Here is a 71,600-nt window from a genome sequence, read left to right as displayed (position 1 = left end):
TTGAAGAATTTTTCAGGTAATATTTGAAAGGTAATTTAGTAGGTCAAAACAGAAAGAACTTTCAATAAAGAGGAAAAACGGAACTGTTTGCTCTGTAATTCTTCAACCTGCAGGTTCTGCCATAGTGTTGTTACAGTAACCAAAAATGGAGTGTACCTATGGAAGAGTCTACACAAACATCCCGAATGGTGAAGAATTACTTACATAAGCATGATGCAACATATTGTAGAGTCATTTACATCTTTAGGTAGGCACTATCAGTTTTTGTGAATTTCCCAGCAAATATATTGTATTTGTATTTCTTCCTATACAAACCCTTGCATATATCTTTGGCTGGTAAAGGAATTTCCATTCACAATACACATCAAATCCTATTATGAATGTTAAGCACACACAGAATGAACGCTGTAAAATAGCATAATGAAATGTAGTGCTGCTGGCTTAGTGCTAAATGTTGCCTGTCAACATATTACAAACACAAATCACAGCAGTGATTGCATTTCTATAAGTGATCCCTGAAGTTCCAGAGCTTACTCTGCCTTTGTCTTCTCAGAGAGGTATCCTACCATCAACTAAGGAATTATACAACTCCTCATTCACAACCTCATAACGTCCTGCTCTAGCATTGAGAAAGTAGATCCGGTCAGATGTGATTCGGGGGTCATATCCCTCCCTCTGCAACCTGGTCTTCTGAATTTTAAATGTTCCTTGAGGGAAGGAGACATATAATCTTCTGAATGAGTTCTCTGACAAGCAACAGAGTTAATCCAAACAGCAAATCGAGGTTCTTTTACATGTAGCTCGTGGACGTTCTTAGGGTCTAACTCACCTGTGGTGTCCACTTGTGGGGAGATGCGGAGGAAGACAGGCCGAGCGTATGGGGGCAGCGCTTTCTGGACTTCCCTCAGGAAAGAATCGCAGTTAAAGCTCCCATTCAAGTCAGCAATGGCTGCCATGCCAGCTTTCCCTTCCACGCCTGCAATTCACATATCCGCACACACACACACACACACACACACACACACACACACACACACCATGGGTTTTACACAGAGACCTGTAGAAAACGACTCGGCCCGAGTTGCTGGGAACTTCTGCTTTTTTTCTCCCCTGCGAGGAGCTCGTGCCGCGTCGCTCACCCGGTACTGCCACGCCGTACACGGCCACGTCCGTCTGGCCCAGCAGGCTGCTCAGCGCCCCCTCCACCTCAGTGGTGGAGACATTCTCCCCCTTCCAGCGGAAAGTGTCACCGCTGCGGTCCCGGAAGTACATGTAGCCGAGCTCATCCATCACCAGGACGTCACCTGGAGCAGCCCAGGAGAACACGGGACACTGAAGGAGCTCCGTAACGACTGACATCATGTTTAATGTTCCTGGATTTATGTCGTTTTCACATTTGGCGGTGACTTGTCTCCACAGAGTCTCTGCAGTACTGTTTGAGAGGGCATACCTGACAGATAGGCGGAGTCATTTTTCTTAAACACATTGTGGGCGATCTTCTTCCTAGTGGCCTCCTGATTAGCATATCCATCGAAGCGGCGCAGAGGGTCTTGCTGGTTGATTTTGCCCACCAGCAGTCCTGGTTCCCCTGGAGCCCCAGCGGAAAATAGCCATTGGCTATTCACTTACATTTACCAGCTCTCAGTAGCAGAATAGATATTTGCGGCATGCAACACCTTGAAATGCCAGCGTGGATAAAACCATGTAACAGAGGCTGGAGTCTAGTAATTATGCTGACTCACTTCCAACATGGTGAACTCACCAGGTCGACATGGAATGCAAAGTCCCGCCTTGTTCCGCACCAGCTCCATGGTCTCCTCATCCACCTTTACCAGCTGGATAGGGTAGACGTTGGGCAGGATCCGGCTGTTGAAGCCGCATGCACCCACCTTGAGAGAGGAGCACAGAATTACCCATAAACTCCCAAGTCATGGCAATCTGCCTGGGCATTTTCCAAAGACACGTCATGAACGTGCGCCCAGAAAACCAACAGCCTGAAAGAAGCGGCCGGCTGCCGTCGCGAGCCGCTGGCAACGCTGACCTTGCCGTCCATGTTGGCCACGCTACAGTTGCACTCTGTGGCTCCGTAGAACTCGCCGATCTGTTCGATGCCGAAGCGCTGGGTGAAGGCTTCCCACACGCTGGGCCGGAGGCCGTTCCCCACCGCCAGGCGCACGCGATGACCCTGCTCCGAGGGGCGCACAGGCTGAGACAGCAGGTAGCGGCAGATCTCCCCTATATACTGAACCACCTGTAGGGGGCAGCCACACTCAGCCTGAGCAGCACTGTGAAGCTCCCGCAGGGACACCAGACTCCGCGGGAAGGCAACGCATTGGTTAACCGCGGAACCGCCCCGTGGAGCTCCCCCACAGTCCCAGTTTGTATTACGTGCGTCTACAGTTGCACATAAACAGCAAATGCCAGTATATAATGTAACTCCTGAGTAGGTGTGCCCTGTTACAGATGGACGCAGCATCACAACTCAGATCACCTTACACAGCTACAATGCACACAATACAATACACTTTAATTTATCTGAAAGTGTAACCTTTATCCAATTACTGCACAATATTTGTGTTGTACTATAGTAAAATAAAAGTAATGTATTACAAATATGTAATCAGATAATACTGTATCTAGACTGCGACATCTTAGGAAGTGTAGCATCTTTAAGGGTAACTTTAATGTCATTAGAACATTTGTGCTATAACAAATGCCGTAGAACAGGTATGGTCAAATTACAGATTGCAACACAAACCTATTACAAATTACAGATTACAACACAAACCTATTACAACTGCAGTGGACGTGTCTGCCTAATGTAGGCAAGTTACCACTATCTTTTTCAAATCACCATCAGAAAAGTCTTTTACATCTTTTTACAGCTGTTAAAGTATGCTTGCATAATTACAGAAGTGGTACTACCATAATCCTTCTGTAACAGTACATAGAGTCTCAGTAATTACATTACATTTATGACATTTATCAGATGCTCTTATCCAGAGCGACTTACAAAAGTGCTGTCATTTACTCATAAAATACACCCCAATACAGTAGGTTAGAGTCCAAGATACCAATAAACTAGAATACAGCTGAAACACAGGAATCAATGCTGATGCTTAGAAGTACAAAATACATAAGAGCTCTATAACAGACAACAATCAGTGTAATAAACAATAAGTACTAGTATAAGGCTTGTATAGGTGTGTGCAACTAGACAAGAAACAACCCGAGAAAACAGCCCCTTACGGTACAGTTGTATTTGATGCAGTCATCCCAGAAGCGGCTAGCTGAGAACTTCCTCTTCACCACCACCGTCAGCCCGTTGATTAAACACTGACCGACACCCATGATGTTACCTGGGCAAAATTGAGATAATGAAAAAAAGTATATTGACAAATCATTTAATCAGTGTGCAACATAAACATCAAAACTGCTTTAAAGACAAAAGTAACAATAAAATCCACACATTTCAGGCTCAGGATAATGTAAAAAACATAATTAAAAAAACCCCAAATAAACCAAATAAAAACAACTTTATGATGCAACTTCTTGGGTGATCCTACAGCGACACGGTGCTCACCTGCTGAATGGTAAAGTGGCAGGCAGTCATATATGATGTCATCCGGCCGCATGCGAAATGAATAGTAACCAAATGCAGCGATTCTAAAATACCTAGGGAGGAGGAAGGAAGCCATCTAGGAGTGACTGTCCACATGTTTGTGTGCATATGAAGCACTCTGTAAAACACGTGTTTGACAGCTGTAACATGAAGCATGACTTACCGACTATGGATCACAATAGCGGCTTTGGGAAGACCGGTGGTACCAGAGGTGTAGATGTAGAACAAACGATCTGTAGACACAAAACACATGAGGCCCTGTCCTTCATATACACAGATGCCTTCTCTCTCTCTCTCTCTCACACACACACACACACACACACACACACACACACACACACACACACACACACACTGCATCTCATCACTAAATAATTTTCTTCCTCCCTAGTGACATTCAGGAACCTCAAATCAAGCTTTTTCTTGTGCAGAGCAAAAGGCCAATGTGCTGGATTCTTTCAGTCCTTTTTGTTTAATATGAATAGCAAATATACTAGTCCAGCCTGAGACAGCCTGACATTATACTACACACCTGTACTGGCTCAGACAGACCCATGCCTTCAGATTCAGCTTTAAGGGTGAATAATTTAGACACACAGGGTGGAAGAGCTGATTCTGCCTCAGCTTTGACCAGTTACCATGGAATAGCAAAATTGAACGGGCAAGACCACTCACTTTAAAATGCAAGATCTACAACAGGCATGACCCGCTCAATGTCACACTCCATCAGAAATGGACACGTTCTTATAAAGTAATGGACTGGGAATGGGTGCCCATGTTAAACCATCTCTGCTTCCAGAGACTTAAAAGCAGAGAACTCTTACCTTCATTCAGACACTGAAATCTTGGGATGTTATGCAGCAGTTATGACACAGCGGCGTTGCTAAAGTTCCATTGCTACGGCAACTTTTGTGAGCACTTGGACGCGAGAGTCAGAAACCGCGGCCGAGCAGCCACTCACCGCTGAAGCCCTTTGACGGCACGTAGGACGGTGGGTGATGGGGGGAGGACGCCAACATGGGGTCCAGTGACTGCGCGTTCAGGGCAGCCAGCTGTTGGGGTCCCAGGTCTCCAGTGCAGTAGCGAGTCATAGACAGACTCAGAGAGGGACTCACCTCAGACACAGCTGTGGAGAGACAGGATAGAGCAGAGAGAATCACCAGTGTGAAGTAATGCAAAGGCTGTTCAGACAATCATAAATAAATAAATAAACAAGCCAGTCAACTTTATCATGATTCGGAATATGCAGAGCACAGCTGCATTCCTCCATGCACCGTGCAATTTAACAGACAGACATGGACCTTAGACACACTGGGGACATGGTACAGCATAAATTACAGACACCTCCCCCGTTCCTCGTACACAAGGGTAGGCTTGTGCGGGTGCCATGTTTTTTTAACTAATAATCTGTCCAAGTAAAGATGGCACAAACACAACAAATTAAAAAATGCCAGCATTTTAATAAGTGGACTTTGAAACCGCAAAAATGTCCGAATCTGCTGCAAAGAGCAGCTTTCTCGTGTAGGGACTTGTCTTGTCTTCTTGTCATTTTGTACACAACAAACCAATCCCTGGCTCAACTGGCAGTTATGAGATTAACTTTCAAGGAACCAGTTCTGTCCAGTAAATCATCTCTGGGGTGTCTGGGGAAGAGGCGCGCCAATCTGAACCTGCAGGCCAAACACTGTGCCAAGAGCTTGTTCCAGGGTGGATGGAAACCCTTCAGCCCTCGAGCCCTGCGTTAGGAAGGCAAGATGAACGTCTCACAGACTCGCAGTTCTTACCGCCAGCCATCTCTGCCCCGAAAACCAGGCCCCGGGCCGCGGACACGCCCAGGCAGTGCAGGAGGGAGTCTTGCCTCAGGTTGAAGTTGATCAGTGCCGCCTCCACACCGACACGAGCCAAGCCCAGCCAGAGCACGACCTGCAGAGGCCTGCTCTCCATGAACAGCGCCACCACGTCCCCCGAGGTCCAGCCCTGGCTCAGGGCCCAGTGGGCTGCCGCGTTGCACAGCTGGTCCAGCTGCGAGAAGGTCCACGTCTCCCCCGTCGCCTCGTACACAAGGGCAGGCTTGTCTGGGTGCCGGGCCACTGTCCGAGAGAAGATGACGGGCAAAGTGCTACCACTGCGCGTGTGACGCCAGAGCGCTAGCTTCACCCTCATGAGCACATACAGTCCACTGGAACAACAGAAAGAACAGAAGTCGTCATTCAAGTAGAACTTCTAATGAGAATAAGCCCTCCAGTGTAGTTTCAGGTCAACTGAACGAGGAAGCTCTTTAACAAAATCATCTACTACAGCCTGCGTCCTCTGTGTGTCATATATTAAATTGAGCCTACTCCTCCACACGTGTCCACAGGAAAAATCCCCCCACATGGGAAAACACTTTGTAGGTTTATACATCACGTGAACACTTTCGCTATAACCAGTTGATCTGTATCACTCTATTGGCAGCACTATTCCACATTTGAAATAATGATTCTGAGAAGTTAACGCGACAAGTTTTATACATTTAAAAAAAATAAAATCAATGCTTGCACTCACTTAATGTCCCTTTTGACGGTGCGAATTGCAATATAGAAGTATTGCCAGCCACCGGTCCCGAGGTAGACTCCGAGACCAGCTGCCACACTCCAGGACCAAGGCGCTCCGAAGAGACGAAGCAGGCCCAGAGAACCGAAGGACAGAGAGGCGGTTGCCGCATAGCGCATCCTACAGTAGAATGGATCGTTGCGAAAGCAGGAGAAAATAGCACCTCACGCATTTTCCTGATAAATAAATTCTCAATGTCGGGGTTGTCTGTATCTTAGTATTTCGCAATAATCTGGCACCATCATAAATAGGGGAGTTAAAGCTGAAATCGAACGTTAAAGCATATTATTTTCGGCGGGCTAAACAGGGCTAACGGAGGCGGCACACGTTACACTTACCTAAGATAAAATAGGAAAAAAGAAAGTATATAACTGGAGAGGTCAGGCTGCTGTAAACATCGGAGCCGGCGCGTTAACCCGCTCTGTCCCTCACGAGGACCAACTGGATACCGACATATGACGACCTTGTGTTAATGATACAGTGTTGCTGAAGTTGGCTACAACTTATATTTCCAAACTATTATTCACCTTTGACATCCCATGGCGAAGCCTAGTACGTTATTCAGGAAATAACGAGCCAAATTAATATGGAAAGTAAGTATGACGAGTTCTTATTAAATTAAAGGTAGATTTAATTGCAATTACTTTATACGTTAAATAAAAGTGTCACATAATAGCGGTAAAAAAACAAATAATTTCGTCTTTTGGAGTAGGGTGTGAAGCCAGAGTTGGCCAGGGAAAGTCACAACATGTCACAACATGGCTGAAGACGCGTTATTTTTTCATAATAAAAGTATGAATCTGTCATAAAAACTGGCTTCCATTCGGAAACAATGAATGTTAAATATTAACAGTTTTATAGACGGTTATGCATATACGCTCATAACATGCTTACAAAAGGACAAAGTGAAGTAAAAAAAAAAATCATGCAGATTCAGTTTTGAACGCCAATCTCACAGTTTTGAACGCCAATCTTTGACTATCTCACGTGATAGTCAGAGAATCCTGCAATATCACACAGTTATAGTTTAATTAAATAAATAAGTGACAAATCATTTCCATATACAGAAAGCTTTGTCTGATTCCCAGAATTCAAGCAACAGTTTGAGAGCTCTTTTAAGAGCGCCAATCTTTATGAAATTCCTAACATCACTGACCCACCTAAACTTCTTGACCTCTTAAATATTTTGGAAAACTATGATATGATGGCTGGATTCAAGCGCCGCGGAAGAGCGAGTCACCCCCAATGCACATGCTGGTGAGTCCAATGGCTGTTTTACATTGTGACATATTAATGACCCCTTCTTGTTAACCCGTGCCTTGGATTTGTGCTGCAGTTCGTGCTTGCTCTGGTGTCAGTATAAACAGATTTCCTGTCTCTGCGAGCCTGTGCAGGAGTGACTCCGGGTTAAGATGGCGCCGTGGGGCCGGAGCAGGCGGCACAACCGGGACAGTACGGACCGCCTCAGAAGGATGTAGACCCACGGGTCCAGGATCTGGTTCCAGGCGGCCATCCTCAAGGCCAACAGCAGCACTTGCTTGTACTGCTCATCCACTCTGACATTGCCTCTGTAGAACTGTCGCACAGATATGGAGATATAAATCTGGACATGGGAAGGAGAAAGACACACACTATGAGAAGAATACGTCTTTCGTTTGTTGCTGTAATTTATCTTAAGAGTTGCCATAGCAGGCCAAACACTACGCCTAAAACTAAGCTTGCTGTATGAGACACCTTTCATTTTGATAAGGTATTGTAGAACTGTGGTGCAATAATTTCTGTGGCAGTTCTTGACACTCATTTTCAAAAGTCCTATTATTCTGCATTCAAGGCAAGAGAGAAGAGAAAGCCTTATTACATGTTTCACTAATAAATCAGCACTGTAAGGATCAACTCACAAGAAACGGACTCCAGCAGACACATGAAACCACAGTTAGCACCAATAGTTGCACCATCATCTCCACGTCCAGGGAATTCAGAGTCGGGCACACAGATGATGCATGTCTCCTGGCAGCGGTCGACGTCAATCTTGGCTTAATGAGCCGGCTGTGCAGCAACGTGAGCCCGCTCAGGACATTGCAGAAGACGGACACTACCAGTGCTACCAGGCCCAGGCTTGAGAACGCCAAGGCCAGGCCAGCATCGATGGGGGAAAGGGTGCCGAGCACAGGGAGGAAGCACCAGGTACCCGGGAACTGTGGTGTGTACCCACCTACGTCCACAAGGGGCAGCATTGCTAAAGCAAAGGCCAAGGAGAAGAGCAGGAGCACGGCAAAGCACACGTGATCTGTGGTGATGAGAGTGGAGTGCAGGAGTGGCTGGGTGATGCTCACGCAACGCTCCACGGCCATGACGCTGCCCAGCAGCAAAGGACTCAAGCCGAAGAAGACCATGCAGGCGCCAAACAGTTTGCAGAGCCTCCGAGGAGGCTCGATGCCCCTGACTTCTTCCCTGTGCTGAAGGACTCGGCCCAGGTGCAGATGCAGGGCGAAGCTCCCGGTGACCAGGTGACCGACCAGATCGGTCAGGAGCAGAGCCGCCACCAGGAAGAGGAACGGCGTCTTGGCTCGGCGGTGGAAGCGGACTTGAGACATGCAGAGGATGGCCAGGCCCATTAAGTTTGACAGTGCTCCGAAGCTCATGGTGAAGTAGGACATGCTGAAGGTGGGTGGGCTGAGTGGAGAAGGGGCTGTTGGGCTTGTGTTTGGCTCATGGAGGCAAGGAAAGGAGTGGTTAAGGTCTGCGGAGTGTTGACACACGGAGGGAACACAGGTCGGCAACACAAAATCCATGACGACACAGGGAAGTTCACAGGGAAGTTCACAGGGGAAGGTCAAAGGTGTGTCATCTGCAAAAGGATTTCAGAAAGAAATGCATTGAAAATTCACTCTTAGGATCTGGGGGGGGGGGACTAGTTCTGTGTTGTAAAGTAACAGAGTACTGTGGAGACCCACTGATCTGGGCAATTTCAAAATGTTCTTACTCCCAATACACCTGATCTTGCTAATGAAGGACTTGGTGATGATTATGACAATGATCTGTTGGAAAGGAACTTAAAACTGTGCAGGTAACCGGGTCTCTAAAACAGAAGTTGAGAACCAATGAAGTATATCATTTCATTGCCTCTTGTGTTTTGTGGAAAATGTAATGATTTTCAAAATGCCTGCACTGCACACAGTACATGACATTTGTCACTTCTCTGTTGTCCCAAGTGCCCTACATAACCAAGTGCAAATGAGACACACACGATCGCTTATGTAGAGTAATCCCAAACATTAAAAAAATACTTTTCATCGTGCGCACATGCATACATCACCATATTTATTACTGTGTGCACTAAAGTGGGAAAAGTATGAAGCACAGAGCTGCGCACGCTTTGCATGTTACCACACCCCTCTGTTTCTGCTCCACGTTACCCCGCTGTTTTGTGGATTCATAAAGCCTGATGGCTACGCCCCACAAAATATGCGACACACCATTTAATTTCTAGTCAGTTACAGTGGCGATAATTAGTGCAGCGGTGTCAACGTCATAGCAAAAGTTCGTGGCAGTTTGCGATCCTGCTCAGGCATGTCACGCTCTTCGTGTACTGCTGCTATTGCATGTTCACAGCATGTGCTTAGTCCAAACAGATGCATAATTTTATACTTTTTACTTTGTTGATGACTTTTATGCATGACAAAACATTGTTAAAGAAAATATCATCCAATCAATATCTTCTTACCGGGACATTTATCATATTTTTGTTTGTTGTTGTTATTTTTTCTATTATGATTCGCTAATACAGTATGCAAATAAGGACAAAATGCGGTAAAAAACCCCATCAACCAATATATTTGAATGAGGAAGCGTGTTACCGCGGGGTTGTTTGCTGTTGACATAACGTTAAATCTGACGGTAGGATTTATGAATTTGGTCTATTGTGTCTGGAAACAAAGGCCCAAGTACTCATCGAATTCAAGGAAATAATGCAGCGATTATGGCAAATTCATACAGTATAATGCGTTAGAGAATAACTTGAGCATGGTCCGATTCATACCGCAGCAACACGTTTTCAGGTGGCGCAGATTACTGGGAAACAGGCTGTACCTTCCATCTTCCTCTGGTGCACGTGTCAAGTTGGTCCGAGTAGTAATATTCTCCCTGTAATAGGCCAGTCACTTAGATTATCAGTCTTTTCTGATGGGGACTTGCACTGAGATTTGTACTCATAAAGATACCTGGATAGCAATCACAAAGTCATAGTTTCATAATAAAGTCCAATAAAGGCAGTCAATTCAGTTAAAGGAATACTCACACTATATGACTAAATTCTCTGGCAGAAAAGCAAGGATAAAATTCTCAGTTTAGTCCTCAATGCTGATATTACTGGTATTGCTATGTTTTCTGTCTCCCTCCTAAACTGACCCTCTCCCTCTCCCTCTCTCTAATACTTCACGCCTGTCTAGGCTGTTTGTGTTTGTTCTGAGTGATTAATGATTTTTCACACTTGTTCCGTTTCCTATTTGTTTTTTAAAAAAATATATACTACTAGAATGACAAATGTACATGGTATGTTTGTGTGACATGGTATGTTTGGCTGTGTGTCTGTACTTGGTACTTGGTGTATAGCGCCTCATAAACACTCAATTTTTGTGGAATATCATAGAAAAGATAGAGTCTATATCACTGCAAGAGGTTCATGAAATTTAACTCAGCTTTTCGCTTTAGATTTCCAAGCTTTGAACTCAGCCAGTCAGATTTTGTTCCTTTCTATCCCAACTTCTGATCCAGGCTGATCTTGTCAGTCCTCCCTGGCCATCAGGAACCCCGACAAGGACAAATTCTGTTCCACTAGCAAAACTTAAATGGGATAATGACGTCCCATCACGATGTATTCCTCGGGCTTTCACACTGACAGGATGGCCTTTTTGACTCCCTGCAGCACAATCCTTCAAAATGAAACTTCAGGCCATGTGTGAGTAATTCTCTTTATAAATTTCACATACTATGATATATAAGAGCGTTTTTCCTAAACTGGACATATCCTTCTCTCCGGTCTATAATCAGTCTTTTTTTTTTAAGAAAAGCCTTCATCAGTAAGGAATATGAATATGACTGACATAGGATGTCCACGTCACAGAAAGTGGAAGGGACTATGTCACAAAGCGTTATTCCGCGTGCAGACTGTTTACATGCATGCAGTGCATACACAGCAACATTCCCAATTACATCTATTGTTCATGTAAGTCCAGCTGGACACAAATGAAGACTAAGAGTTTCAACCATGAGCATTTTGCCAAGCATTTGCTTGAGGAATACTGAAAATAATGCAAATGCCCTGTACTGAAAAAAGTACTGAAAATAATGCAAATGTACTGTACTGAAAAATGTACAGAAAATAATGCAAAACTACACTCTTGAAAAACACTTAAAGACTGGAGGGCACAATGCTTCTACCAGTTTCAGAAAGTGAATTTTGAATCAAGGCAAGTTTCCTCTCTCAGACACGCAGATGCACAGATGATCAGTGGCACAAAGAGTTAAGCTGTGAAGATGGAAATGAATGTTGAGCATAAATAAATATGTTTACAATAAAAGGCATTATAGTTGTTTTTAAGTCACAATGCAACTCTGGCCCATTCAATTTTTTGATTAAAGATGAATCCTACAGAAAGGATATAACACAGAAGCAGACAGACTATATGCATACTGAAAAGAGGACAGCCGCTCCTCTTTAATTTCAGAGGGCTTGCGACAGTTGAAAATTCACGTAAAATGAAAATTCTCTGTTCAAACATCACTGTCACTGACAAAGGCAACGTCATGTCATGACCACAGCCAACGTCAAAATACAAAAACAATCGGTTTGACAAATACACAAATATGATTGGAACCAGTGGATAAACAGTTTTAGCACAATTGATGGCATCTTATAAGTGGATGTTATGTGGAAGGTGAGAATGGAGTTGGAGGGAAAGAGACGTCCTACTCACTGAGCTGCGGAGTTGGTTTTTCCTCCGTGCAGCCGAGCCACTTCCCCCGTGCGATGCTCCAGACATCGGTCTGTACCGTGGAGCCCTTCCACCTATTGGCACTACTTCCTTCTGGGTGAGGTGCCCCCACCCCTCCTCATTCTCCCACCCCATTATGCCAGCCTCATTTCACTATACTTTTTTTCTTTTCTCTTGCTTCATCCCTCCTTCTCCTTCCCTCTTTTATGTTTTTGCATATATATAAACATATACATACTTTCCCTTTTCTCTCTCCCATGTATTTGCTCCTCCAACTCTTCCTGTCTGTCTGCACACTTGCATCCATCAAATGAGCAAATTGTACCCACAAGGCTGATTTAGTAAGGAATCACTGTGCTTCTCTTAGAATAAGATTCTTCACAGATGTGTCCCCTCTTCCTTTAGACGAGATTCTTTACAGATTTTTTAAAACTCTGCACTTTGACCCTTGCTGTTTAGTAACTGTGTGATATCATGATGTTGATGAGTTAGCAATTAGTTACCTGCCTTTTCTGAGCAATATTAATTTCACGGCTTGACGCACACCATCGTGGAGCTGTGATGCAGTGAAGCAAAATGCTACAAAACTCATTTTCATTGATTTGAGACGGTCAGACTGACAAGTTCTCCAAATCCATATTTTTCTCACAGCTACTGACACAGTGGCAGAATCCATATAAGAGCGGAACATTTCTCTCTTTTCTGCTGCACTTTGACTGGATAAGAACTAGGATAAAGACCCAAAGTGCGGGGGGTTAGTGAGAGAATCGCAGGAGCAAAGGGATATGCCGTGAGCCTGAGCTCCAACGGGTACTCTCATTATTTTCACAACCCTCGCTCTGACCTTGACACTGGTTGGAGGTAAACTACAGATCTCAGAATGGACATAGAAAGGGAGTTCTTAATAGTGGTAGCACATAATCAATCTAAATACTAATAGGACCAGTGATATTCAGTTCCATCCTTTGCCCCACCCCTCAGTTTATACATTTGGCATTATCTTTTACACCTGATTCAGCTTATTAGCTAAGTATTTAACCCTTTGCGAGCTGACAGATTTTGTTTGTGCCTAGGCTGAGACATGGGTTCTGTGGTTACTGCTGTGTAGTTTCTGGTTTGTCCTTTGGTATTCTTTGTTCTAGTATTAATGCAGTTTTTTTGGGTACATGAAAAGTGTTATACAAGTTTCCTATATTTTTATTTTTACAATAGAGGATTATAGAGGATACACAGGGATTCTCAAGGGGTTTTGGTCTGCATGATGCATAATATGGAGAACTTGTCTAAATGTAGGGAGCCTCAACAAACTCAACCATTTATAATGACAAGTGTTGACTGAGGAACGTCAAACAGACTTTGACGTGCTCAAAGAAATGTTAACAGGTGCACCTGTCCTTTGTTTTGCTGGTTTTACACAATCTTTCCTACTAGAGACAGACGGGCTGGGTGCTGTTATGTAACAGCAACAAGGAGTTAAAATGAATTATTGCATAGGCAGAAAGATGTTTGGAAAATGCTGAGGATGGATGACAGGAACTACAGCTGTCCGAAATTAGAGCTCCTCACATTTAAATGGGCAACGGTCTAAAAATGTGGAGGTTACCTGATGGGTTCTAAATTCATGGTAGTCACTAACGATGACCCTTTATGCCATTTGAAAACAGCCAATTTGAAAGCAATTGAATGGTGATGGATTGCACATTTGTCAGTGTTTGATTCTGAAGTTCAATATCGCCCAGGCTGGAGCAGTACCATTGCTCATGTTCTCTCTAGGCAACTGTGTGCAGCGCATAATTATCCTGTTTCTATGGATGCAGAGTTTGACAGTTGTGTGGCAATCTGCAGTCATATTTAGTCACGGCACTATCCTTGACTTGGTGCTAGCTACAGTGCCGCTTCAAAGCCTTTGAGGTTGGTGGTATGAACCAAGGGAATGTGCCAACCCTTCTGGGTCATTCTAATGATAATTTGTGCAATTTTCAGCAAACTTAAAAGTATTCAGTATGGAATTGAAAAAGAAACCTAATGACAAGGAACAAGAACTTGAATTTGGATGCAGCTCCATCCCTGCTGGGGGGTTATTATAGTGTGTAGTTGATGATGAGAAACATGGCGACTGTTGGCAGCTTCTGTTACCTACCAGCTTAAGGAGTGTTGGAGTGTATACATGCCTGAGTCACCAAGGCATGGACAGTACTCTGCACTTGTTGAGAAGCACAAGCTTTTGGGTTTGGATGCACGAGGATGTAGTATGGTGGACAAAACAGCTTCATGGCTGTTAGCAAAGATGCCACAACCTAAGATCCATCCTCCCCTCCATGCTTCTAGGCTGCTGGAGATTATTACTATAGATTTTACCTTGCTTGGGCCTGCTGTTGATGATCTGAGAATGTCTTAGCAGTCACAGATATTTTCACCAAATTCACTTAAGGGTTTTAACTCAGGATCCAAATGGTGAATACAACAGCAAAGGTGCTCTTGAGGGAAGCCAAAGCACCCCTCATCATAGTGCAGGCAATGTCTAGGGTGAGCATTAAAAGCTGACATGGTTTCAAGCATACTTGCCTGGGAGTTGCACGTGTTGAGGGTGGGGTGGGGGGGTACTGTCATGGTTGGTCCCCCCTCGCTTTGATGGTTTCCTTGTCATATGTATTATTACCACTCTACATTACAGCAGCACAGCTAAAAGGAAAGAGCCAGAAGGAAACACAGGCACGAGGGCACCCTGGACCATCAGCACTCCGCCTCTCTCAGTCAACAAACTTGAGTAACAAGAGAGGTGAAGTGACAGCATCATAACATCCCAGTTTACCAGAACTCTTAATGCCTTTGGGCCCCCAGATCTACACCTTTACCTAAGTTGGGAAGTAGTTAATAAGATGCCTGACTGCACAGGTTTTCAACCTAGCCTTAAATATTGAGACTGTCTGAATTTCATTTACATTTACAGGAAGGTTATTCCATAGAGTGGGAACTTTATAGGAAAAGGCTCTGCCCCCTGAGGTAGATTTTCTAGTTCTTGGTACTAGTAAAGAGACTAAGCAGACATGGTGGATCGTGATGCACTAAGAGTTCTCTAAGGTACTGTGGGGCAAGACCTTTCAGTGCTTTGTAGGTAATTAAAAGTATTTTATCAATATGAAAATTTACTGGGAGCCAATGTAAAGAAGCTAATATGATCAAATTTCCTAGTTCTAGTGAGCACTCTGGCTGCTGCATTTTGAACTAGCTGGAGCTTGTTTAGGCACTTAGTAGTACAGCCTTATAGTAGGGCATTACAATAGTCCAATCTTGAAGTAATAAATGCATGGACTAGCTTTTCTGCATCATGTGAGGAGAGCATACTCCTAATCTTTGAAAAGTTCCTAAGGTGCAGAAAGGCGGTCCTAGAAATATTATTTACATGAGCTTTGAACGAGAGCCTGAGATCCATAATAGCTCCAAGATCTTTAACTATTGGGGAAGGTGTGATTGTGTTACCACTGAGGTTCACTGAGTAATTAGAGAGTGAGGACCTAGCTGTCTCTGGGCCTAATAGAAGTGCCTCTGTTTTGTCACTGTTAAGTGAGAGAAAGTTCCTCAACATCCAGTGTCTGACACCTTTATGCATTCTTTAATAATACTAAGGTGAAACATGTCCTCTAGTTCTGCTGAGACATATAGCTGAGTGTCATCAGCGTAGCAGTGGAAACTAGCACAGTTTTTACATATAATGTCATCTAGTGGTAGCATATATAAAGAAACAAGCAAAGGCCCTTAAATAGCTAACCTTGTATGCTGAGAAGTTTCCATTTATGTCAACAAACTGGTAGCGACCAGCTAGGTACAATTTTAAACCAGAAAATGGCGTAATCCCAACAACATTTTTGAGCCTATCTAGTAAAATGTTGTGCTCTATAGTGTCAAATGCTGCATTCAGATCAAGCAATATAAGCAAAGAGACATAACCCTGGTCAGAAGCCCACAACATGTCATTAGCTACTTTTAATTAGTGCTGTCACTGTACTGTGACTAGGCCTAAACCCTGACTGAAAGACTTTATGTATCTGGTTCTGATTCAGATATGAACTTAGCTGCTGAGCTACTGCTTTTTCTAGGCTCTTGGCAATAGCTGACATGACAAACAGCTGACATGGATCGAGGTTAAATATTTTGATAAGTGGTCTGATTACTGCTAATTTTATTGATTTGGGAATGTAGCCCAGGTTCAAGGAGGAGTTTATTAAATTTAGTAAAGGTTCAATCACTTCAGGTAGGATTTCCTTAAGAAAGTGTGTGGGCAGTGAATCTAATAAGCAAGTAGAGGATTTTGAGCAAGACATTAGAATCCTTTTCACCTATCCAAGAGCCAGAAATTACATCTCTAATCATTTTTGGCTTGGTTGTTCTGGTCCCCAAGAAGCTGCCTGATGTCATGTTAATGCTTTTAATGTTATCTCTAATGTGCTTAATTTTCTCATTGAAGAAATTCATGAACTCATTACTACTGTGTGATGTAATCTGAGCATTGATGTCAGTCTTATTCCTAGTTGGATGTGCAATTGAACTAAAAAGAAATCTACGATTATTTTTATGTTCTATTAGGGTTGAAGGGTTCTTATCGCTGCCTACATCATTTGTTAGTAAAAATAATTTCAAAGGACTTGAAATCATAACCAGCTTTCTGCTTTATGCCTAATGTGGAGTATAAATAACTGCAATGCTGCCTCCACGGCCAGTTAGACTAGGGCGGTGTACATAGCTGTAGCCAGAAGGACACGCTTCATTTAAAGCTATGTACTCATTTGGCTTGATCCATGTTTCTGTTAGGTGAAGTACATTAAATCTATGATCTGTTAGGATTTAATTTATCATGAGTGCTTTAGATGTTGGGGATCTAACATTTAGTAATCCCATCTTTAGAGAAAAGGTGCAGGCAGTGTTCTGTGAATCAGTTACTTTAATACTAATTATGTTATTAAAGCATGTTTTTCTGTTTCTGTATTTCTGCTTAGCCCAGGGAACAAACAGTGTCAATATGATGAACCTCAGGTGACGTCACATAGCGACCAGCAGACGGTTTGTTTTGCCTCTGTCTGTCGCCTGGTCTTCGCTCTGGATTGCCATAGATTAACTAGGTCTGTAGTGAGACTTTATCTTTTATGTTACAGGAAAGGAAAGCAGTGTCCTCTCTGGTAGGATGGATACCATCCTGCTCTAAAAGGCCGGGTTTGCCCTCGAATGTGTTCCTATTATCTATAAACCCCACATTTTGTGAGCACCACTTGAACATCCAGCAGTTCAGTGAAGATAACTAGCTGTACGTTATATTGCCACGCCCATATCTCCAAAATGATGCTCATGCTAGAGGAAAGGAGTACTTTGAACAGAAGGTGATTGAATGCATTGCCTGACAATAAGAGAAAATTAATTGTTCTAGAACAGAAACTGATATGCTTGTTAACGTGATGGACAGACCTTTAGATTTTAACAAAAACCATGATGTCTGGAAACCATCAGTGTATAGAGTTGTGGAAATACTAGGTGGTGTTGGATTTTAGGGATCTTTCTACATGTTAGGGATTTACCACATGTGTGAGATGAGTGGGCAGTGCGGTTTGATGAGGAATACATTTCTATGTTTGCATTGTCACTACTCTATAAATCCTCTGGGGATGTATTTATTTTCAGTCTAAAATAGATAATGCATAAAAGACTCAATAGAACCCTTGTTGTCCTGCCATCTTGCATATATTTGAGTCAGACTTGTATTCAGAACTGATATTTCTCAATCTTAAATAAGAAGGTAAAACGGTTCCAATTCTCAGAATCATGTAATACTTGGAATGACTTTTCCTACTGAAAAATCTACTCATATAATTGTACATGAAAATTACTGGTGAGTGTAATAGTCTTTTATTATGGGTATGTCAAGAACTGAGGAATCTATGTATTATAATGTGAAAAGTTGCAATAGTTCACCAAATATTTATGTATTTACACTTTTAGCATCTAACTAAATATTAATAAGTTTCTTTCTGTCCTTTTACTTTGCTTTGTTTGTTTATCAAAAAAGAGAAATCCTGCCAAAATTTACTTTGCAATATGCAGCTCTCAAAATGTCTAAGGCTACCTTTTCCTGTGATCTTAGTAAAGAAACATTTACAGCTGCCATCAACACAGACATTTCTCTCCATTAGACATTTGTTCAGTTAAAAAAAACATCAGATTTTGTCTTATCTGGACCAAGACAACATTCCAAATGAATACTTTTAATAAAAAAAAAAAAAGGCTTTTTGCATACAGAGGCACAGGTTTCGTACAAAAAAAAAAAAAAGTGACAAACATTTTCAAACTCAGAGTACCATGCCTTGTAATTCAGTGACATCTCTAGAGCTGCTTTAAAGCTCAGCATTAAATATTGCACAATAGTCATTAAAAATATACACACACATAAAGGCATTGAAAACTAAAGGCATTTTTAAATATGGCCTTGTCTACTCTGTTTTTAAATAGGAGCACATTAACAATAAGATGATCCTCTTCATCATTTCAGCTCTTTAATCTGCTTTAAGACAAACCATCTCACCATCCTCATGCTGGAATTCTGCACAGGCTCATTAATGGCGCTCCCTCAAGGGCTGAGGAGGCCCGTCTCGATGTGAGTCCTGTCAGAGACTTTGAGTTTTGTTTGGTTTCATGAACACTTGTCTTCATAGGGCTTTACTTCTGTATATGCATGGCAGGATCATCTTGGACAGTAGGCTGGAAATCTTTACACTTGGCACATGTTTCTAGCGTACAGTCAGGAAGCAGAGACACCCAGGCCATGCGCAAGTGCCATGGGGTAGCTGTGAGCTGTAGAAACGGCAGCGTGAGCCATAGCTGGGGTCGCAGGTGAGGTTGCACCTGCACTCATAAAGGATCTCCTGTGAGCGGAGTCAGCTTGCTTCATATGTGTGACTCTCCAGTGTGCGACATGGTCCCGGACACCTGGGAAACGGTTCGAGTGATAGTCAGACAGGGAAGGGAAGATCCCCCTTGTTCATATGCTTGTCACAGGCACATGTTGATAGTTCAATGCTCCGGCTCATCATCATCTCCCCACCACCCTCGCTCAGAGATATTAAGAAATCACTCTGTTCCTGCCTAGCATCTGAAAACACTCTCTGCACCTGAGCTCACACCTCCAGAGTGCCAAGCAGGGTAAGAGCCTGCACTACACGCTTAGCTGTGCTTTAGAGAAAATGTAGTTAAGTAGTCTATAGGAGCAGGACGAAGACTGTGAGTTTCATAGTGCACAAGCATCTGAAAGCAACCTCAAACGTTCATGTCATCTCTGTGAGAGTTCATCTCTGGAATAGACAGCACAAGCGGGTGAGGTGTGCATGGATCCTGTTGTCGTGCCCGGTCATATTAGATTCATCATCTGTGGGGTCCTATTTTCCTATCCACTTATATGGTAATACACAGGACAGTTACCTTATTGGTAGAGACATAACTGGGCAAAAGGCAGTTCTATCTGCCTCTCTTTGGGAAAATGTGAGTGCAGATCAAAATAAAGTCCAGTTATTTGCCATTTAATACCATTTTTCTTAGATTTCGCTAGTTTTTCCAATCATATTTTGAAACATTAGTTTGGCTATTAATATCTGTTTTTTTCCCCTGTATTCAGCAGGCTGTGCTTATTCATTTACATCCAGTGCATCTGCCCTGACTTTGCTCTGCTCTTAATCCTGGTGGCTAGGACACTCCGAGACAAGCTACTACTAATAGAAAAAGCAAGCTTTACATTGCACTAGATACATTCAGTTCAGCTGCACAAAAACAAAACAGCAGGTTCAGGTTTTTACAGCACGATCAGATTTGGCTTTGCAGCAATATGTTCTGGTTGACTAAATTAAATTAAATGGTCCACTTGGTACAGATTATTTAGGACAGATGCTGAAGCAAACACAGACGCTAAAGCTGATGAAACACTATCTAATAATGTTTGTTTTATTTCTTTTTTCTCAAGGAAAATTAAATTGAGACCAATATATTATTTTTTTGGAAAGTCCTGTTTGTAATATACATACTATTGCTAACTATTACCAGAAGAAAGGTAAGAGAACATAAAATTTAAAAGTGAATGTACCTGTGATTTGCTGAACTGGTTTGTGCTGAACTCTGTGTATGTCCTCTTCTGTGGTTCACAGATGCATCTCAAAATTTTGATATATTCATCTCTTACCTAACGAGAGAAAATGGGGTAGTGTAGAGACAGGGAGAGTTTAGAGGAAAAATATACTACAGGACTGTGCTGATTGTGAAAGTAACAAACTTAATTCAACATTTCCAGTGCTTTTTTAAATGCTAAATGTCAGTCAATATTAATAACCCATATCTTAGCATCGTATCTTCACTTCTATCAAGCACTCCTCCGCATGCTTCAGCAGTAAATCTGTGGACTCACTTGTCGACTGAGTAAGCAGTGCATGGTGAACACCAGCACCCCCTGCAGGCTGTTGAGTATAGTGAAGAGGAAAGACAGGGCCAGCATGCCTTCATCAAACTGAAAACAGCCAAAGATCCACATGGTGCCAAGTACACACAACTGAGCAATGGCTGTGATTGTAAATGTCCTGTAGGGGGAGATAAACAGGCTGTGCTTGAACACATATTTATAGGATCACATATTTTTATAGATAGATAGATAGATAGATAGATAGATAGATAGATAGATAGATAGATAGATAGATAGATAGATAGATAGATAGATAGATAGATAGATAGATAGATAGATAGATAGATAGATAGATATCTCTCTATAGATAGATATCTCTATTTTTAGATATATATATATATATACACACACACACATCTATCTATCTATCTATCTATCTATCTATCTATCTAGCTCATTTGCACTCTATCTATCTATCTATCTATCTATAGATCATTTGCAAGAGAGAGAGAGAGAGAGAGAGAGAGAGAGAGATGTGTATATATATATATATATATATATATATATATATATATATATATATATATATATATATATATATATATATATATATATTAAAAGCTGTATATATAGGTTTGAAGATTGTGAATAATTTGGTTTTAAAAATGATAAAAACTTTTTCTTACTTAATTTTATGCAGTTTGCTTAAGTCTTGACTGAGAGAAGAAAATTTCTCTGCCAGCTTCCAAACAGTTATCAGGAAGAAGATTGCATTTACCTAGCATGGAGAGAGATTTAACGAGAGAGAGGGAGCGTGAGAATAAGAGACAAACTCTTTTTGAAACAAAACCCAGTTTAGAGTAGTGTCGAGCTTCCACATGCTCATTTACACTTACAACAATAATGACACAAACAGGGCCGAAGAAGCTCCAGATAAACCCGTCGTCCAGGCTGAGCCAGCAGCTGACAGCAGATGGGCAACACATATTTAATACAATGAAAACACAACATAAGGACCCTACAGTTTAGCCTGCCCACGACAGGTCCGGCCCACGCCGGCCTTCGCACAACTCACTGGCGCCTGGTGCCGTATCCCTTGGCGTGGACGGCGGCAGACACGGCGACGATGAGGGCGGGGACTCCATACCCACCGGCTATCATGTAGAGGGGCCTCAGCGTGGTGTTGAAGACCAGCACCACCATACGGAAGAGCTGCACGCCCTCCAGGCACATCCAACAGAACGCAGCCAAGAAGAAATAGTGGAGCAGGCCGGCCACGAACGCACAACCCACCTGGAAAGGCAGCAGAGGCGAGGCAGGACAGGAGGGCTGGTGTTCAGAGGGGGGTTTTACTCAGTGGGGGTCAGGGGGGAAAGGGGAGGGGGTGCCACTCTTTCTTTAGGCCAAAAAACTCATCCCAACATCACAAAATACGAATTTGTAATTGGTAGAGAATTCATATGAGCAGACTCGCAAATAAAACTATACTACACAACACTTCATTTACAGTTCATTTAATGTGAGGAATTTCACGTCCAGGCCAGGTCCTCCACTGACCTGCACATTTACAAATTTTCCTTTCTCTTGCACATCTGATGCCACTCATGATGGTTCTGATAATTATCTGATAAGGTGAGCTTCGATCAGGCATGCTGGGAAAGTTCCAAACAACGCAGGCTAGTGTAGCCCATATGAGTCGAAGGTTGAAATTTGAAGCTGAATGTCTGCAGAATATTCATGACAGGTCTGCTCGATATTAAAGGTACCTGGTTCTCCGTTTGGGTGATGCCAGTGAGGAAGATGAGGTCAGCGATGAAGAGGCTGATGCAGAGGTGCAGGTGGATGGTAGTTCGGGTGCTCTGGATTGAGCGGATCAAGCCAAAAGTCAGTATGGAGATGAAGAGGCAGACCAGCGATAGGGACAGCCCCACCCAAGTGATCAGCTGCAGTTCGAATATGTCCTGAGGAGGAGAGAAAGACGTAGAGTCAGATAAACGACCATAAAGGCATAACTATTTAAGTTTTTTACTGATCTCACCTACAGATATCACTGAAATCTCAAGGTCACTCAGGGGTGCAACATTTGCAACAGTTCAATCCTTTGTAAAACTTTGTCAAATGTCACTCTTGATGAGGCTTGATGTATTATATACTGGTCAGATATGTACAGATCACTTGTTTCATGGCTTCTGTGCACACTTAAAACAAATAATAGAAATATTTCTCCTGGAGATCTACAGCATCTTCCTTTGGGGTTTAAGAAGATTAGGTTACCCTAATCTAAGGTATGTGGATCTGACTTTCAGTTGTTATTGTTGGAACTAAACTGCAGGAAGGTTGGCCTCCAAGAGGGGCACTGGAGATTGCTGGTGCAAAGCTAGCCATGGTCCACCTGACAGTTTAGACTAAAACAAAATGTATTTTCTTAGATTTCCTAAAATTTGCTGTTATCATTTGCAAAGGATAAACAGCCACACCACCTCCTGCTCGTAGAGTGCCATTAGCACAGCGAAACTGCTGAGGTGGGTACAGGAGCAGACTGTGTGGTTGTTGCTGGACTTGACCACAGTGCAGCCCGATGAAGACCAGGCTCCTCCATCCAAATTGGAGTCCCAGAACACACAGGTTTGGTTCCCCACTGGAACCTGCAAGAAAGACAGAAAGTTATACTTGGAAGCACACACTCATCCTGTATATTTTCCATGGAAAATGGACAAGGAAGAAGAGAAACCACCACCCTCCCCAAAGTATAAATTACAGACACTTGATATATCATTACCAGGAAACAAAAGTCCACGGTGACTATACTTACTGTTGCTATCCCAACCTGGCCTTTGTTTGGTAAGCGATTCTCATATGAGAGAAAACCATATAGTATGATCTCCTAATTCTATCTTGTCATATATAATCCTGAAAAGAGGATTTTTAAGTAGTAGTACATAGTGTTGCACCTCCAGATGAGAGAAGGTAAGAATGATTGGCTTCTTCAGATTGGCTGTGTGTGGGTTGGTGACCACTACAGTCACTACTCTTGAGTTTATCTTGAACTTCTCAGCTTGTTGTGTCTCCAGCCAGTGGAAATAGTTGTTGACCAACGTGTGCAGGTTTGTGTAGCTGAGCAGAGATACGGTGGCAATTCCTGTTCAACGATACATATTTTTCAGAAACATATAAGAGCTGACAGTGTCTTCAACTGAAGTTCACTGTGAGTGAACTGTACCCAGGTATGAGTCTCCTGCAGCAGTTGCCCAATCAGATTGCAGCTGGATGTCACTGGCGGACAAAACGAGTGGTCCGTCTGGGGCAACTTCACTTCTGTTGACCAACATCGTGACGTCTACAGACAGAAACAGCATGCATGGAATTATTTATATCACAATCGCTGTGTATCATAGATCAGTTTGCAGTGTGGAGTCTGTATAGTGATGGCTGGCTGAATTCACTTACATGTTTGAACAGATTTCTTGGTGATGTTGTCCTGCAGCACGTATCCTAATAATTTCAGTGCATGCTCAATCATACTCAACAATGCTGTCACTTTCCTGTTATTATTCAGGAAGCCGTCAGACACGAACCTGTCTATTGCATCCAGGAGAATCTATGGATTGGTAAGCCAGAACGCAAGTTAAAGAGAGAGGAGAGAGTGAGTTTGTAACAAAGCAAATTAAAATCCAAGTTCTCTATCTCTCTATCTGAATAGCTTAGTACACACAGCTACCTGCAACAAATCTTTATGCACTGGCTCCATGTTTCCATTCCGCTTACTCAGCTCCAGACAACGGTTTCTTAGTTTGGCCAGAGTCTGCTCCAGCTCCACTGGAACCTGTGGGGGCCACAGACAGAGAAGGAGTAGGATGGTCGTCCACGAGGTTCGGCGAGTTGTGATAGTCTTGTATGGATCTGCATTGTACTTCATTCCTGCTCCAACAAGGACCAGAGTGTTTTACAAGTATTACCCATAAATCCTGAACCATGGGGCCTGATATCATTATTCAGCTTCCTATATTTGTTAAGAAGGAGAGCTGTTCAGTGAACCGAACGGAAGGTGTGCAGATTGGGAGAAAAGCCTGAGCCAGGCCCACTGTATGGCCTCAGAGTGGGGGCCAGTACCAAGGCACTGAACAATGGGCTTACAATGGGCTTAATTTATATTAGTCCACCTAGAGTGGTCTGCTGAGGATCTTGCCATACCTGCATGGTGCTGCTCTCATTTAGAAATGCATCGCACTGCAGCTCTAGGGAGAAAACACAATGTCACATAGCTAACATCCCAATGTACAGCTAGACAGAGAGATTTATTACTTGGCTTTGCAACAAGATCTCGATCAATACACTCCAGTAGTAAAAAACGCTCTGGAAGGCTTTACCACTGCATCAGGGGGTTATTGCCATGAATACAGTTTGACATTCAACAGTAGGCTACGTGAAGTAGAAACAGGACAAAAAAAAACTATTAGTAAAATTAATTTGCCCTGTCTCCAGCCTGGGTCACCGGTGCAGTAGAAGCTGCCACTGGTGTTATGACAGGTCGCATTCTCCCCACATCTCTCATACTCACATTCATTAATATCTATCAGCAAGGCACAGAGGTGAGTGTAAATTTATCATGAATGAATTTAACCAACATCTATGCAATTAATATAATAAATTCTACAGTTATATAATATTATAGGATTTAGAGTACAATACAATATATAATATTTTTAATAATCATTTTTTATTATCTTAGAAAGCATTATGGTCTTGTAAAAGAGTGACTCTTCAGATCACCTCAGTTATGTTAGTTGGGAACTGTGCCAATCTTGTGATGTTGTAATAAAAATACTCCTGTGGGATTTCTTGGTTTTTACTGTTTGTTGTTGTTGTTTGTTTATTTGGAAGTTGTCATCTGGGTTGGTGTAGTTAAACCCCAGGGAAGGAAATACAACTGATGCACTAGGTGGCCCAGTCAAATTATTGCAGAGACATTGTGTCTAGAAGGCCTTACCCCTGCATCTCATGGTTGGGATTCCATAGTTGGTGAACCCTTCCCGGCACACACAGCGGTGGCCTTTGGCAGCCATTTCACACACTCCGCCATCCCCACAGATAGTCTTGTCAATCACACACACATCTTGAAGGAAATGGGTAGATCAAAAGAGGTTTACGGCCACAGAATTAAAGTAGAACCATTTTCACAGTTTAACGTCTAAATCCCAATCAGTGCTATGTAAGCATATATCTGAACAACAGCCTAGCAGAGTGTTATTGTCATGAATACAGTTTGATGTTCAACAGTAGGCTACATGAAGTAGAACCAGGAAAAAAAACAACTTACGTTTACAGGAACCATTAGTGAAATGAATTTGCCCTGACTCCAGCCTGTAGCCTGGGTCACAGGTGCAGTAGAAGCTGCCACTGGTGTTATGACAGGTGGCATTCTCCCCACATCTCTCATACTCACATTCATTAATATCTATTAGCAAGACACAGAGGTGAGTGTAAATTTATCATGAATGAATTTAACCAACATCTATGCAATTAATATAATAAATATTCACTTCAGGTGATTTTATTAATGATTATGGTGGAGGTAAATTATGTTTGTGAATTCTGTTTTTTTACGTAAATTGTCTTTCAATGAAGACAATTTAATTTATGTAACAATACCACTTCTCTGAATCGTCAGATCACACAATTATGCAACAAACCGCATAAAGTTGAATGTCGTAACACACATCATTGCTACAGTGTTTGGATTCGTGTGAAGCTACTTGCACATTTTACCATGACATTTTACACCTTGGGTTGCATTAAGTGTCTTCTTGTCATTGCTGGGTTTGAAACCAGGTTTATACGTGCAGAAATAGGAACCAACTGCATTATTGCATTTAGAATTGGGTCCACATAAGTCTTTGACTTCAGAACATTCATCGATGTCTGTTAACAGAAGAAGGTCACAGATTTAAATTCATCGTCTTTATTTCTGTACAGGGAAGATCCACCATGCTATAGATTCACTGACCTCGGCATCTCTTGCTGCTGCTCTGGGTGAAATTAAATGTCCGAGGATACGTCTGGTACCCTGGTGCACAGTTGCAGTAGTAGCCGCCATTTGTGTTGTTGCACACTGCATGGTCTCCACATATTGGGTTTTCAAAGCCACACTCATCCTCATCTGTTTCAACATTAAAAACAGTCTTTGCATAAGAAATTAACTTGATGATGAATGACAAAAATAGCTTCAGTTAAGGAACGTGTGTAACATGCAGCGTTCAATAGCAACTTAGTACATTGACCTGTGGTCAAAAATATACAGAACCTGTATTTGAATTAGTCTGTTATAAAATTACATTTAACAACAATGAGTCGCATTCACCAACTGTTCTTAAGAAGAAACTAAAAAGAAAATCTACTCACGAAGATTCTGACATTGGCCAATGTTTTCCTATTTGGTGTTTGTTCTGAGATCAGAATCTACACTCAAGAGCGCACTTACACACATGTGAGCACTGACATCTTACAAATAATTGCTTGTTATGTTTTCTTCAGTTCTACAGTTATATAATATTATAGGATTTAGAGTACAATACAATATATAATATTTTTAATAATCATTTTTTATTATCTTAGAAAGCATTATGGTCTTGTAAAAGACTGACTCTTCAGATCACCTCAGTTATGTTACTTGGGAACTGTGCCATCCAGTAATCAGGGAAGTAAAACAAATCTGTCTGCATTCTGCAGTAATTAAGAAAATTAGACTTGTGAGAAATAAAGCAAACATTTTTCAAAAAATGTGGCCAAAATGGGCTTTACAAATGTGTGTGAGCACACAGCCCTGCAGTCTCATTCTTCTGTATGGAGATGGACAGGCCATGTACTATTGGTAATTAGGAACAACAGGGATGTGTTTTCAGTGTACGAGGAGAATGGGAATACAGATACGAACAATTCTGCTGTTTAAGAACACGTCATAAACCTGATGTAGATTTTTAGGTCCTTTCTCAAGAACAAATTTAAGAAAAAACTTAGGAAGATATTGGAGAATGAGGCCCACTGAGTATTTAAAGGTATTTTTTATACATATGCTATAAGTGACAGGACTTGTCCATACCTAAACATTGAATGCCTATCTTCTGATATCCATGTCCGCAATCTTTCATCGAGGTCATTTCGATCAGTGAGGCTAACAGACCTGTGGGGGAATGTGTTTACAGTGTGTACGTGTTTACATGTTTATAGTGTGTACATGTTTACATGTTTACTGTGCTCTCAGCTCAGCTTCTGTATGCTGGCATGTACCTAAATCAATACATGTAACAAGTACATTAATTCACTTTGTAAAATAATTCATAAATCACCATAGATACCACAAATCATTTGTTGCACATTTCATTTTCTGCAAAAAGAAACATGATTTCAGATTTGCTTTCAGATTTATTTTATCCATTTGAACTAGACCCTTATCTATCTGAGGAGAAGCAGGAGATTCACAGACCCAACAGATCTCCATATCACAACAGATGCCTCATTTCTAAACATTTCCCAGTCTTACTTGAATTATTATCAATGTCCCTGAAAATGCCTCCACACAGCTCAGTCAACCCTGACCACACAATTGAGTGCCACTGGTGTCTGTCTTTGGTTCATTATGCCCTTGTTTTGGTCATGTTGCTGGGGTCCATCAGCTGTCGCTCTAGCTGCCAGTCTGTTTGAACAGACAGATCTTCTGGATTTTGTCCTGGACTGAAGCCTGAGCAAACAGCTGCCCAAAGGATCAGTAATAAAAAAAGCCTCTTTTTCCTCGTATTGTTCCTGATTCAGCAGCACAGCCAGTGCCTGATGAGCCCCCAGCCAGCCCTTCCTGTAGGCTGTGGGAGAGCAGACAGCTGGCAGGGGCTTGCAGGGCACTGGGGTGTGACATCCAGACAGATGGTGGTAGGGCAGGCTGCACTGAAACATCAGCAGTGATGAGGCATGACCATGTTAAACCCCCTACACCTGTACTGGGCAGTGGAAGGTCACTGGTTAAGGTACTCAACTCCTAATCGGATCAATGAAGCTCCACCACTGCCAAGTTGCAACTGTTGGGCCCCTGAGCAAGGACCCTCAATTGCTCAAACGTTTTACTCAGCCATGATTGTAAGTTGTTTTGGATAAAAGTGTTAGCTAAATGCTGTAAATGTACTGTTAACACAGTTAAATAACTATATTATGCCGTACTTTCATTAAGAACAGACCACAATAACAGAGAGAAAAAACAAGTGTCAGTGCTGTGACCTAGATTGAGAAATACAGTACTATGCAACAGAATACAAGACCAACCCCAGTGCTAAACAAGAGAACGAGTACAAATAAAAAATCTTACAAGTGCATGAGTTGGTTAAATTTAGGTGTTTTTCAGAGATGAGTCTAGCATAGGACCGCTACCTATGTGGCATTTGGCAGATGCCCAGAAGAGCTCTGCATGTCGGAGTAATGTAATGGTGAGCGATAGGGAGGCGGACGCAGAAAACGAAACTATGGAACGGAACTAAAAAAAACACAAAACAGGGAAAACATGGAACCCAGAAGCTGGGAGGGACTGATCATGACAAATACTCAGAGACCTTTTTTCCTGCCCTTTCTCTTTGATGTAACAGTACTGAGTACAGCTTTTCTATTCTCATTTGGGGGGCAACAGCACAGGGCAGTGGGAGCTCAGTGGTTAAGCTATTTGACTTATAACTGGAAGGTTGCTGATTCAAGCCCCGCTATTGCCAAGTCACCACTGTGGGGCTCCTGAGCAAGACCCTTAACCCTCAGTTGCTAAAGTTGTCCTCAGTCATAATTGTAAGTTGCTTTGGATAAAAGTGTTGGGTAAATATACAGTAATATCACTAAGTAGAAAAATGGTAATATTGTAGCCATCATATTTCAACATGGATGTCATCTCTTCTGCCTGAGCTGTGCGTTTTTAATGCGACCAGTGTGATATGTTTTTGCTTTTTTCCTTCAGCGTCATAACTGTTCTTCCTGAATGGCATCATACCTCCACTCTCCCACGCCATGCGGAGATATAAATGCATCTCTGATTTCCTGTGCTCCCCCAGCTACACCCACGCTTGCTACCTCCCATGTGGCAGTGAGCTCTTACCCATCTCATTTTGTTTTTCAGTGCTGCTGTTCTGATTACATTTTGGTAAAGCCGTAGGAGACACGCTCATAGATTGACAGACTGAAAGGGGGACAGAGAGAATGCTGTATAATAAAAATAACGATGATAAAACTCTTCTGTAAGAATGTGAAAGCTCTGGGCGAGGAGCGCAGGCTTCGTTCCCTAAATGTCAAAGATGGCCAGCTGCCAATAACCTTTTCACCTCCACTGAAACAAAACTCATGACACACAAGTGCAAGCAAAAACCAACAACAAAGCAAATCCTTCTTAGTAGCTAAAGTTAGGTTTTCTTCTGTGTCACTTCCTCACACAGTTGAGAGATATGTGCTCTCAGAGCTGTGAAGCAACATGAACATTCGCATACGCGCTTTTGAAGCACAATAGTTTCAAAAGCAATTGCTTCATACATTTAACTTTTAAGCTTTTCATGAATATCTTACCAACCCACCAAGTCCAGACCATGTTATTACTGTTACTATTATGTTTCTTACATTAGCAATGAAGTATAGTATTGATGTTAACAGGAAATCTGTCATTCATAATTACACAACTACAAACTGAGAAACCCTCCAATGTTCGACAGTCTTGACTACAGCCTAGAATACATGGAGTCCAAAGAGATTTGGAGTGTGACTCACCCAGACACAGCAGATACAAGCCTCTCATGGTGAGTCGATCCTGAACAAAAGCAAAGGTCACAGTTTAATATTTGTTTATAAGCGCATCCATTAATTAATGTAAAGAGATCTCTTCAGATGGATCAGCCTGCTGTCTCTTTCTGGGGCTTCCACCAATCACCAAAGACTGACTCAGTCTTCGTATCTATCTGCTGTCTTGTCAAAGGTACAGAGACACAGTTTTAGTGCAGTAAAAGGAGACTGAATGGTCCCTTACATCAATGTCCCCCAGACTTGAGCCCTGTGTTTACTGGACCACAGAGATGAAACAGTGGAGTGTCGTTGGGAGAGCAGACGAAGGGTAGAACTGAGCCACTCCCCAGCACTGGGGGAACTGTAAGCCGGAGGGGGAGGGGAAATGACTTTATAACACTCTGAAGCACTTGGAAAATAACAGGACTTAAAATAAATTGTGAAACACAATGATAATAACATGGATTAACATGGCCCTTATTACTGTCTTATAGTCTTGTCCATTTTTAAAATGTGTATCAGAGATGTAGAAAAGGTATTATAGTCAGATGAAGCATCTCTCACTGTATTCTCAACAAGTTGAGAATTGCATGTAAAGTAGACACAGGCCTGAATGCTTGACCCGTCCAGTGAAGGGGTCCGGTGGAACTATAATGCCGAGGGGACGTTTGCTTGTATGGTTTTGGTTGACTTGGTTGACTCTTGGAGGGAAAGTTACTGCGAATCACTGCAAAGTAATTTTGATCACCTTAATTCTATGATGAACCATCTCTATCCTAAGGTGAGTGGTAACTTCCTTCAGAAAGTGCCCCCATCCCCAGGGAATGTAGGGTAAATGATTAAAAGAATATTAAATGAATCATATGCAGCTACTTTCCACTCACAAGATCTTAACTCACTTGAACATCTGTCTGATGTTTTAGCGCTTTGTGAGTGAGAGTGTGAGTGTTCGCAAGTCTCTATACATGCACACAGAAGAGGAAGGAAGATGGAGAACTTTTGCAAGTGTGAACCCCCCCCCCCCTCCCCCAATGTGTCACACAGACATGCAGACAGAATGTTCTCTTGGAAGGTGCTGATGTTCACCTTTGATACAGTGAACAACAGAAAAGATGTCAAACTTTCCGGAAGCCTACTGCTCAACTCTTTCACCACACTCAAGATCTTGATAAAAAAAGGGTTTGTGTATGTATATCATATGAGCTCCATTGAGAAGTGACCCAGGGGGACTCATTTGAGGACAGATTTAATACAGCGCTGCTTTGCAGTCATGTCAGTCAGAAGTTCAATGCTTTTGTTCAGTTATGAGGGGGCTTTCAGCTGAGTGCCTTTGGGGTCACTGGGGTCCAGATTTAGCCAGAACAATAAGCACAAGCAGCAGTAATATGGAGTAGGACACGATGACATGGTGCAGCAAGATATATTGCCATGATGATTGTTAAATGGCTCTTATACTGACAACATGCGACACAAAAGTCCTTCCTTTCATGTTAAAACAATGAGCTGACCCTTAAAAGACCTGTTTGACCAAGGACATATGACGCATGAGAAATTCTGTTCACTGTGGGTGAATATGTGAACTCTGGTAGTGCTAAAGAACACTACTGAGTTTAAATCAGCAAAGCTAAGCACTGAAACACAGCATATATGGAAACTACTTTATATTAATTCAAATGTGTGGTGGGGCCATGTGCTTGTGGGGTGATGTCATCAGTTATTTTTCCTTGTGCTCTGGGGAAGGTATCATAGAATGGAAAAATTTAAGGACATTAGAAAACGGAAACATGAACAGAGAAATGACCTTTGTTGACCAGAGCTGAGGTGCGCTTAAATGTCTAAATTCACAAGTTCTGTCTCAGATGACTAAACAATGTGTATATTCCATTCTTGTAGGGGTTAAAGTAGAAATATGTACAAAATATTTCATAACATGGGAAAAAGTTTGTGGTCAGGTAAACTCTTTCAAATAACTTTTTCTTGGTCATTTCAATGTACTTTTCTGTTAGTGGTTAAAGCCATAATGGAGTATAGTGGATCTATGTTTGGAGACCATGTCAGTCCACCCAGAATAGACCATGTCTCAGAGACTGTTCACCTCACATTTACATATTTTTCACCACCTTCGCTGTATGTTGGTTTTATTTTATCGTTGTTGCTTTCAGATTGTTTCAGGTTTGTTTCACCGATGTCTTCCTTAGTAAAGATCACATCAAGCAGTAATTTGGTATTGTATGGTGATGTTCACAGAGGAAAAAATAGACCTAGTTATTTATGTTTTCATCTTTTCATCTTTAAAAAAGACTTATCAGTAAAAGGCACTGGCTGAGATGTCAGTACGGTTTTGTTCTTCTTGCTTCTCTCACTTCAGCCTTTATACTGTTTAAATTTAGCAAGAAGTTTCACCATAGCCACTTCCTCCCAATGCTAAAAGTTCAAACCTATACAAACTAATCAGCATTTACACTGTTAGATCTGTTACCTCTGGAACTTTGCAGTAAACACTATCAACACAAAGATTAATGAAGAACAATAGTTTACTAGGTACAACTGGCCTTCAGAGAGAACTGCAGCAATGAGTGAGGATATGCTGTAGTATTCTCTAATGATCTTTAGCCTGACTCTCTTTAAGAGGAGGTTTCAAGTTTCAAGTTTGGTTTATTCGTCACATACATAGTCATACACAGTATAACTCGCAGTGAAATGGTGGAGAGCGCTCTGTCCAAACTGAGGAAAAGAAAACAGGGGTGCATAGAGAAATATAGATATTCTCTATATGTGAAATATATATGCAAGATAAATATATATATTCTATGTATGTGATGGATAGATGAGAAATGGGCCCCCAGATCATCTGGACAATTGATGTCGATTCACCAGAAACAAGGTAGTGTCTATTTCTGCCATGTGGTTTAATTATAATTGGAGAAGACATGTGAAGTGAACAGGGAAAAACAGAATATATACTCCTTACACTTCTTTCAACAGCAGCCTGACCCTTTCAGCTATGTTTCTGCTTTCCCATTAGTTTTTATAGGTAAAGTTTTTATAAAACGTTAATAAAACAAGGTTGATTGGGAATATCCCTTCTTTGAGATTCAGCCCTCTACAGATTTAAAAGGCATTTTCTATACACTGATGATTTGTTTCTATTAGAAAGTGACAGATTTAAAAGAAAAAAATCTAGTTGTGGGGGTGCATGTCCTCTACCATCCACTTGGGTGCGCTGCAGCCCCCCCGTGAGCCTACTACCCATTGCCTTGACTAACTCTCTTTTACAGCATGTTAGGAATATGCATTAAACCCACACACACTCATACATTCCCACAAGCTCTGGAATGAAATGGATATCATGGGTCTATTGTGCCCATCTATCCGTGCAAATATTTGCCTCATTTCATTTCCTTACATTTAATTTCCTTACGTTTCAGACCAAATCAAATCTACCCTCGCCACACTCTCAGAATCACTGAAAATCCACAATAAACCATCATAACCAAACTCACCAGCACACACACTCACAACTTTACCAACTGTAATGTTGATTAACCAGAAACAAGGTAGTGTCTCTTTCTGCTAAATGGTTGAATTATATTGGAGAAGACTTCTTGCCTGAATGAGAACTGAACAGGGAATAGCAGAGAATATAACACTGTCATAACTTTTAATGTATATAATGTGAGTTAAAGTCATCAACATGATTAAACCACTCCCCACAGTAAGGGATTGGGCCGTAAACCAAAAATAAGGGAAGGCAATGAACCAGACCAAAATATTTCAGTGACTCCAAACCTCAGTAGTGGCTGTATTAGCACTTTGGTACCTGGAGCTACTTGTGCTGAAGCTGTTTACTCGTTGGACAGAACTGCCCCCTCTTCTGGCCTTCAGGGGTGACATCATGTAGCACTTCTAAGGGATATAAAATGTGATTTCATACGTACTCTCGTTTACACTGAGAACAGTTTTTCTATTTTTAGATAAAACTTTATAAAAACTTTAACATTTAAAACCCAGTCAGGGCTATCTAAGCTTATATCTGAACAACAGCCTAGCAGAGTGTCAGAGTGTGAGTTAATGTATTTAACAATGGTAAATCAGCTTATCCACACTCACTAGAACACATTCTCCCATCCTGGCTTAACAAGATGTTATGCACTGCAAGTCGCTGTTCTCTGAATCTGAAAATCTAAATGTTTACATGCGAAGGACTGCCTTGTCACACACATCTTGCAGAAAATGAGTCAAACAGCAGATGTAAACAGCAGGTTTACCTCAGAAAAAAGTAGAACCATTCCAACGTTTAACATCTAAAACCCAGTCAGGACTATCCAAGCTTATATCTGAACACCAGCCTAGCAAAGCGTTATTGCCCGTGTAACCAGGAATGCTTTATTTAGCAGTTGTCTTGAGTTTGTTTTATGCCAACCAGTTCATGTCCTTAATGAAGGTACTGCTACGTCGTGTTAGTCTTGTGGCTCACTGCGGTAATAGTCATCATAGTAGAAGCACTGTTTTACAGCTGTGAGCAGTGAATGAATGGGTTAAATATATAGCGTATTAAAGGCTAGCGAAGTGCGCCTGAGCTGGGCTGGTTTGTTTGTTTGCTTGCTTGGTTGCTTGCGTATTTGTTTGTTTGTTTGTGTATACTCATGTTGTGGTCTACAGCACAGGGAAGTGGTAGCTCAGTGGTTAAAAGCATCAGTTAAAAGCATCAGTTAAATGCTGTAAATGTTTTGTTTTGTTTAGGCTAAGCATATGCCCTGACAAACGTTGACCTAAGTAAAATCCAGTTGCCGGTATAGTTTTGCCATGGTGCTTTTTCTGTTTTATTCCTTTTTTTGTGTGTTGAATTGTCTTATTGTTTGCTCCCTGTGTAGGTCATGTGGGTCTCGGTTGTAAAGGTGTAAACTGTATTAATTGGCTGTTGTCACTGGGGTTGGTGATGTAGGGACACTGAGTAGTGGTGTAGGATTTTCTTTCATGGCTTGCTCTGTATATGTATGCACTGAGTGGGGTAGTGGTGAATTTCTTCTGCTTTCTTTTCCCCTCTTTATTAAAGGTGACTAACAGTGACCCCAACCAACTTCAGATTGTTCAGGTGTGCAGATTGCGTGTTACTAACAGCCAGTAGGGACAAGATGATGTGGAACCTGAAGATTTGGGTCTCAACCTTGTGATGTTGTAATAAAAATACTCTTGTGGGATTTCTATTTTTTTTTTGTTGTTGTTTGTTTATTTGGAAGTTGTCATCTGGGTTGGTGTAGTTAAACCCCAGGGAAGGAAATACAACTGATGCCCTAGGTGGCCTAGTCAAATTATTGGTCAAATTATTGCAGAGACATTGTGTCTAGAAGGCCTAACCCCTGCATCTCATGGTTGGGGTTCCATAGTTGGTGAACCCTTCCCGGCACACACAGCGGTGGCCTTTGGCAGCCATTTCACACACTCCGCCGTCCCCACAGATAGTCTTGTCAATCACACACACATCTTGAAGGAAATGGGTAGATCAAAAGAGGTTTACGGCCACAGAATTAAAGTAGAACCATTTTCACAGTTTAACGTCTAAATCCCAATCAGTGCTATGTAAGCATATATCTGAACAACAGCCTAGCAGAGTGTTATTGTCATGAATACAGTTTGACGTTCAACAGTAGGCTACATGAAGTAGAACCAGGAAAAAAAACAATTTACGTTTACAGGAACCATTAGTGAAATGAATTTGCCCTGACTCCAGCCTGTAGCCTGGGTCACAGGTGCAGTAGAAGCTGCCACTGGTGTTATGACAGGTCGCATTCTCCCCACATCTCTCATACTCACATTCATTAATATCTATTAGCAAGACACAGAGGTGAGTGTAAATTCATCATGAATGAATTTAACCAACATCTATGCAATTAATATAATAAATATTAACTTCGAATGATTTTATTAATGATTATGGTGGAGGTAAATTATGTTTGTGAATTACGTTTTCTGGTGTTTCAATGAAGACAATTTAATTTATGTAACAATACCAGTTCTCTGAATCTTCAGATCACACTATTATGCAACAAACTGCATAAAGTTCATTGTAGTAACACAAATCACTGCTATAATGTTTGTGTTCACATGAAGCTACTTCACATTTTACCATGACATTTTACACCTTGGGTTGCATTAAATGTCTTCTTGTCTTTGCTGGGATTGAAACCAGGTTTACACGTGCAGAAATAGGAACCAGAAAAATTATTGCATTTAGAATTGGGTCCACATAAGTCTTTGACTTCAGAACATTCATTGATGTCTGTTAACAGAGCAAGGTCACAGATTTAAATTCATCGTCTTTATTTCTGTACAGGGAAGATCTACCGTGCTATAGATTCACTGACCTTGGCATCTCTTGCTGCTGCTCAGGGTGAAATTAACTGTCCGAGGATACGTCTGGTACCCTGGTTCACAGTTGCAGTAGTAGCTGCCATTTGTGTTGGTGCACACTGCATGGTCTCCACATATTGGGTTTTCAAAGTCACACTCATCCCCATCCGTTTCAACATTAAAAACAGTCTTTGCATAAGAAATGAACTTGATGATGAATAACAAAAATAGCTTCAGTTAAGGAACGTGTGTAGCATGCAGCGTTCAATGGCAACTTAGTACATTGACCTGTGGTCAAAAATATACAGAACCTGTATTTGAATTAGTCTGTTATAAAATTACATTTAACAACAATGAGTCGCATTCACCAACTGTTCTTAAGAAGAAACTAAAAAGAAAATCTACTCACGAAGATTCTGACATTGGCCAATGTTTTCCTATTTGGTGTTTGTTCTGAGATCAGAATCTACACTCAAGAGCGCACTTACACACATGTGAGCACTGACATCTTACAAATAATTGCTTGTTGTGTTTTTTTCAGTTCTACAGTTATGTTACTTGGGAACTGTGCCATCCAGTAATCAGGGAAGTAAAAAATAAATGTGTGTGAGCACACAGCCCTGCAGTCTCATTCTTCTGTATGGGGATGGACAGGCATGTACTATTGGTAATTAGGAACAACAGGGATGTGCTTTCAGTGTACGAGGAGAATGGGAATACAGATACGAACAATTCTGCTGTTTAAGAGCACGTCATAAACCTGATGTAAACTTTTAGGTCCTTTCTCACGAGTAAATTTAAGAAAAAACTTAGGAAGATATTGGAGAATGAGGCCCACTGAGTATTTAAAGGTATTTTTTATACATATGCTATAAGCAGCACAGCCAGTGCCTGATGAGCCCCCAGCCAGCCCTTCCTGTAGGCTGTGGGAGAGCAGACAGCTGGCAGGGGCTTGCAGGGCACTGGGGTGTGACATCCAGACAGATGGTGGTAGGGCAGGCTGCACTGAAACATCAGCAGTGATGAGGCATGACCATGTTAAACCCCCTACACCTGTACTGGGCAGTGGAAGGTCACTGGTTAAGGTACTCAACTCCTAATCGGATCAATGAAGCTCCACCACTGCCAAGTTGCAACTGTTGGGCCCCTGAGCAAGGACCCTCAATTGCTCAAAAGTTTTACTCAACCATGATTGTAAGTTGCTTTGGATAAAAGTGTTAGCTAAATGCTGTAAATGTACTGTTAACACAGTTAAATAACTGTATTATGCTGTACTTTCATTAAGGTTTTCTTCTGTGTCATTTCCTCACACAGTTGAGAGAGATGTGCTCTCAGAGCTGTGAAGCAACATGAAAATTTGCAGGCGCGGAAGTGCAATAGCTTCAAAAACATTTGCTTCGTACATTTAACTTTTAAGATTTTCCTAAACATCTTACCCACCCACCAACTCCAGACCATTTGATTACTGTTACTATTAAACTGTTTCTCACTTTGAAGTAATGAAGTATAGTATTGATGTTAACAGGAAATCTGTCATTCATAATTACACAACTACAAACTGAGAAACCCTCCAATGTACAACAGTTTTGACTACAGCCTAGAATACATGGAGTCCAAAGAGATTTGGAGCGTGACTCACGCAGACACAGCAGATACAAGCCTCTTATGGTGAGTCGATCCTGAACAAAAGCAAAGGTCAGAGTTTAATATTTGCTGTCTCTTTCTGGGGCTTCCACCAATCACCGAAGACTGAATCAGTCTTTATATCTATCTGCTATAGTGCAGTAAAGGAAGATTGAAGATATAGAAAAAGTATTATGGTCAGATGAAGCATCTCTCACCGTATTCTCGGGGTTGCCATTTCTTCCCATGGCGTCCTTTGTTCTCCCTTTTTCCATACTCAGTGTGGTGTTTAGTTTTGTCCTTTTGTTTTATCTGATCCAAGATCTAACTGTTCTGCACACAGGCCCACCATTGTTAGAGCATGGTTGCGCACCCAGTAGGCTGTTGGTGTCATTAGCTGGCTGACCTGGGTTCGAGCCTACCTTACAGAAAGACTCAACCATGGACATGGACCCAGTTATACCTAGAACAGGTAAAGGGGATTCTGACCAATCAGAGGGTGACTGTTGGTTGACATAAGCAGGCCCTGCAACCGATCACTTTTCAGTGGCAGACCCTGACAGACCTCCCGATACAAGCACCAGTGCCTTTGGCTGCCCCCTAGGCAGGAGGCAGCAGCATCAGCCCAAATCCTGCGAGGCAGGAGGTTCAATGCTCACTGGTTTTTGAGCAGCAGCCCTCTTGGTTCTCCACTAAGGGGGCATACATCATCTCCCTTCTGACTGGGTGGACTCTGGCATGGGCCACCCCAGTCTGGGAGCACCAAACAGACGTATGTTCCACTGTGGTTCATTGCTGCTCTCAAGTGGCCTTTTCACCATCCAGTCGCTGAAGGGGAGGCGGCTTCCCGTCTCATTAAAATACGTCAGGGGAAAAGAGCGGTGCTGATTACACCATCAAATTCTGCATTATGGATGGAACCCCACAGCGCTGATTGCTGCTTTCCACCAGGGCCTCAGTGAGGAGCTTAAAGATGAACTGGTCCACTGAGATACTCCCGCCTATCTTGATGACCTGATCGATCTGGTGTTGCGAATTGACAATTGCGCACGGGAGAGGTGCAGAGCACGGGGACCAGAGATCAGTGGAGGCTCTCACGGAGCTCTGTGCACCCTTAGCCCTTGTCATGTGCCCGACAAGCGGGCGGAGTCCGGACCCCAGCCAATGCATTTCGGACACACCCGCCTTTCCCGAAGTGAGCGTGATGCTCAGTTGCAGGAAGGGAGGTTTCTGTAATGTGGAAGCTCAGGTCATCTCTGCCCAGCTTGTTCTGAGCTCTGGGGGAAAAGACAACGTCCGTCAGGGGAGGGAGAACCCCTGACTGACTCAGCCAGTCCTCCCCGAGCTCAAGGGTTGTTCTTAAGTACCACAATTGCTTGGGGAACCTCTGAAATGCGTCTCCAGGCATTTGTGGACTCGGGAGCAGATGGCAACTTTCTCGATGCTGGGTTAGCCAACAAGTTAGCCCTGCTGCTGGTCCCATTGGATGAACCCTTACCCATTGCTGCCATTGATGGTCGGTTCCTTGAGCCAGGGGATATTAGCTCTCAGACTTGTCCAATCACATTGCGAGTTGGATCACACACTGAACAGATTGCACCGTATATTATCCATGCTCCCTACTTGCAACTGATTTTGGGGTACCCCTGGCTTCAGCGCCATAATCCCCATGTGGACTGGCTGACCCAGTCAGTGCTGTCTAGGGGTTTGTCATGTTGGAGCTCCTGTTTACAGCTACCCAAGTCTTGGTCTGGGTCCGGTCATGGTGCCGGTGGTCTGGACCTTTCTCAAATCCCCCAGGAATACTGGGACCTCAGGGAAGCATTTAGCAAACAGAAGGCCCAACTATTGCCTCCCCACCAGCCATATGACATGGCCATAAACCTCCTCCCAGGCTCCAATCCCCCTAAAGGCCACCTGTTCTCCCTTTCGGGGCCCAAACGTCAAGCAATGGATGAGTAAATACAAGAGTCCTTGTACAAGAGCCAGACCCTCGTACCCGCTCATTTAAGTTTAGTTGTACCCGCGGTGTATGAGTAGGAATCATCGAATTAATCCTTTAATAGTGAAATAATGTGATTAAAGAAAATTAAAGTTTTCAGTCTCATACTACACCAGTTTTTCTCCACTTTGTCTGTTCAGTGTCCTCTCTGACACACTCAGAGGTTACTGACTCGCTCTCTCTCGCTCTTGCTCTTGTGCTCGCTCGCTCGCTCTCTCTCTCCCTCTCTGATTCCTACTCATACACCGCGGGTACAACTAAACTTAAATGAGCGGGTATGAGGGTCTGGTTTTGTGGGAGGAGTTGCACGCTGCACAGGATTGGTCAGACCGGGTGGTTGGGTAAGAAAAAAAAGGGGGCAAATTTTGAACATTCTGGCCTAGTGTATTTCTGACCCTGGGAGGAGTTTGGTTTTTGGGGGAGGGACACCCTCAGAAAACTTTATTCCTGTATGGTTAGGGGGAAGGACTTGCGAGGAGGTGTGACTTCTTAGAGAATAAGCCAATGGGAGGGGAGTAGGATGGGTGAGTGAGTGGTTGAGTGAGAGAGAGAGAGAGAGAGAGAGAGAGAGAGACACAACTGAGACCCATACGCATGTTTCAGTATCAGTACATGACCACATCATATCATATATCATATCATATCATATAAAAATAATAATATAATATATAAATATATAATAAATATGCGGGGGAGGGGTCAGGGTGTGGTGGTGGGGGGGTGATTGACAGTTGTCAAATCAAGCAATCAAATCAAGCAATAAATAATTTTGATGGTTACTATATACTCTCTCTCTCTGTTCTTGGGCAAGACTCCTAACTCTGCACTTGACTACCTCTGTAACACGATTGAAAGGTTTCTCTCTCTCTCTCTCTCTCTCTCTCTCTCTCTCTCTCTCTCTCTCTGCACTGTCTACCTGGAGGTGTGAATTCCCTGTGGAGACTTGTGGTAGGCGGAGTCTATTGCTGGGATGTCCACACTCATGCAAGCCCTTGTGTGACCGTTCCCTCTATAGGACAAACCTAAACAGCCTAAAGTGCAAAGAGAGGGGTCTATGGGAGGCACACCATATATCTGGGAGAAAGAGAGCAATGGGAATTATGTGTGTCAATGTGAAAGTTTGACAGCAATGTATGCATGTGCACGGTGTGTGTGTGTGTGTGTGTGTGTGTGTGTGATCATCTAGACAATTGATGTTGATTAACCAGAAACAAGGTAGTGTCTCTTTCTGCCAAATAGATGAATTTTATTGGAGAAGACTTCTTGCCTGAATGAGAACTGAACAGGGAATAGCAGAGAATATAACACTGTCATAACTTTTAATGTATATAATGTGAGTTAAAGTCATCAACATGACTAAACCACTCCCCACAGTAAGGGATTGGGCCGTAAACCAAAATTAAGGGATGGCAATGAACCAGACCAAAATATTTCAGTGACTCCAAACCTCAGTAGTGGCTGTCTTGTAGTAGCACTTTGGTACCTGGAGCTACTTGTGCTGAAGCTGTTTACTCGTTAGACAGAACTGCCCCCTCTTCTGGCTCTCAGGGGTGTCCGTCTAAGGGATATAAAATGTGATTTCATACATACTCTTGTTTACACTGAGAACAGTTTTTCTATTTTTAGATAAAACTTTATAAAAACTTTAACATTTAAAACCCAGTCAGGGTTTTAAGCTTATATCTGAGCTTATATCTAAGCTTATATCTGAACAACAGCCTAGCAGAGTGTCAGAGTGTGAGTTAATGTATTTAACAATGGTAAATCAGCTTATCCACACTCACTAGAACACATTCTCCCATCCTGGCTTAACAAGATGTTATGCACTGCAAGTCGCTGTTCTCTGAATCTGAAAATCTAAATGTTTACATGCGAAGGACTGCCTTGTCACACACATCTTGCAGAAAATGAGTCAAACAGCAGATGTAAACAGCAGGTTTACCTCAGAATAAAAGTAGAACCATTCCACCATTTAACATCTAAAACCCAGTCAGGACTATCTAAGCTTATATCTGAACATCAGCCTAGCAGAGCATTATTGCCCGTGTAACCAGGAATGCTTCCTTTAGCAGTTGTCTTGAGTTTGTTTTAAGCCAAACAGTTCATGTGCTTAATGAAGGTACCGCTACGTTGTGTTAGTTTTTTGGCTCACTGCGGTAATAGTCATCATAGTAGAAGCACCGTTTTACAGCTGTGAGCAGTGAATGAATGGGTCAAATATATAGCGTATTAAAGGCTAACGAAGGGTGCCTGAGCTGGGCTGGTTTGTTTGTTTGTTTGTTTGCTTGTTTGTTTGAACCTCAAGGTCACTCAGGGGTGCAACATTTGCAACAGTTCAATCCTTTGTAAAACTTTGTCAAATGTCACTCTTGATGAGGCTTGATGTATTATATACTTGTCAGATATGTACAGATCACTTGTTTCATGGCTTCTGTGCACACTTAAAACAAATAATAGAAATATTTCTCCTGGAGATCTACAGCATCTTCCTTTGGGGTTTAAGAAGATTAGGTTACCCTAATCTAAGGTATGTGGATCTGACTTTCAGTTGTTATTGTTGGAACTAAACTGCAGGAAGGTTGGTCTCCAAGAGGGGCACTGGAGATTGCTGGTGCAAAGCTAGCCATGGTCCACCTGACAGTTTAGACTAAAACAAAATGTATTTTCTTAGATTTCCTAAAATTTGCTGCTATCATTTGGAAAGGATAAACAGCCACACCACCTCCTGCTCGTAGAGTGCCATTAGCACAGCGAAACTGCTGAGGTGGGTGCAGGAGCAGACTGTGTGGTCGTCGCTGGACCTGATCACAGTGCAGCCCGATGAAGACCAGGCTCCTCCATCCAAATTGGAGTCCCAGAACACACAGGTTTGGTTCCCCACTGGAACCTGCAAGAAAGACAGAAAGTTATACTTGGAAGCACAAACTCATCCTGTACATTTTCCATGGAAAATGGACAAGGAGGAAGAGAAACCACCACCCTCATCAAAGTATAAATTACAGACACTTGATACATCATTACCAGGAAACAAAAGTCCACGGTGACTATACTTACTGTTGCTATCCCAACCTGGCCTTTGTTTGGTAAGCGATTCTCATTATATGAGAGAAAACCATATAGTATGATCTCCTAATTCTATCTTGTCATATATAATCCTGAAAAGAGGATTTTTAAGTAGTAGTACATAGTGTTGCACCTCCAGATGAGAGAAGGTAAGAATGATTGGCTTCTTCAGATTGGCTGTGTGTGGGTTGGTGACCACTACAGTCACTACTCTTGAGTTTATCTTGAACTTCTCAGCTTGTTGTGTCTCCAGCCAGTGGAAATAGTTGTTGACCAACGTGTGCAGGTTTGTGTAGCTGAGCAGAGATACGGTGGCAATTCCTGTTCAACGATACATATTTTTCAGAAACATATAAGAGCTGACAGTGTCTTCAACTGACGTTCACTGTGAGTGAACTGTACCCAGGTATGAGTCTCCTGCAGCAGTTGCCCAATCAGATTGCAGCTGGATGTCACTGGCGGACAAAACGAGTGGTCCGTCTGGGGCAACTTCACTTCTGTTGACCAACATCGTGACGTCTACAGACAGAAACAGCATGCATGGAATTATTTATATCACAATCGCTGTGTATCATAGATCAGTTTGCAGTGTGGAGTCTGTATAGTGATGGCTGGCTGAATTCACTTACATGTTTGAACAGATTTCTTGGTGATGTTGTCCTGCAGCAGGTATCCTAATAATTTCAGTGCATGCTCAATCATACTCAACAATGCTATCACTTTCCTGTTATTATTCAGGGAGCCGTCAGACAGGAACCTGTCTATTGCATCCAGGAGAATCTATGGATTGGTAAGCCAGAACGCAAGTTAAAGAGAGAGGAGAGAGTGAGTTTGTAACAAAGCAAATTAAAATCCAAGTTCTCTATCTCTCTATCTGAATAGCTTAGTACACACAGCTACCTGCAACAAATCTTTATGCACTGGCTCCATGTTTCCATTCCGCTTACTCAGCTCCAGACAACGGTTTCTTAGTTTGGCCAGAGTCTGCTCCAGCTCCACTGGAACCTGTGGGGGCCACAGACAGAGAAGGAGTAGGATGGTCGTCCACGAGGTTCGGCGAGTTGTGATAGTCTTGTATGGCTCTGCATTGTACTTCATTCCTGCTCCAACAAGGACCAGAGTGTTTTACAAGTATTACCCATAAATCCTGAACCATGGGGCCTGATATCATTATTCAGCTTCCTATATTTGTTAAGAAGGAGAGCTGTTCAGTGAACCGAACGGAAGGTGTGCAGATTGGGAGAAAAGCCTGAGCCAGGCCCACTGTATGGCCTCAGAGTGGGGGCCAGTACCAAGGCACTGAACAATGGGCTTACAATGGGCTTAATTTATATTAGTCCACCTAGAGTGGTCTGCTGAGGATCTTGCCATACCTGCATGGTGCTGCTCTCATTTAGAAATGCATCGCACTGCAGCTCTAGGGAGAAAACACAATGTCACATAGCTAACATCCCAATGTACAGCTAGACAGAGAGATTTATTACTTGGCTTTGCAACAAGATCTCGATCAATACACTCCAGTAGTAAAAAACGCTCTGGAAGGCTTTACCACTGCATCAGGGGGTTATTGCCATGAATACAGTTTGACATTCAACAGTAGGCTACGTGAAGTAGAAACAGGACAAAAAAAACCTATTAGTAAAATTAATTTGCCCTGTCTCCAGCCTGGGTCACCGGTGCAGTAGAAGCTGCCACTGGTGTTATGACAGGTCGCATTCTCCCCACATCTCTCATACTCACATTCATTAATATCTATCAGCAAGACACTGAGGTGAGTGTAAATTTATCATGAATTAATTTAACCAACATCTATGCAATTAATATAATAAATTCTACAGTTATATAATATTATAGGATTTAGAGTACAATACAATATATAATATTTTTAATAATCATTTTTTATTATCTTAGAAAGCATTATGGTCTTGTAAAAGAGTGACTCTTCAGATCACCTCAGTTATGTTAGTTGGAAACTGTGCCAATCTTGTGATGTTGTAATAAAAATACTCCTGTGGGATTTCTTGGTTTTTTTTGTTTGTTGTTGTTGTTTGTTTATTTGGAAGTTGTCATCTGGGTTGGTGTAGTTAAACCCCAGGGAAGGAAATACAACTGATGCACTAGGTGGCCCAGTCAAATTATTGCAGAGACATTGTGTCTAGAAGGCCTTACCCCTGCATCTCATGGTTGGGGTTCCATAGTTGGTGAACCCTTCCCGGCACACACAGCGGTGGCCTTTGGCAGCCATTTCACACACTCCGCCATCCCCACAGATAGTCTTGTCAATCACACACACATCTTGAAGGAAATGGGTAGATCAAAAGAGGTTTACGGCCACAGAATTAAAGTAGAACCATTTTCACAGTTTAATATCTAAATCCCAATCAGTGCTATGTAGCATATATCTGAACAACAGCCTAGCAGAGAGTTATTGTCATGAATACAGTTTGACGTTCAACAGTAGGCTACATGAAGTAGAACCAGGAAAAAAAACAACTTACGTTTACAGGAGCCATTAGTGAAATGAATTTGCCCTGACTCCAGCCTGTAGCCTGGGTCACAGGTGCAGTAGAAGCTGCCACTGGTGTTATGACAGGTCGCATTCTCCCCACATCTCTCATACTCACATTCATTAATATCTATTAGCAAGACACAGAGGTGAGTGTAAATTCATCATGAATGAATTTAACCAACATCTATGCAATTAATATAATAAATATTCACTTCAGGTGATTTTATTAATGATTATGGTGGAGGTAAATTATGTTTGTGAATTCTGTTTTTTTACGTAAATTGTCTTTCAATGAAGACAATTTAATTTATGTAACAATACCACTTCTCTGAATCGTCAGATCACACAATTATGCAACAAACCGCATAAAGTTGAATGTCGTAACACACATCATTGCTACAGTGTCTGGATTCGTGTGAAGCTACTTGCACATTTTACCATGACATTTTACTCCTTGGGTTGCATTAAATATCTTCTTGTCATTGCTGGGTTTGAAACCAGGTTTACACGTGCAGAAATAGGAACCAGGAAAATTATTGCATTTAGAATTGGGTCCACATAAGTCTTTGACTTCAGAACATTCATCGATGTCTGTTAACAGAAGAAGGTCACAGATTTAAATTCATCGTCTTTATTTCTGTACAGGGAAGATCCACCATGCTATAGATTCACTGACCTCGGCATCTCTTGCTGCTGCTCTGGGTGAAATTAAATGTCCGAGGTTATGTCTGGTACCCTGGTTCACAGTTGCAGTAGTAGCCGCCATTTGTGTTGTTGCACACTGCATGGTCTCCACATATTGGGTTTTCAAAGTCACACTCATCCCCATCCGTTTCAACATTAAAAACAGTCTTTGCATAAGAAATGAACTTGATGATGAATGACAAAAATAGCTTCAGTTAAGGAACGTGTGTAGCATGCAGCGTTCAATGGCAACTTAGTACATTGACCTGTGGTCAAAAATATACAGAACCTGTATTTGAATTAGTCTGTTATAAAATTACATTTAACAACAATGAGTCGCATTCACCAACTGTTCTTAAGAAGAAACTAAAAAGAAAATCTACTCACGAAGATTCTGACATTGGCCAATGTTTTCCTATTTGGTGTTTGTTCTGAGATCAGAATCTACACTCAAGAGCGCACTTACACACATGTGAGCACTGACATCTTACAAATAATTGCTTGTTATGTTTTCTTCAGTTCTACAGTTATATAACTTTATAGGATTTAGAGTACAATACAATGTATAATATTTTTAATAATCATTTTTTATTATCTTAGAAAGCATTATGGTCTTGTAAAAGACTGACTCTTCAGATCACCTCAGTTATGTTACTTGGGAACTGTGCCATCCAGTAATTGGGGAAGTAAAACAAATCTGTCTGCATTCTGCAGTAATTAAGAAAATCAGACTTGTGAGAAATAAAGCAAACATTTTTCAAAAAATGTGGCCAAAATGGGCTTTACAAATGTGTGTGAGCACACAGCCCTGCAGTCTCATTCTTCTGTATGGAGATGGACAGGCCATGTACTATTGGTAATTAGGAACAACAGGGATGTGTTTTCAGTGTACGAAGAGAATGGGAATACAGATACGAACAATTCTGCTGTTTAAGAACACGTCATAAACCTGATGTAGACTTTTAGGTCCTTTTTCATGAACAAATTTAAGAAACAACTTAGGAAGATATTAGAGAATGAGGCCCACTGAGTATTTAAAGGTATTTTTTATACATATGCTATAAGTGACAGGACTTGTCCATACCTATACATTGACTGCCTATCTTCAGATATCCATGTCCGCAATCTTTCATCGAGGTCATTTCGATCACTGGGGCTAACAGACCTGTGGGGGAATGTGTTTACAGTGTGTATGTGTTTACATGTTTATAGTGTGTACATGTTTACATGTTTACTGTGCTCTCAGCTCAGCTTCTGTAAGCTGGCATGTACCTAAATCAATACATGTAACAAATACATTAGTTCGCTGTGTGAAAAAAATTCAGAAAAAACAACTCTAGACCATGTTATTATTATTACTGTTAAACTGTTTCTCACAATAGCAATGAAGTATAGTATTGCTGTTTAACAGGAAATGTGTGTTATTCATAATTACACAACTACAAACTGAGAAACCCTCCAATGTATGACAGTCTTGACTACAGCCTAGAATACATGGAGTCCAAAGAGATTTGGAGTGTGACTCACCCAGACACAGCAGATACAAGCCTCTCATGGTGAGTCGATCCTGAACAAAAGCAAAGGTCACAGTTTAATATTTGTTTATAAGCGCATCCATTAATTAATGTAAAGAGATCTCTTCAGATGGATTAGCCTGCTGTCTCTTTCTGGGGCTTCCACCAATCACCAAAGACTGACTCAGTCTTTGTATCTATCTGCTGTCTTGTCAAAGGTACAGAGACACAGTTTTAGTGCAGTAAAAGGAGAGTGAAGGGTCCCTTACGTCAATGTCCCCCAGACTTGAGCCCTGTGTTTGCTGGACCACAGAGATGAAACAGTGGAGTGTCGTTGGGAGAGCAGAGGAAGGGTAGAACTGAGCCACTCCCCAGCACTGGGGGAACTGTGAGCTGGAGGGGGAGGGGAAATGACTTAATAACACTCTGAAGCACTGTAAAAATAACAGGACTTAAAATAAGTTGTGAAACACCAAGATAATAACATGGATTAACATGGCCCTTATTACTGTCTTATAGTCTTGTCCATTTTTAAAATGTGTATCAGAGATGTAGAAAAGGCATTATGGTCAAGATGAAGCATCTCTCAACAAGTTGAGTATATTGCATGTGAATTAGACATAAAAAGAAAGGCCTGAATGCTTGAATCGTCCAGTGAAGGGGTCCGGTGGAACTGTAAAGCCGAGGGGACGTTTGCTTGTATGGTTTTGGTTGACTTGTCCTTCCTCATAGAAGGAAAGTCACTGAGAATCACTGCAAAGTCATTTTGATCACCTTAATTCTATGATGAACCATCTCCAGAAAGTGCCCTCATCCCCAGTGAACGTGGGGGCACTGAATAGTCAAAAGAATATTAAATAAATCATATGCAGTCACCTTCCACTCACAAGATCTCAACTCACTTGAACATCTGTCTGATGTTTTAGCATTTTGTGAGTGTGTGTTTATCTGTTCACAAATCTCTATACATGCACACAGAAGAGGAAGGAAGAGAAAGAACTTTTGCAATTGTGTTTCCACCCCCCCCCCCCCCAATGGTTCACACAGACATGGAGACAGAATATTCTCTCAGAAGGTGCTGATGTTCACCTTTGATGTGGTGAACAATAGAAAGGTGTCAAACTCTTGCCAGTGGAGCTCAGCTCTATCACCGCACTCAAGATCTTGATAAAAACAAAGGGTTTGTGTATGTAAATCATATGAGCTCCATTGAGAAGTGACCCAGGGGGACTCATCTGAGGACAGATTTAATACTGCGCTGCTTTGCAGTCATGTCAGTCAGAAGTTCAATGCTTTTGTTCAGTTATGAGGGGGCTTTCAGCTGAGTGCCTTTGGGGTCACTGGGGTCCAAATATAGCCAGAACAATAAGCAAAAGCAGCAGCAATATGGAGTAGGACACGATGACATAGTGCAGCAAGATATATTGCCATGATGAATGTTAAATGGCTCCTAAACTGACAAAATATGTCACAATACGATGCTAAAATTGTCTCAAGCTATTGTTTGGAGGATATTGCGTTCCTGACATTAACATGTCGACCATCTTATTTGCCAAGGGAATTCACAGCCATTAGCATCACAGCTGTATACATACCTCCCAGTGCCAACAAAAGAGATGCACTTTCCATACTGTACCAGTTTGTAAGCATGATGCAAAATGCCAACCCAGACTTTGTTTCTATAATTGTTGGAGACTTTAACCTGAGGACAGTACTGCCACATTATTATCAACATGTGGACTTTGCGACCAGGGGAGAAAACACACTAGTCTAGGCTTACACAAATATTGAGTAGGCATTCAAGGCAGCCCCCCTACCGCCAGCTTGGAAACTCAGACCACCAACAATGCTTCAAGGCAACTACTATTGTGTCACTGCCAAAGAAGTCACCAGTCAATGACTAACGCCCCGTAGCGCTCACTCCCATCATGATGAAGTGCTTTGAAAGACTGGTGAAAGACCACACAATGTCAAGACTTCCTGCAACGCTCGACCCTCTCCAGTTCGCATACCGCCCTAACCGCTCCACTGATGATGCCATATCAGCAGCGCTTCACCGAAGCCTGACCTATCTGGAGAATAAGAACCGTTATGTGCGGATGCTTTTCATTGACTTCAGCTCAGCCTTCAACACAGTCATACCCCAACACTTGGTAAAGAATCTCAGCCCATTAGGCATTGACACCCCATTGTGCAACTGGTTATTGGACTTCCTCTCAGACAGACCACAGACAATACGAGTTGGTGTAAACACCTCTGAAACCATCATCATGAACACAGGAGTTGCCCAGGGCTTTGTGCTAAGCTCTCTGTTGTTCACCCTGATGACTCATAATTGTTTTGCCAAGTACAACTCAAATCACATCATCAAGTTTGCAAATGATACCATGGTAGTGGGCCTCGACTCACAATCCATGGTACTGCCATAGAGTTAGTGAGAAGCATCAAGTTTCTAGGGGTGCACATTACAGATGATCTGACATGGACTATACACACCACTTCCTCCATCAAAAAGACACAGCAGCGCCTTGACTTCCTGCGAAGGATGAGGAGAGCAAACCTTCCATCTCCTATCCTCACAATGTTCTATAGAGGCATAACAGAGAGCATTCTGACCAGCAGCCTCCCAGTCTGGTATGGCAGCTGCACCACCTCGGACCAGAAATCTCTCCAGAGAGTGGTGAGGACAGCAGAGAAAATCATCAGAACTTCACTTCCATCCACATCCCACCTATCCTGACCATGGACTGTTCAGCCTTCTGCCCTCTGGTAAACGTTACCGCTGCATGCGGTGCAAGACAGCCAGACTTAACAAGAGCTTCTTCCCACAGGCCAATAGACTACTCAACTCCCTTTAACAATACACACCACATTTATTTTATTTTACTTTATACCTAGAAACATAGAACTATTATGATCACTATTTATAACCCACACCCCCATCTTCATATGTAGCTACTTTGTGCAATAATTTTAATGTTCTCTCTGTGAGCACCTTATCAACATTTTCCAGTGCTACGTTTACAATACCGGTCACACTGTGCAATAATCACTGGAACAATGTCAATAGTTTCTATATACAATGTGCAGTATTTTATTCCTATGTGCAATATATGTATATACTCTTATATATATATATATATATATATATATATATATATATATATATATATATATATATATATATATATATATATATATATACAATTATTTATTTTAATTTTTTTTAATGTATATTTCTTGTGTGTTTATACTGTGTCTTGTGTATGCTGACTAATGTCTTGTCTCGTGCACTTACATTTATGTATAGTGTATATTTGCACATTGGAGTTAGGAGAAACGTAATCTTGTTCAGCTGTGCACTACTTGTTGTATCGTCTGAATGACAATAAAGCTGACTTTGACTTTGACAAAAGTCCTTCCTTTTAAATAATGGGCTGACCCTTAAAAGACCTGTTTGAACAGGAATGTATGACACATAAGAAATTCTGTTCACTGTGGGTGAGAATGTGAACTCTGGTAGTGCTAAAGGACACTACTGAGTTTAAATCGGAAAATCTAATCACTGAAACACAGCATATATGGAAACTACTTTATACCAATTCAAATGTGTATTGGGGCATGTGCTTGTGGGGTGATGTCATCAGATATTTTTTCTTGTGCTCTGGGGAAGGTATCACAGAAAGGAAACATTTAAGGACATTACAAAGAGGAAACATGAACAGAGAAATGACCTTTCTTGACCAGAGCTGAGGTGCGCTAAAATGTCTAAATCCACAAGTTGTCTCATTGTTTCAGATTTTGTTGTGAAATGAAAATAATTAATTAAAAATATCCTGAGATGACTAAATATAACTATTGTAAGGGATAAGCATAAAAATGCTATTGTGTATTTCTTTATATATTGTTCATATAAAAACAGGAAAAATAAGAAAAGACAGCTTATATATGCTGTAGTGGCACGTATATAGTGTGACTTCCCCTTACACTCGAGCAATAGCAAGACAAGACAGCCTAAATCTGAAGAAGAACTCTGGGAAATGCTGAAACCCTGGTATTACATACCAGAAGATTACTTCAGAAATCTCAGATCAAGATGTGCTTAATGCCAAGAGATGTCACACTAAATACCGCTGATATCAGATTTATCAAACAGGGTATGGTTAACTGTTTCCATGGACATTTCATTCTTGTAGTGGTTCAAGTGGAAAAATGTACAGTATATTTGGTAACATGGTATATTTGTGGTCAGGTAAACTCTTTTAAATAGCCTTTTCTTGGCCATTGACTGTACTTTCCTAAGTATGTTTGGAGACCATGTCAGCCCATCCAGAATGGACCATAGCCACTTCCTCCCAATGCTGAAAATTCAAACCTATACAAACTAATCAGCATTTACACTGTTAGATCTGTTACCTCTGGAACTTTGCAGTAAACACTATCAACACAAAGATTAATGAAGAACAATAGTTTACTAGGTACAACTGGCCTTCAGAGAGAACAGCAGCAATGAGTGAGGATATGCTGTAGTATTCTCTAATGATCTTTAGCCTGACTCTCTTTAAGAGGAGGTGTGATGGATAGATGAGAAATGGGCCCCCAGATCATCTAGACAATTGATGTCGATTCACCAGAAACAAGGTAATGTCTTTCATTCCCTCCAGCTCTGGAATCAAATGGATATCATGGGTCTATTGTGCCCATCTATCTGTGCAAATATTTGCCTCATTTCATTTCCTTACATTTCATTTCCTTACATTTCATTTCCTTACATTTCAGACTAAATCACAATTACCCTCTCCACACTCTCAGAATCACTGAAAATCTACAGCAAACCCTCATACTCAAACTCACAAGCACACACTCATATCTTTACCACCTTAGTGGTTAGTGTAGTGTAGTGGCTAACAACACTGTCTCTGTGTTAATGCCATTAAGAGTCCTTAGACAAGAATCTTAACTGTACACTTGACTACCTCTGTAACATGATTGAAAAATGTATGTAACTCTGGATGAGAGCATCTGCCAAATGTGTTAAATGCACAAGATGTCATCTCCATTGCTCTTCATCCCCCAGAAACATTCCGCAGTTTCTCTACAACACCCCACCTCCAAATGCCCAAATACATTTTAACTTAACTTCAAACAATAATTGTATAAGCCCTTTTCTCATAAATGACAAATACATTACAACAGGAGACATTTAAGAGTGTATGTGTACGTGCATGCGTGTGTGTGTGTGTGTGTGTGTGTGTGTGTGTGTATATATATATATAATGCATATTGTAACGTGAGGAGGCTGAGCAGAATGCAGGGACGAGTCGCATAGAACAGAAATATACGTTTATTCATACAAAACAAAAAGCGCACGCAGCACATAAGCTAACGTAATGTTAAACACTGAAAACAGACAACCGAACAATAGGGGTTTTTATTCACACGTAAATGAGGAACATAGCTAAAACAGGTGTGACACATGGGGGGCGTGGCCACACAGGCGAACATACACACAAACACACACAGGGAAACATTTGAGAGGAGGTGCCATACCGTGACACGTATACGTGTGTGTGTGCAGAAAGAAATATATTTAGTACAATGAGAATTAATTTATATACAATTACATTTTCTAGTGTGTGTATGGGTTGTGAACAATGAGTCAGTTATTACAGGCACAGTCTGAATAGGAAATACAATACCTTTCGGGTGGTCAGTCAAGAGTAGGGTGAACATGCAAGAGTTGTGCCAGAGGTTGTGAAGCAACTGGCAGACCTGAAGTTGCTGCAAACCATCTGGCTTTTCAGATAGCACTTGTTACAGTTGCTGGAAGTGGTCAGGTAGAGGAAGATCTGGATGACAAGGTGGAAGGACCAGGAAACCCACAGGCAGGGGACCCGTAGGAAGGCATGGAATCAGGGTTGACCAAGGTGCTGCAAAGAGCAGCCAAACCATTTGCAGGTGAATGCCGTGCAAGCCATAAATCTGCAGCATTGCAACTCTCGGTCTAGATGGTGCTCACAGGTGAAGCTGCTGCACTGCTGTAGGCGTGTGGAAGGAAAATAGGCAATGGTAGTTGTAGAAACAGTCTTTGCTGAAGGGGCAGTAAGGTCTGAGACGGTGGCGAGAAGGTCATCTGACTTTTGGCTCCTGGGTTGATTCAGCAGAGCTGAGAGCATCACGGAAGTGGGAGAAGGCAAGCGCAAACTCCGGCTTCACAAAAACCTTGAAGAATGAACATCGCCGACATCAGCAGTCGGAGAAGCCGTGAAGGAGGCCGGGCAGAGAGCATGTGAGTGAAGGGTCAGGATGGGAAGAGAAAAGGGATTGACATCTGCACCTTTCCAGAGTCCGGGATGCAGGCTGGAGGGGTTGAGGGAGAGGAGGGGGCAAAGGGGTGGTGGTGGTGGCCAGGGAGAAATTATGTTCAGAGACAAGCAACCTGGGTAGGGAAGAGGCTGGGAAGGGATGAAGGGGGACAGAGGCTGGGATGAAAGATGGGGAAGGGATAAGGGTGGGTTTTGGGATGAAAGGGGCAATATGTAGGACAAAGGTGGATTTGGAATGAAAGAGCCAGGGGATGGGTTGAAGAGGGTTTTGGGATGGATGGAGCTTGCTGACTTTATGAGCGAGAGGCAGGGGATTCCGGGGAAGCTCGTCTGGCGAGCCGTGAACTAGTGCGAATATAGCGAGGGCGGCCGTGACTAGGAGCTGAGTCAGGCATGGGAAGACTGGCAGGGATTGTAGCTACTAACTGGAGACATACTGGAGCAGGAATAAGATAAGCACGCAGGACATTTGTTACCGGAGGAAAGCTCACCGGATGTGAGATGTATGTTATGTAATCAGGACAAGATTAGTCACAGAAAAAAAAAGAGCCATTTAGGCAGTATAAATATGGAGGAGATTCAGGTGGGATTGTCTTATAGAATTATCACCGGTTATTTCATAATTCCATATGTGTGCTGTATTTATTAACTCTATATTATACTTTTGTTTAGGGACAAGCAGGAAATGTGCCAAACTGAAAAGCAAAATATACTTTAGTTTGGTCCGTTATCGCTTGTTCTAATTACTGAAAGAAAAAAAAAAAACGATTGAAAGAAATTTGCTTTTTAACAGTTAAAGTACATCTTTTTTTCGTAAGAGTCCATAGTCGTTTTTGTATGTTCATCAAGATCTAGGCTGCAAAATGTTATAGCTATATTATTAGTATGTGTGGCTGAAGCATATAGCCAATTACCGCATTTCTAACTACCTAGTTTTTCATCACTGCGCATACAGACCACTGAAGTTGTCCTCATTCTGTCATGCTGATTTTTTTCATCCCATTTAACACTCCTCTGGTTGTCTCCGAATAAGGAAATATGACCGCCATAGCCCACCTCAAATAACTTACCGGCGTCAGTTCACTGCGTAGATTTAGCGTGAGCATAGCAATGTTGGAGTTTCCTCTACTTACGAATCTCGTTTAAATATTTTTTTATCACAGCATTCTGTAACGCGTGGTGGCCCGAGTGCCGCAGGGCGAGGGGAAGGACGCGCAGACTCCACCGACTGGGACGAACATTTATTAACATAAACGACAGCGACACTCACACGTATTACAAACGAGAAACATGAAACGATTGACATTTAAACAAACACGATGAACACGCATACGCTTTCACAATGACGAAAAAACATTAAACACGCTACATCAACAATAACCAATACTTGGCACTCTTTGCCTCGGGTTTATATGCACACACATTTAGACAGACGAGGTGCAGGTGTGGTTACAAACAGAACAGCCCTTCCACTGTACGTGGCGGGCCCAACCACGTGACAGAACCTCCTCCCAAGGGCCGCGGCTCCAGACACCGTGTACACACAAACACAGCACGGCAGTGCCCGGCGCCCACACAGTACCGGGCGGTACAGGTGCCGCCAGCAAGGGAGACCTCACGGCGAGAGGGAGAAAGGCAGCTTCCCTGTCTCTCTCGGGGCAGTCCGGTACGCTCCACAAGACGTTGCGCCTGTAAACACAAAAATAGCGCCAACACACAAACACAAGGCGCTGTGACGTGGCGCCCGCTGTACCGGCAGAGGGTAATATTTGAGTCTTATAATGCCATATCTCGGCCTGATAGTGAAGTTGATGAAGTTTTAACCCGTAGTGAGCGAACAGTTCACAAAGACTGAGGAAAAGGAAATCCGAGATCATCATTAAAATCGTATAGAGTGAGTTAATTGCCTTAACTGGACAGAAAACAAAGGATGCAGTTTTTTGTAATGCTCTATTGAAGACAGACACAGTGCCAAGAGTTTACTTTCCCTAAATGTACCGGGCAAGGATTCACACAAGTTTGTACTCATTGCCTCTCTTTGGATTTCTATTCTCAGCATAAGGCTGTGCTGCTTTAGAGAATTAAGCTTCTCTTCTTTGACACTGATTAAAATCTACCTGCGCTCCCATAGCACAAGGAAGAATGAATGACTTAGCAATGAACTCATCTGAACCGAGAGTGTGTAGATCTTTGCAACACAGAGAACATAATCAAGGCTTGAGATGGAGCCAAACCCAGGATTGTTCATTGCCGACTGTAACAATAAGCACTTTACACGTAATCTTGTACTAGTGCTGCCCCCTGCAGTTTGTTCTGTGTTAGTGCGGTTTTTCCTCTCTCTTGTTTTCTCTCCTTTATGCAGATTTAGATGCTCTGAGTGGGACCATGCATGCTACAGCGTGCTGTGGTTAGTTTTGACCCCATGGCCTGCTTGTAAAAGCGACAGCGACACAGAACAACAAGACCACGGCAGGTGTCGAGACATTGCAATTTGCAGATAGCCATGCTGCTCAGTTTAGTATTTAGTGTTTTGGGGATTACAGATGAGTTGCAACAGAGGTTAGTGGCTTGAAAGAGGTCACACCAGTTTTTTTATTGTAACAATCTATAATCATTTTCTCTGGTCCATTAAGTGGAGGGGTGATTTCTACAAATACATGGAACGGCATCATCAAAGAAACAGTGTACAGATGTGGAGCGCCACCTCCTTCATATCTCAACAATACTAGAGGAAGGTGCCTCAGAAAAAAATGTATTACTCTCCTTCACAAATCAAACAGAAATTCATGTTATGGAGTTTGTTCAGCCTGGCAACTAATCTGACTGTGCTCAAAAATTGAGTGAATACTTTATTAGCACATGAGTATGTGTTTACAGAATTAATATTAAAGTTGTTAATATAAAAGGGTTTTAATAGAAAAAGAATAGGCTTTATGTTAATGGTATTTGTCTGGGGTTTTTTAGAAGTCCCATTAAACTTGCTAGTATAACACCATCATGACAGTGCCTGGAGAAATAGATGTAATCCTTAATGCAATTCCAAAACTATTGGGAATTGCCTGTTCATATGTAAAGAGACATTTTATTATGTAGTAAGTGTGTGTCACAAAGGCAGAATCAGGAACCATACCTGGCCCCAAATCCAAGTGTTCTGTAACAAACATGCTTTGACCACCAGACCAAACAAATTGCTCTTAGCAAAATGGCAAGAACATACTTTTTAATCCTGTGAAGTGTCAACCTTTGGGGTTATACCTGTGTTCTTCAAATGTCCCATGTGACCCACTCCTCCCCCTCAGCTGATGTTACACTCATATTCCTCATATGTTTATATTGAGTTCATACTGGGCCTTACACCATCCTGTCACAGCAGGAGAGGATCCTTGGGTTCATCTGCTTCATAGCAACTGTTGTCACAGACAGAGGGCAGCAACATTACCCAGCCTCAAACACACTACCAGGACTTCCTCCAGCATACTGATGAGGTAACATCACTGATGATTGTGATCATGTGTTTCAAGTTTGGTTTATTCGTCACATACATAGTCATACACAGTATAACTCGCAGTGAAATGTTTAACCATAGGGTGACTGGAGCATGAAATTACCATGATGACTTGCACTTAAAGCCAGCTGGAAATGTTTATTTGAAAACAGTGTTATAGTAGGTTATCACAAAATAATGTTTGCATTTTGTTTCCTGCTGAAAGGTTAATGTCACTGTCAAGTCACCAATGAAAAAGAGATGTTATCGCGGCAACACCAAAAACTGAATAAGAAGGCCTTTATCATGGCAGACAGCACTATTGATATTTGTCTCTCAGAGGCATATGCTGGATACAGGTCAGTGGAAATAATGTTTCCAGGGCTTGTTAGAAGAGGTATATTTAACCACAACTTTGCAAACTGCAGTTTGTGCTATAAAGGATTGTGGTACTTGTATTCTGTCTGTGCATAATGTATAATCCAATGAAGGGGGATATTGTCAGCATAAACTTAAAAATGCAGTATTTGTGCACAAACATCCCATATTGACTAATGTTAATATGCCTACGTTAATGAGTTTGTGCAATCAATGTGAAGCTTATATGAAAACTGTTAAAGTGTCATCATCCTTGCCAGGTCAGATTACTACTGAAGATGAGGATGGTCTCAGGACACGGACCTCTGATTCACAGTCAAAGAAGCGGATCAATTTCACATCAGGAGGGAAATGTGACCCTGATATGTTACCTGCACAAGTCTTGGGCCATGATTTGCTAAGACAGAAAATCAGTGCTCAAGGCTTCATTTTGTGCTCGAGGCAAGTTTTTTAGGTGGAAATCCAGACAACCAATGTTCATATGAGACAAAAAATCTAATGGCAAAGGCACTTTAAGAAATGGGTAAGTAAAGTAGGACGATGAACAGGACAATGTCAGCATGCAGACAAACTTCTCTATTCCTGGGTTCAGCACCACTGCAAAGCATCCTGGGTCGGAGATGGAGGTAGAACAGCCAGTGACAATTTGTCTGGTCCCATAATTTCTTTCCAATTGTGCTTTTCAGCAAGAGAATTTTGCCTTTCCAATAAAGGGGTTCTGTGCCTGTAGTATGTCTCTGTGTCAGGTCACTTACTAAAAGAAAGTTAAATGGGTTACTGTCAATGAGACACAGATGGTTCAGCCAGACTCAGGGGCAGATTTGGCACTGCTGAGGTCTCAAGTAAAATCATGTCTGGCCCTAATCAAAGACAAATATGCTTACACACACAAAGAATTTGTTCTTAGATACAGTAGCTCACCTCGCACAGTTGCTTGTACACAGTATACAGTACAAAAGACATTTCCACCACACTCACAACACACGTAAACACTCACACACATACACACACACACGCACACACACACACTCACACACACACACACACACACACACACACACACACACACACACACACACTCATACTTGTGAACCTTACATCTGCATCTATTGTTAAGAGTGAGTGCAGCGGTTGGTTGATGGCGTTGTAGAATGATGAAGTAAAAATAAATAAGTAGATTGGCAGGTAAAACGTAGGGCAGAAAAGTGCAGATAAAGGATGAAGTACTACGACATGTTTAGGTGTGTCATTCTGTGTGTTATGTGGAGTTTATATGCATTAAGGTATTCGACTGTTCATGATTTTGATGGCATATGGAAAAAAGTTTCTCTGTAGCCAGGTTGTCTTGATCCTAATTAGGCTAAAGCACCGGCCTGAGGGAAACTGGCTGGAACAGATGATGACGGGGTGAGATGGGTCTGCTGGGATTTTCTCCACCTGCCTCCTAATGGAGACCATCACTGCCCAGTCTGTCTCTGCCCCACAGACACAACCCTGCTGCCACAACAATTATCTGCAATTTCTAAGAAGCTGTGAGAAATTTAAGATGGTTCTATCTTATTGTAGCCCCTCCCCTGATGGTAGATGTAATGGTCTGTTCCGTGTTTTTATGTAATAAGGCTGCTGTGTGAGTACAGACGAATGCCGGCAAGCAATAACAGTAGCGTGGACACAAGCGATAGCTACAGTGTGGACACGATGTGCTTCACAGTGACTTGTTGAGGGCTGAGAGTGAAAAGAATAAAAGTCATGAGAATAAAAGTCATGAGTAGAGCAGAGGAAGACAGGAAGGTGGAAAATTTGCCACTGCACGCACACACAAAAGAACATCAGATGCACTTGATTTTAAGCAGTTTCTTTAAAAATTGGGTCTTGAGCAGTGCATCTTGCAGCAGGACAGGAGATCATGTACTGGCAGCAAAGCCATCTTCTGTGTGTTCTGCTCTGTGTCCCTCTGTCTCTGTATTTCCTTCTCATTCCTTACTCTGGTATTTGATTCTAAGATTTAGCATGTGTGGTAAACACATTTGTCTCCTTGATCTGTGATGCTTCCCAATTGCTGAATCTTTGTCCCATTCTACACCTGACAGCTTTTGTTTTCTGAGCCAAAGTGTGAGGTGTGAATCTTTCTTTAAAACTGGAATATTCAAGCCACAGACTGATCAGGTTTTATCACAGCTTACATTTTAGCTTTGATAAACACTAATTTCTTACAGATTTCAGTAAATAGGGTTGGAAATTGTGGCTAACACTTCCAGTCCAATGATTGTGATGCTCACGCAAAACCCACGGAGCGAGAGACGAGTGACTTTAAGTGACAGAACATCAGTGCAGGAAGTGATCAGACTGCGTGAGTAAGAACATTAGCCTCCACGTATCATTACCTCCCCTAGAATGCACACGCCCTAAACACTTGGTTATGCCATGTCTTGCCTCCATGGCAATGCTATTTCTAAGGAATGGAATACAACTAGGAAATAATAAAGGCGATAACAAAGTGGCATGTTCAAACAGAGGACTCGCACCATTGCTGGCAGCGCATACTGGGCCCTCATAACTATAAAGGCAACTTCCACATTGTTTATTTTTTAAGTCCTCAATAATCATTGCCTTATTACACAGAGCTACGTGCAGGTGCAACTCTCATTACAATACTGAAACATGGTTTCACACACCAGGAACTTACTGGATTTAATGGGTCCATTGTGCTTTTCTGTCTTGGCCAGTGTTTGTGTTCCACATCTTCCCTTCACCACCACAGCCTCCATAGCCACAAATACACTGCGTGTGAAGCTCAGTTCTACAGATAGTATTATGTAATGTAAATGCTTAAGTATCCTTTAACTAGAATGAAGAACCAGCTACAGTTGAATAGATTGCTGACACCAATTATCTGTAAAGTATCCAATCTGCTGTGCATTTCTACTAGGTTAAATCATAATTTAGGCTTGCTGTTCAGGCAAAACTGACAAATCAGGGTATTTCAGCATTAGCAAACACTATAACGTTGGTTATGCCACTATAAAGCTGGCTTGATGTGTTTGGGCATATTTATGGGTGTGCAGGAGTAACTGTGAGTGAATGTGAACCTCACCCAGCATGTAAAATGTTCTTGCGCACTTGTTAGCAAGACTCTGGTATTTTTCATTTAGCTTTCATATAGAGGCTTCTGAGTCAAAATCCAAGCATTGAAGATACTAACTGTAATGATGGCTCAATTTCTCACTTTTCCATGAAAGAGTGATAAACAGCCCCTATTCAAAAATATTAGAACACAGGAGAATCCCTACTCAAAGAGGGATCACTACTTAACGGGAGAACACTACTCAAGCAGTTCTAGATACAGTCCCTTAACTAGGACCAGGTTGTAGACCTCCTGCGAGTCACGTGGTTTGGCCCGCCACGTGCGGTGGGAGGATTCTCATTTGTGGCCACGTCTGCACACCTGTACCTCATCCTGTCTGTGTATTTAAACCCACGTCAGTGTGTGCAGTGTTGTTGGTCATTTTGATGTAACGTGTTAATGTGGTGTGTTGCTGTTAGTGGTAATGTTAAATGTTATTCTCATCATTGTTAGATGTATACATGTTTATCGTGTTTGTTTAATGTTAACCATTTCTTGTTCATGTTCTTTGTTTGTAATACGTGTGAGTGCCGTTGTCTTTATGTGTTAATAAATGTTCGTCCACGTCGCTGGAGTCTGTGCATCCTGTCCCTCGCCCTTCCGCACTTAGGCCACACGCGTTACACATGGAGCTATGTGTACATTTGGAATGGGAGGTTTTTGTTAATTAGACTGTATGCTGTAATATAACAGACAGAAAATGTTGCAACGAAAAGGACAAAAATATCAGTGTGTACAACAAATCATCCCCATTTATTGGAATAAGTACAGCAACAGCAAAGATCTCATTCATTTGTGTGGTCCCAGTACCAGTCATAAAGGTTTGTAAAAACTTGGTGGTTATTTTTCCTACGGATGTAATCACAAGCATAGCATACATGCTCTCTGGGAAAATCAACATGTTTAACTTCATAGAGTTTTCGCCATTGAAAATACTTTTTGTACTCCACCTCATTCTTGTCTAATGACAGCAGATGCTGAGCCAGGTCCTTAGGGGATGGAAAATCATCCACATGAATGAAAGCATCACCTGGTATAAACCGCTCATATATGTATCTGGGTGACCCAAGGACCACTGGAATGCTGCCTTTTGTGAGGGGATTATACAGTTTTTCTGTCATGTAGTCTTTACTTTTTGTGTTCTCAAATGCCAGATAAAATTTACATGATGTCAGCACGTTGTCATATTCTTCCCTTTTTAGTGGTTTCTGAAATGCATGTCCATATGTATCAATGGTGATATGTTGCTTCAGTTCTTTATAATATGTCACCCTATCGTGCTGCTCATTCCAGTTGCTGACAATCCAACACACTTGTTTGTCCTTCTTCTTTAGGACTTTAGGGAAGATTTCATCCTCTGTGTCTGGAGATTTGATAATCATTTGCTCACGGATTGTAATGTCTGCATCCTGTCTGTAGTTCAAAGTTACATTGAATAAGTTGCTCAGTCCTGGTATTTTTGGTGTGTTGTTGGGGGACTCGAAGTGCATCCAAACCCATTTCTGAAAAAATGGCCGTGGCTGAGATGGTAAATTAGACAGGTCCCATTTAATATCCCTGTGATGTATAATGACTCCATGGGCCTTGCTGTAGAGGGCTCTGTCATCAGTTAAATAACAGCCTTCTATGTTAAATACAGATTTGCAAGAGGTCAAGTCAAAATGTTTTCCAAATGGCCAGAACCATATAAGAATGATGGTGCTGTTTTTTGACAGTTGTGGATCAGTACTATGCATAGGTGGTGCTTCGAATGGAGACTTAAAAATTCTGGTTGGCCATGAACTGGTATAATAATTCTGTTTCAGGAAAAACAGGTTTAATCCAACTGAAATGACACAAATCCAATTGGCAGATTGTTGGAACATGATACTCAACCTGTTGAGAGGAGAATAGTATATTGTAAAAAATTATATATATATATATATATATATATATATATATATATATATATATATATATATATATATTTACCTTTTCAATAACATGCAAAAATTCTGGGCTGATTCTCAACCACATATTATTTGTTACGATTGTCGATGTAAATTCCGACATGCGGATAACAGGCTCAACATATATATGACACTTTGAGCATGCTGCGTTCCCTGCAAAGCACCTTCTGTTCAACTAACAGAGAAAAGAGTTTCTGTTGGTGCCTGCTCTTCTAAAACATATAAACATATGTCTACTGATGCATCGTTATAATGTTATGCCTGTCAAATTGTTGTATGCTGTTAAACAGATACCTATGATCTGGAGAAGGCCTGAAGACTGTGACACACCTCTCCTGGTGCTCCAGTAACACAACTCTGTGATCTATCTCAGGACACTGATTCAGGACCTGCCAAAACAGGTGGCTGTTAAACTCCTTAGGCTCCCATATGAATTTTTTGTTGTTATTCTGTGTTAAAATGCCATACTATCAGTCATTTCTAATGCCTTTGGAGTCCATGTTTCATACAAAACAAATTTGAGTGAAAAATTATCCAAACGTGACAAAACATTCCTTGAGCAGTTTCATTAGGTGACACTAGTTGACTACTACCACTTGTAAGCTACAGCTAACTTCGCTTCGTTTGTTTTCTGATCAGGTATTGACTACAAATTTAGGTTGCTGCTATATATAAAACCTTGAGATCAGTAGTATCAGCTTTCTGTTCACGCTAAAATATTCATATTTCACTATGTTTAAGAAACAGCACGCAAGAACTTAGCAGAACTGCAGAGGAGACCAGTTTTGATCATTTAGAACGTGTCTAGCACTACATAGTCTGGGGAATAAAAAGAATAATCTCTGCCATTTTTGTATGTATCTCTCCTGATGAATATAAAAAGCAAGGACATCAATGAGAAAAAGTCCAGCCAAACTCTCTCTATTGCGCGCTAAGGAAATATGTCGACAAAATGCGACACCAGGGACATAATTTTCTTTGTAGCGTCTGCATGAATAAAAGTAATTTATTTAATAAACACTTTAAAACGTATTCAGCGTTATTCGGCAATGCTGCTTTTTTTTAGCATCTAACTGAATATTCTGAAAATGGGTACACAGTAGAAACTGCCCTTCAACTATGTACAGAAAATGAAAGTGAATCTAAAGTTTGACAGATAGACCCAATTATTTGAGGCCCTTCCCGAGATAACACCAATATTATAGCACACATAGACACTTTCTACCTTTCTAAATAAACATGTCCTTTAGAACGAATTCAAACCTGTAGCTTTTTTGATTTTTAAACTTACAAAACCGTTAGTTTCCGTCACATGGAAAACCCAGCCTTGGCTTTGCTGTAGCAATCCCCTCTCACTTCACGCATTTAGCGTCTGATGTATTTACCGTATTGCCGAGATAAAGCGCGAACTTTAGTCTCACCGTTGAGAGAATAAAACAATCTACCTTTAGACAGTTATAATGTTTCATATAGCACCAATACAATGAATAAATGTTTTTTTTGTTGTTGTTGTTTCTGCTTCATCTGCTATCGTTTCGTAGCTTCAAACACATTTTAGACAAATCTTTCCTAAAATGGCCTCACCTATAGGCTGGCGGCGCGCTGTTTTTATCCGTGTCCGGTTATCGTTTTAATCGTTCATAAAAGGCGAACCGGCGCAGCATTTTCATAGTTGTTTTTCTTAAGGCAATACATTTGTACAAAGTACAAACGTACAGTCTATTACAAACAAGCAAACAAACAGCTATAAAGTCGGAAATCCCAGCTTTGTAACCGGGACGTAATTTGTACCCGTATTTCGTAAGCACAGTGGAATCCAGTTACATTTCACCCGCCCTAGGGTTGTCATAGTCTCCCAATACTAGAGTTTTGTATTGCATAACAATAAAAGAGACATAGGCCTCAATGTTACAGAGACATGAACAAAGAAATCTAGAGAGGAAAAAAGGGAACCGAGGGGATGTTTGAGATGAGTATTTTCATCTTTCTCTTTTACGCTATTGTATTCATATTTCACTTTGCCATTTGTGTCTCTTAATGGTATACAAACTAAAAAGTCTTTCTTAAATCTTTTTTAACAACCAACACCCATAAACGGATCCACATTTAAAAGAAATAAAAGAACAAAACAACACTAGTGACAATTTCTAACATATAAGCACTAGTGACAATTTCATTATAACATTTGATGAAAAGCATATTGTGGGAACAGCAAACAACAGTGTGGAATATATATATATATATATATATATATATATATATATATATATATATATATATATATATATATATATATATATATATTTGCACAGAGCAAATAATAACACTTTGAGGAAGGATGGGCTTTTAGGAAATTACATTTTAAACAATTTCCATCTGATATCATCTTTTCGGTCCTTATCATAAACTAATCAAAGTTTTAATACTAAATCAATTAAGTCTGAGGATCAATTATTATGTATACATCCTGGTCTTCTGGTTTCGGGTGCAATCTTGTGCAGTCAAAGACCCCTTTTTAGAAGCCTTAAATCAGTGCATCTGCATGTTTTGCAGATGTGTTTTTAAAGGCTTATGTGATGACTGGAGGACACTAGTTTGCTGGGATAATGTGCAGTGTGCGTTTGCTTTTCTTGATGGATCATCCTCTGGTTGGTCAAGGTAGGCTCTGAGTTTACTTACTTTTGCCTTAGATTCTGTTGAATTCAAGGCTTGTTGTCAATTATTGCCAATCAGCTGTCCAGAAGGCCGACTTCATCTCAGCATTAGCATCCCTACACTCCCTACACTTCCTGGCTCTGGCAGAAACATGGATCACACCTGAGAACTCGGCGACTCCGGCTGCCCTGTCCTCTGCCCTTTCACTTACGCATTCTCTGAAGCTTCTCGGCAGGGATGGTGGCACAATTTTACTATTTTCCCGAGAGTGGCATTTCACTCCACTTTCCTTCTCTACACTTTCCATCTCCTCTTGAATTTCACGCCATAACAATGTCTTTCCCCACCAAACTTCAGATCATTGTAATCTACCGCCCTCCAGGTTCCATAAATCACTTCATTGATGAGCTTGACATCATCCTGAGCCAATTCCCCATTGAAGGAAATCCACTTATTCTCCTTGGAGACTTCAACCTTCCATAAGAAAAGCTGCATTCCTCCTGCATCCTTCCGCTGTTGACAGCATTTGACCTTACCCTCAACCACTCTCCTCCGATTCACAGAGTGGGCAATGCTCTGGACCTGATCTTCACCTGGACCACCACAACATCAGACATTGCAGTCACCCACCTCAACCTCTCAGACCATCAATTTCTATCCTTCTCTCTCTCCCTTCCTTCTCTTTCCATCCAGTCCTCCCCAACATGTTCCTCCTCCCCTTTCCGTCGCAATCTGCACTCCATAACTCCCTCTTCCCTTACTTCTACTATTTTGTCCACCCTTCCTCACCCTGACTCTCTGTCCTCTCTCTCTTTGGATACAGTTGCAAATTCTTTCATTTCTACACTCTCCTCATCAATGAATCTTCTGTACCCTCTCTCCTCTACACCTGCAAAGTCCTCCACACCTGCCCCCTGGCTAACAGAAACACTCCGCTGCCACAGGAGAGAACTAAGGACTGCAGAGAGGTGGTGGAGGAAATCTCCCCTAGATTCAGATCTCAGCTCATACGAGTCTCTCCTTTGCAAGTTCTCACTGGAAATAGGAACAATACTTTCCTCAAGTCTTGGGTCTCAGTACGATGATCCATATTCAGATAGGAATCCCATTCTTGCGGGTGTGCAGTCTTCTTATCTGTGGTGGGTATGTTGGCAGCGTTTAGCTCTTTGCTGTTTGCAGCTTCCACCTGGATATTGTTTTCAGGATGAACAGCTGGTGCATAGCTGTATTTCTTGGAATACAATGCTTGCCTTCTGTCTTGGACTCTTGCCAGTAGATTACAAACGCAGCTACTGTTAAAAACAATGGTATCCTGAACTGAGAAAAGTTCATTTGTAGAAAACAACTTTTATTGACCCCAGTACTCCAAGCTCATGTGAGCATGGTAACTCTGCTAACTCATTCTTCCGGAACTTACTAGACCCATGTAGAGCTACAAATCTGTTGCACAAGACCTCTTGTCTTAAGATGTGCTTACTGACTGCTTAATCCTTCCCCTTTTCTTCCCATGTCTTCTCTCATCTCCCCACACTGCCTCTTCTGTGACATTGTAGCCTGTTATTGGATCTTCAGAAACATTTGTGTCATTGAATATGTTATGCCCCCGCTATGCCATTTGGAAAGCTCCATCGTTCTGCATCACCGGCCTATTAATTACAAGCAGCTCCTCGTAATTATGCACCTGTAGGACCTCACCTGCAGCCTTTATAAAGTTACTTTGTGTTTCGACATGTTGCGAAGTCTCTTGTATCCTAGATGGGTTTCTGGGCAAGTTTACCCCAGTGGTATTTGCTGTTTGTCTTTTTCCTTTTACCTTTTGGACTGTTTTTTGATTCTGCCTGTTGCCTGCTTCTGAAAACCCTGTTCATGCCATTTCAACTAAGGCAGGCAGTGAGACTGTCGACTGGGACTCTTTGTAGACTGCTGGTCATCCCATCCCAAAAGCCTCTGACCGTGCTATTTGAAGGTACCTCCTCCCAATTTTCACAGGTGGTATTTAGGATGCTCAGGCTTCCACCGATACAATAATTCAAACGATACCTCATGCACAGCAAACAGTAGAATTTTGCCACTTATTCCAACTCCTATCTTTGTATACGAATTCACAAATCATATTTTTGATGGTTTTCCTGAACTACTTGACCAGGCCATCTGTTTTAGGATTACAGACATTGGTCTGAATCGATTCATTCACAATAATTTGTGAAGATTGCACAGTATGTGTGATGTAAATATCTTGCCCTGGTCAGTCAGAATCTATTTTGGTGGTAGATTCAAGAGTTAGTGCAGAAGAAAGCCTCCACAACACTCATAGGATGGTTGGGTGATTAACCAGGTGACATTTGTGGCAAGACAAACACCACCTGCATACATAACCTTGAATGTCCTGCCAATACTTTCAGGCTATCAGACATTTTAGTTCTTTATATTGTCCTGCTATTTTATAGTGGCCTGCCTTAATATTATTATGATCCAGAAGGAAAAAAAAAACATTTCCCTGTGGCTTTTATTAACCAACTTCATCTGTTTGGGGATCCTGCATCAGTCCATACGGCTTGTCATTAATAGTGGGAAATGTCTGTATGACAGGTCTACCGCTGGCTCTAGCATCCAAACATGGATTACTCTCACTTGGTTTTTGTTGTGTTCCAAGGTGTCATCCAAGACTGTTCCAGTGGGAAATCGCCCAGAGGAAGGTGGCCAATTGGTGCACAAAATTAAGATGTTGGTGAGCCAAGGACTCTATGCTTTTCCCTCTGGAAGTCAATATTGGCAGGCACTTGATGGTACTCATCCCTGTGAATATTCCTCACCTTCCCCTGGCATTCCCCTTCCAATACATCATCTTGAACACAATGTTGGTTGATTGTGGGCTGATTATTGGCTGAATTCATCAAGGCTTAATATGTGCCCCCTTGTACACTCACTGGTATGTAGTGCATCCCTGCTTGATTAGGAGAGAAATAAGGTATCTTTGTTGGATCAGATTGCACCTTTAAAAGTACAAGCTGTTTCTTCTGTAAGGTCTTCTCCATGGCACACTGATTAGTTATCTGCTCTAAAGGCCAATGTCAGATGACTTTAATGCAATTTTTAAAAAGCTGGTCTTGGTGTCCATAGTCAAATGTGTGAGCAGCATGTGTTGGAATACAGAGCAGTTGTTATAGCAGCTAGAGTTTCATATTATTCACAAGTTACAAAGGATAACAAGAAAAATCCCAAGTATCTTGTCACTACAATTAAGAACTTCCTTAAGCCTAGAAATAATCCTGAGTACTGCAACTCATTTGGATGATTTTATAAACAAAGTTGGCAAAAGAAACATATGTCCATAGAGATACACAATAATTCTTTATCTTGCTTATTCTAGTTTTAGTATTGTTAATATGAATTTATTTATTTTGAAGTTGATAGTTAATATGTCCACAAACTCTGTGCTTAGAAACAGGTTCAAAGCTTGTGTGATTACAGTTCCTACTGCTGTTTTAGAAAAATCTTTGCCAGCATTTGCTCCCCATATTACCAGGATAGTAAATAATTACATGCCATGGGATTTATCCCTTCAGAATTTAAAGATTGCAGTTATTTATGTAGCTTGTCTGGCATTGTGTTTATGTATTACCTTTCTGGATGTTCACAATTAATTTTTTATTAGTGATATAAAATCTCGCTGTGTCCCTGTACAACAGGGCATTCCTCAGGGCTCTGTTCTTGGGCAGTTTCTATTCTGCATTTAGATGTTACCGCTTGGGCATATTATCAGAACATTTTGCTGGGGTTTTTCACTGCTGTGCAGATGATACCCACATTTATACTTTATAGGTTCTAGTCTAGTTTTTCTGTTTCATTCCATAGCTGTTCTAACATCTTTCCTCAATGAAGTGAAGTTGTGAATGCAACACAACTTTAAACCTGACTCCTAATTCTGTTAACAAATTGCAGTATGTGAAGGATTGTGTGGTCCACATCTTCACTCACACATCTCCCTGTCCCTGTGCATTACCCCTGTGCTTATTTAGCTATTAACATGTAAGCCCATGCATGGTAGAACACCACAGTTTTTCTGTGAAATTAAGCTCTATGAAGTATCCCTTTCTCTCTGCTCAGTGGGATATTTTACCTTGCAGAAACGTTCCTGCAAACTCAAATGTATGGTTGAGCAAACCCTCTCTTGTAGTGCTCCTCAGTTATTGTATGCATTGCTGGATCATGTAAGAATGTTCATCTCATTCTGATTTGTAATTTAATTTCTGGTCATTACCCATCATGACTGATTGTTGTATAAAACTGACTTCAGCCTTGGAATTTAGATTTCACTTACTTCTCTCCATGTTGGCGAGTTATGTCATTTATTATTTTTTGTATTGAAGTACTGCTTATTTTTGTTGATGTATCTGATTGTTTGTGTGCATTGTATTTTTTTAGTTAATGTGTTCTGAACAGTTTATTATTACTTTGTCACACTTTGGCTATAGAAAAGTACATTACAAATAAAATGTATTATTAAGAGTATATTGTGTGGAATGCTATTCTGTTATTCTGTCATTAATCTAAGACTGTTATACTTATTGAATAGGTGTCACAGTGTGCCAGGCGCCAAGCCCAAGGAACACGCCAAATGTCTCACACACATACATACACACACACATACACACACACACACACTGACCACTTGCACCTGTGCCTTGTTTGCTGTTATGATTCCACCAGGAACAGGCAGAGGTAGAACTCAAATGCAGGAGGCGGTTTATTAAATGAGCAAACACGAACATGAATGGTAAAACAAACACAGGCGAAGGGGTAACACTGAGAGTAAAGTAACACGCGACGGGGGTAAGGGGTAGCCGGGCCAGGGGTAGGATAACAAACAGACACAGGAGACGGGGCAGGACTGTGGTCGGGGAACGCTATAGGACCATGGGAATGTATGGGACTCGGGGCCAAATTATGGACAGGCAGTGGAGTAGGGACAGATTGAGGGACGGAAGTAGGACGGGGAAAGGGACCAGCAACGCGGTCGGAAGAGCAGGCGGGCACAGAGTCAGGAGAGGAAAGTAGAGCAGACACGCTGGGAGTGGGAACAGGGACAGACACTGGGGCAGGCACAGAGGCAGAAACAAAGGGCATGATGTGTACTATGACAGAGACGAGCACAGGAACAAAATACACGACAGGCATGGGTACAGGTACTGGGACAGGCAAGGGAGCACTAACACCACAAGGCAGAGTAACAGGACGGACAATCTGCACACAAACGGGAATGGACACATGAACAGGGACAAGGAGAAAACCAGGAACAGGAGTAGGCAACACAGGAAGTGAAGACACAGAAGCAGACAAGGGGGCAGTAATGGGGGCTGGCACAGCCTCAAGGGGCAGAGGAGGTGCAGGAAGGACAAATGGTGTGGACACAGGAACTGCAGGGGTCCGGGAGGCGGACGGAGAACAAACAGGTGAACACAGGAACAGCGAAAACTAAAACGAGGAGTGGAGTAGAGGAACAGACAGGGGTGGAGA

The 71,600-nt window shown here is 41.8% G+C and overlaps 4 protein-coding genes and 1 long non-coding RNA gene across 10 annotated transcripts in view; all 5 read right to left on the bottom strand.

Annotated features, from left to right (window-relative positions):
* slc27a1a (solute carrier family 27 member 1a) overlaps positions 1-6,927 on the bottom strand; it is a 7,532-nt gene extending 605 nt beyond the window's left edge. The window contains exons 1-14 of one of the 2 annotated variants that reach the window (XM_027017291.2): positions 6,742-6,927; positions 6,553-6,655; positions 6,167-6,334; positions 5,407-5,801; positions 4,584-4,748; positions 3,786-3,855; positions 3,584-3,675; positions 3,250-3,359; positions 2,042-2,251; positions 1,763-1,889; positions 1,451-1,588; positions 1,140-1,304; positions 830-976; positions 1-707 (exon numbers count right to left, since the gene is read on the bottom strand). The exon at positions 1-707 is cut by the window's left edge and continues 605 nt beyond it. In XM_027017291.2, the coding sequence (XP_026873092.2) occupies positions 550-707; positions 830-976; positions 1,140-1,304; positions 1,451-1,588; positions 1,763-1,889; positions 2,042-2,251; positions 3,250-3,359; positions 3,584-3,675; positions 3,786-3,855; positions 4,584-4,748; positions 5,407-5,801; positions 6,167-6,333 (1,944 nt within the window). In that variant the 5' untranslated portion in view covers position 6,334; positions 6,553-6,655; positions 6,742-6,927 and the 3' untranslated portion in view covers positions 1-549. Of the gene's footprint in view, positions 708-829; positions 977-1,139; positions 1,305-1,450; positions 1,589-1,762; positions 1,890-2,041; positions 2,252-3,249; positions 3,360-3,583; positions 3,676-3,785; positions 3,856-4,583; positions 4,749-5,406; positions 5,802-6,166; positions 6,335-6,552; positions 6,663-6,741 lie in introns of those variants that run through there. The other variant, XM_027017290.2, reaches the window with a different exon arrangement.
* Positions 6,928-7,568: 641 nt separating this feature from the next.
* ptger1c (prostaglandin E receptor 1c (subtype EP1)) lies at positions 7,569-11,215 on the bottom strand. Its single transcript, XM_035524957.1, has 2 exons — positions 8,113-11,215; positions 7,569-7,817 (listed from the first exon to the last, which is right to left on the bottom strand). The coding sequence occupies exons 1-2, from the start codon at positions 9,004-9,006 to the stop codon at positions 7,569-7,571; spliced, it is 1,143 nt and encodes a 380-aa protein (XP_035380850.1). The 5' UTR covers positions 9,007-11,215.
* A 6,792-nt stretch (positions 11,216-18,007) lies between these two features.
* On the bottom strand, positions 18,008-47,324 carry LOC113581852 (adhesion G protein-coupled receptor E1). Its single transcript, XM_035525086.1, is given in 40 exon segments — positions 18,008-19,179; positions 20,324-20,419; positions 20,642-20,810; positions 21,319-21,410; positions 21,529-21,595; positions 21,708-21,925; positions 22,399-22,593; positions 23,113-23,277; positions 23,584-23,771; positions 23,853-23,969; positions 24,080-24,230; positions 24,351-24,455; positions 24,824-24,867; positions 25,620-25,745; positions 25,950-26,087; positions 26,399-26,551; positions 26,637-26,789; positions 27,729-27,809; positions 30,410-30,449; positions 30,700-30,782; positions 35,780-35,905; positions 36,110-36,247; positions 36,549-36,701; positions 36,787-36,891; positions 39,322-39,418; positions 39,552-39,672; positions 39,894-39,947; positions 41,314-41,428; positions 41,910-41,955; positions 43,120-43,284; positions 43,594-43,781; positions 43,863-43,979; positions 44,090-44,240; positions 44,361-44,465; positions 44,834-44,877; positions 45,630-45,755; positions 45,959-46,096; positions 46,408-46,560; positions 46,646-46,862; positions 47,295-47,324. Coding segments are annotated over 40 exon segments (4,812 nt in total). The 3' UTR covers positions 18,008-19,137.
* A 446-nt stretch (positions 47,325-47,770) lies between these two features.
* On the bottom strand, positions 47,771-48,504 carry LOC113587849. The gene is made up of 3 exons (XR_004775890.1): positions 48,437-48,504; positions 48,181-48,220; positions 47,771-47,818 (listed from the first exon to the last, which is right to left on the bottom strand). It is a non-coding gene; the product is annotated as an uncharacterized LOC113587849 (long non-coding RNA).
* A 13,701-nt stretch (positions 48,505-62,205) lies between these two features.
* Positions 62,206-65,224, bottom strand: LOC113587844 (4-galactosyl-N-acetylglucosaminide 3-alpha-L-fucosyltransferase 9-like). Of its 5 annotated transcripts, none has more exons than XM_027026747.2 (3): positions 65,013-65,224; positions 63,723-63,817; positions 62,206-63,354 (listed from the first exon to the last, which is right to left on the bottom strand). In XM_027026747.2, exon 3 carries the CDS (start codon positions 63,342-63,344, stop codon positions 62,265-62,267), a length of 1,080 nt encoding a protein of 359 aa, XP_026882548.2. In that variant the 5' UTR covers positions 63,345-63,354; positions 63,723-63,817; positions 65,013-65,224; the 3' UTR covers positions 62,206-62,264. The 5 variants fall into 5 exon arrangements, with proteins under 5 accessions (XP_026882548.2, XP_035380749.1, XP_035380748.1 ...); XM_035524856.1 differs by lacking the exon at positions 65,013-65,224 and adding an exon at positions 64,874-64,966 and having other exon boundaries at positions 63,759-63,817; XM_035524855.1 differs by lacking the exon at positions 65,013-65,224 and adding an exon at positions 64,874-64,965.
* Between the last annotated feature and the right edge of the window lie 6,376 nt (positions 65,225-71,600).

This window comes from Electrophorus electricus, chromosome 4 (genome assembly GCF_013358815.1).
Source record: "Electrophorus electricus isolate fEleEle1 chromosome 4, fEleEle1.pri, whole genome shotgun sequence".
NCBI classification, from domain to species: domain Eukaryota; kingdom Metazoa; phylum Chordata; class Actinopteri; order Gymnotiformes; family Gymnotidae; genus Electrophorus; species Electrophorus electricus.
The sequence above is the reverse complement of the archived record's forward strand: the minus strand, read 5'-3'. Positions and strand labels throughout refer to the sequence as shown.

Coding starts and splice junctions, on each gene's coding strand:
- ptger1c (XM_035524957.1), bottom strand. CDS start 9,006: ATGGATTTTGTGTTGCCGACCTGTGTTCCCTCCGTGTGTCAACACTCC. Junction 7,818..8,112: donor TCTGCTGGAGTCCGTTTCTT/GTGAGTTGATCC, acceptor TCCCATGTCCAG/ATTTATATCTCCATATCTGT.
- LOC113587844 (XM_035524855.1), bottom strand. CDS start 64,897: ATGAAACATTATAACTGTCTAAAG. Junction 63,818..64,873: donor AACATTATAACTGTCTAAAG/GTAGATTGTTTT, acceptor CTGTTTTGGCAG/GTCCTGAATCAGTGTCCTGA. Junction 63,355..63,722: donor AGGCCTTCTCCAGATCATAG/GTATCTGTTTAA, acceptor TCCTCTCAACAG/GTTGAGTATCATGTTCCAAC.